The sequence below is a fragment of the Lipophrys pholis genome (genome assembly GCF_963383615.2).
Source record: "Lipophrys pholis genome assembly, chromosome: 14".
Taxonomy (NCBI): Eukaryota; Metazoa; Chordata; class Actinopteri; order Blenniiformes; family Blenniidae; genus Lipophrys; species Lipophrys pholis.
In genome coordinates, this window is record NC_137633.1 from 7,249,257 (window position 1) to 7,300,706 (window position 51,450).

General features: G+C 42.2%; 1 protein-coding gene across 1 annotated transcript; it reads right to left on the minus strand.

The window, feature by feature from the left end:
* Nucleotides 1-2,887: 2,887 nt before the first annotated feature.
* On the minus strand, nt 2,888-46,115 carry sobpa (sine oculis binding protein homolog a; the record flags this gene model as incomplete). The annotated part of the gene is made up of 7 exons (XM_080479578.1): nt 2,888-4,942; nt 10,285-10,380; nt 21,576-21,599; nt 23,436-23,587; nt 28,720-28,929; nt 30,636-30,756; nt 46,020-46,115. The coding sequence occupies 7 exons, from the start codon at nt 46,113-46,115 to the stop codon at nt 2,888-2,890; spliced, it is 2,754 nt and encodes a 917-aa protein (XP_080335704.1).
* Between the last annotated feature and the right edge of the window lie 5,335 nt (nt 46,116-51,450).

A 51,450-nucleotide genomic window follows, 5' to 3' on the forward strand; every position in this document is an offset into this window, starting at 1 on the left:
TAGTGTCAAATAAAACCTTTGTTATGAACCAATTTGTTCCTCTTCTAATGAATGTTTTGTTTTGGCAAACACATCCTGGCTTGTGGTTCAATGGTATTTACTGGAGAGCAATCATTGAGGAGTTGAAAGCTGGTGTCTCAGATGAAACTCCCCAAAAAATATAGGTGATCCATCAATTCACTACATCCTCCATATATGGATTTCTTCCTGCTATAATTTCCAAGGCCAGTAGAGGTCGCAATCATGGGTTAGGCATGAATCATATTGGTAATGTTGAATTTACATACTTGATTATACTCAGGAAATAATCCTCCTTACTGAACCTAGTCTCTTAAAAGACATTCCTACGTACTGTATGATCCATCCATCTTCCTCATTCACTTCCTAATATCGCCCCTTTTAGAAAAGGTGCTTTGCAGTGACCTGCTGAGGGGAAATACATTTTTCAAGAGCAACCTGCCTGAACCAAGGCAGCTCTCTGTTTTTGTTGTCTCCCTTTGCACTGCTAAATGATGCTGTGAAATGATCTAGAGAGAGAGAGAGCGAGAGAAAGAGAGAGAGAGAGAGAGAGAGAGAGAGAGAGAGAGAGAGAGAGAGAGAGAGAGAGAGAGAGAGAGAGAGAGAGAAATAAGAAGCTCAGTGGTTTGTATGGAGAAATGAAGTCATGGTGAATCTACGTGGATGCTTCCAGTCTTAAAAACAAAACAGGGTTTTGCCAGTTGCTGCTGTGGTTTGCCAGCTAATGCGAAATAGTGTTGAAAACTGCAGAGGGTTCTCAGTTGTGTGACCATGTGATAAAAAGGTAGTGCCCCTATGATTTCTGGAAACTATAGAAAAGTACCTCCTCTCTGAAAATTGCAGTAGAGGTTACAATATATGTTTTTGCAGTCTACAGGATGGATGATGCTAATTTCATGGCAGCGGCTTTGAATATCAGAAAAGTGACGGCCTTCCATTGTAGGAGGGAAAAAACTTGCTTGATAGGGGAAGATGGATTGACTCCACGGGGGCAGTATGGGCTGAGAGTCTCTAAACAAGGAGAGAAGCGGCGGGGTGAAAGTCCTCCTGTTGCAGGAATATATCATTTCCACTTCAAAGAATGGCCGGACGCAATACCAGTCTTCTGAAGTCCATCAGTGTCTGTTACACAGACGAAAAAAGGAGTCCTGTTCGCTCTGCTGTGATACATGTCATTGGGTTTTGTTGGGACTCTTATCCGTGGTCGAAGGCGATCTGTGGTGCTGGTAGACTGGACGATGGGTGAGGACTGTGTGTGTTTGTGTGAGCAGTGCAGTTGGGAGTGGTGGGATTCGGAGGTGGGGGGGTGGACAAGTGAGTGTCGTTGATGGCACTGCGGTCCTCAGAGCATCCATCTGTGAAACAGAGTGGGAGGAGAATTAGACTGAGTCAAGGCTGCTTTGGGTAAATTTGATGCATGAATTACGAGCAAAGCTTTAAGGTAAATGCAAAGCATGAGGATCCTGTTGAGTTTGGAGTGAGACGCATTTTTGATGTTCGAATCACCGAGGATCACGTTCGAGCAGTGTTCCCTAATTTTCAGTTTGTTCACTGCGGTACATGCAATCAGTATCAGCTTGAGGGCACTTTTGGGCAAATAAAAAATAAAATATTCAACATCTGCTTCTCTGCTGGCATAAATTTTACATCATGTTTGAGATATTTCATAATGAATGCCTAATGATAACGCAGGCAAGTACCAAGAGGTGAGCCATAGCACTCACCCTTTTGCAATCTCCTATATCAATAATCATAAATAGTCTATCGTTAAATATCTGCAGATTAAAGTACATCACTTATGTTCATTGCAGCTGCAGGTTTGCATTTAGCAGCGCCACCCGAGCAGGGGGCTTGATTTCCATCTTTTGTCCTCACCAATTAATCTTATTCAGAGCACTCGCCTCCTGTTACCACAACCTGAATTGGACTTCAATTGCTCTTGAATACAATTTCATTTAATTAATAACTTGATGAGAGCATCATTAAATTTAGCATTAATGTGCTGAATAAATCCTTCGGCGTGAAAGACTTCCCGTTTCCATCTCGGAGCTCACAAAGGTAATCTGCCACTCATGGCAAAGCAACAAGTACTCCTCTGATGATATAAAAGCAATACGCAAACTTGTGTGAAAAATATGGGTCTGGTAAATTAATATGTTGGTTAAACATGCCGTCCAGAAAGATAAGCCTTAAAACATCGGAATCACAAAGGAAACTGTACATGGGTGACATCTAAAATGAGCTTGTTGGATCCAGAAGTTCAAACTGAACACTTGCTTAAACGAACGACAGTCGAAGGCTCTAACCAGTCACCTAGGTATGGTGGAGTACAGCCTAAATGCACCTAATAAAGCCAGAATACAGAATTTATTCAAAGCATGTCTGAGTCAAAGCTGATGCAGGCAAAATAATCTTTCTTCAGGGGGAATTATTTCGAAGAAAAATTCAGATACCTGCACATCTGTCTCAACAGAGTTGAAACCCGTGCCCATTTGTTGAGCAATTATTCTTTTCAGTATTGTTTGATAGAGTCCGTAGAGTTTGCATAGAAACTCTGTCTATCCTTGAATCAAGTCTCACATTGAGAAATTATCATAATAAATACTAAATAACCTTTTCAGATTAAATGACTAAAAGGGAATACCAAACACCTCATTAAAGACAATGTTTAAAAGGAAGAACCTGAATTTGTTAAAGGCTCCATCAGGGGAATGAGAGACATTTAAAAAAATAAAATAAAATCAAACACAAATGATAATATGACGGGGAACCCTGCTGTGAATTACAAAATGTCACTGAATAAATCTCATCTGAAGCCAAGAGCATAACCATAAATTTCTCACAGGAAGATACTGGGGCTTAACCCACCTCATTTGTTTTGATTGCGAATTCGCAGACACCTCCTCTTCAGTGGCGGCTCCAGCTCAGGACTCCCGGCAGCTGATAGCGGTGCACTAATGGAGCAGGACAGGATGGCCGCCTTGTCAGCGGCGGGCTTTGGCACAGGCTGGATGACAACGCAGCCACCTGTTGACAGCAGTGGCAGGGCATAGGCATGTTCCCCTTCCTCCAAGTTGGAGTCCGGATCTGGCTTTCCCTCCGCCCTGTTCACTAGCTCATCTTGTGCTGAGACCCGCTTACCTGGATCCCACTCACCCACCGAGCAATTGTTCTCTTTCAGTGCCTCATGCTCCAGCTCGCCATTGGCTGGTGGCTCCCCAGTGCCCCCTTCTACCTTAACCATATCTCCTCTTCGGTCAGGGCAAGATTCATATGCTGGATTAAGAAGTGGATGCCATCCTGTACCATTAACTATTACATTACAAGGGGCAGCGGGGCTTGTTTGGAACTGGGGGAGGAGTAGAGGTTGGGTCCGTACTGGACTTGGCAAGGATGGTGTTGTAAGGTTAGCGACACAGGGATTGAGCTGGTTTACTGGAGGATCGAGGTTACTCGAAGGGCTGTCGTAGCTGGAGGGTAGGGGTGATGATTCCAGTGTGCTAGTTTGTGTGCCACCTTCCAGCTCTGCAGTACTGAGGAGGCCCAGTGAGTTCAGACCGTCCTCTTCATGATCTCGATTTCCTTTCCCTTCTCGCCACACCAGTGGTGGAGATCTTGATTCAACTTCTGTCTCTACTTTGACCTGAACACCAGGTAGCATCCTTTGAATTACCTGTGATTGGCAGGACCTTTGGCCCACAGTGAGATCAATAACCCCATCAATCAGTGCAGGCCCGCTGGCTAAACAAAGGTTGCCTGAATTGTCCTCCGCCTTTACAGTCAAATCAACTAAAGCTGTCCTGCTTCTCTCTGAGCGCACAGGAGAAACACTCTGTCCATGACCTGGCTCTAACTTCTGTTCCCCTCTGTCACCTCCAGAAAAGCCTGGAGAGTGAGGCCCAGAGGCTGAACCTTCAGAAGGGTCTGGGGCATTGCGGACAGAGCCACTGCTTTCAGGTTGGTCCCTGGAAGATTTGGGATTGAAGGGGATTGGGATTGGAATAGGAATAGGGACTGGCAGGGGTACAATGACAGGGTATGGGACCAAAAGAGTTGGTGGGGGCACCAATGGTGCCAAAGATGGCATGCCAAAGTTCATCATTGGGGGCAAGGGGATGGGTCCATTGGGCATCATGTTAACTGGAGGGAAAGGGGGCAGACCCGGCATATGGAGTCCAGGATGTGGGGGCATCATTCCAGGGTTAGGATTGGATGATGGGTGGACATGTGGAGACAAGAGAGGCCTATGCATGGGGCTTGATGCTGAACCAAGGGTCCTTGGGGGAGGTGGTGGACCAATACCAGGGATGATGGGATTTGACAGCGGGCTGTTTGGCCCTGCTGGATGTGCCGAGGGGCGAAGATATGGTGGACGAATCTGCTGCATCATTTGATGCTCCATGAACAGAGGCAGGGGCATGGGTCCTCGTGGTGTCATCACCATGGGAGGGCTACCAGGGGGAACCCCAACTGATGGGTGTAAAGTTGGGACAGGTGGAGGGGGAAGTGTAGGGCTTTCGTGTGGCCTGGGTGTGGGGATTTTGGCTGAAGAGGAGGACGATGGGGAGCAGACAGCAGCAGTGTCTGAGGGTGAGGTGGCAGAAGAAGTGGAAAGTGGCAAAGCAGATGCGCTGGAAGGTCCCCCCGGTGAAGGAGCTTTACGTCGAAGGTCCGTCAAAGGTGTTCCCCAGGATTCCGGCGTGAGCAGCTGCACCCCACCACTGCAGTCTGGCTTGCCATCCACACTAGCCCCGTGTCCTGGGTTGCACAATGCCCCAGGTAGTGCAGCTTGGGTCTCCTTGTAGAAAATGTCCATTTTGTATTGGTTTAAGCATTTGGCACTGCAGAACTGCAGCCTCCGCTCACCAGCACCGAAGTCCAAATACTCCTTAGTGTGGCGAATATGTTTGCACCAGTCACACACCTGCAAGGTAAAACAAAAACAAAAAACATATACCGTATCAGTGTCTGTCAACCTGTATACAAAAGACTTCTAATTTGGTTTGAATGAGATACAGCTCAATTTTGGTTTAAGTACCCAGAAAGAGATGTAGCTCAGCTTCCACACCATCTGGAGATAAGCCCATTTAAAAAAATAAATTTCTTTTTTGGGAAGCCAGCTCTATTTGTAACTGCTTTTACAGATAAGTCAAGAGTAAACACTTAACTCTGAAGTCTGTATGAACGTACTTGTCTGCATTCAGTTCATCTAATGTATGCGTTTGAGCATGCATCTGCATCGCTGTGTTTGTTCCACTCTAGTCTTACAGAAGTGATTGTGCACATACTGACATTCGACTGCTAAGTGCTATTGAAACGACTTTGCCTTTAACTCTCTGTCCAACAAGGAATACCCATTTACGCCTCCTGCTGGTAGTCACGATGCACTTAAGTATCATTTAACAACAGGAACCCAAGAGCCCAACGCCTCAAAACAAAAAGACACATTTCCTCAAGAGTACTTCAACATTTGGTTTTGAATTAGGTTCCAGCTAGTCAATAAATATCACAGCTCAGACAAGTCTGATGCTAAAATGTAGACTCTGTTATAGTATAAAAGGACTTTCAAGCATGTTAAATAAGTTGAGGTTATATCCTTCGCTGCCTGATCTACGGTGTTGTGATTTACTATTGTGAAATGGGTTAAGATGCAGTCTGTCATGTTTGAATGCCAGAGATTTGGCACTTTGTAAAGTTGTGTTCATTTATCCTGTGATCCAGGTATTGCACCTGCTGCTTTTTTATTCTTCTGTAATTCTCTGTACAACTAGATGGTATAGTGAGTCACTCCCTATTCTTGCCAGAGTGGTAATACAGGACTCGTTTACTCAGGGTTAAATGGCTAGTCTGCTATAACTTCTGATGCAACATACAGCCACCTTTAGGTTAAACTCAAAAAGTGTGTCTATAAATTCAGAGGGATATTCGAAATGATTGATGAACGCTTAAAAAATTAAATCTAATATAATGTTTGAATCTTTTATCGTGTAATGACTTGAGGCCAACCGTGCTTTTCTTTGAAACTTTGGAGAGACACTCATATTTGCTAAAAACCGATGCGACAACAGTTATTCTGAAATTGCGCTTCTTTTTTTTATCTCTCTCAAAAAAGTAAGAGATTTTGGTGTCATTCTTAAATTGAAATCAGCTACTTGGGGACATTGCACATGTGTTGCTGTTTGTACACAAAACAATATGTGGGACCATTTATGGATGCATGCTGTGATACAAAATAATAAAACACATACATAAAACAAGTATATTATTCTGAAAATGCAATGAGTAAGCCTCAGTGCAACTATCATTTTTGAGATGATTTGTTTCGAGATGATTTACAATTCACAGTTTGAAGAATTATGCTCTGATTAATTTTTCCAATTTTTTTGCATATTCTGTCCCACTGATATAATTCTTTGTGACGCCAATCTAAATCAGTTATTGTTCTCCAAGTATCACTGAAGCTATTAGACTTACAAGATCCTTATCTTTCACAGGCACAGTGGGACTCTGAGCTCTCGGTTTCATTCACACAGTTGGGTGTTGTTTATCTCTTTATGTACAGTAGTGCACTGTTAAATCCCTTCTCTGTGCTAGAAGCAAACTACTGCCAGGTCCAAACATGCACGAGCTCAATGGAAAACTTGTCCTTCTAGGTCGCCGCAGTGGGAAAGATCCCAAAACGCCCTGCCCCACTGTTTCATCAACGTTACACACCTTTTCAGTGCGAAACGTGCACATTTTTTCTCGAGGGGAAGAAAATGGATGTGACCCTGGTAGAGCAGATAGCAGTGGGCGAGCCCTGAACATGGCGTTACTCGTCAGGCCACACACAGCTCACTCTGTCAGCTCTGGGAGGAGTGGCAGGTCCTCGCTGGAGATAATTAAGGCATTAATCAGTTGTCAGACCCTTCAACGACATCCATCCATCATGCGGACCCTTAAGCCCCCCTGCTGAATGCTAATAAGTTGAGGGATGCAACTGGAAGGTGGATAAACTTAATTCCACACACTACATATCGGTTTATTTGGCAGGGGCATGTCTGGCAGCAGCTGAAAGACAGTGGACTCACATTGGGCTGTTTGGGCAGAAGCATCGTAACACCGGCCAGGATTTCATAGCATGCTGTCCTGTAGCAGCAATATGTGTTTAAACATCAGCATCATTGCATGGATGACATGATTTACATTCAATTGTGGCCCAAAAGGTGCATTGATTCAAACAGAGGCACATGAAACAGACCAGAGTCTGAATTCAAATAGATTAAGCTGTGTCTCTCAGGCAGAATAACTTAATAACTGAGTGGTACAGCCTAAGGTTTAGGACAAACAGTCGGAGGATTTAAGGACTACGTGGCGGCCACAATGTTGAAACACAGAGCAGCAAGAGTTCCGATGTCAGACCCTCAAATCCGGCACGCTTTAACTGCCCATTTAGCCCAAGATAATTCAATGAGGCATGACTGAGTAAAAGTCAAAAAGGTGCTCTCATCAAGTTGAGTTTGATAATGGTAGGCCCTGGATATTTTAAATAATAAATGTGCTGAAATTTTCCTCGACTCAGAAAGACAGATGGAGAGCACTTAACGACTTTCTGCACCGTGAGTGAAATTTCACTGCGCATTACGCTAATGGAGTTGTGCTTTCTCTTTTCCTTGCTCCCTCTCCCTCTCCCTCTCCTGCACACAGATGTTTGCAGTTGGATGTAATTATGGTCATTTATTTCCATCGTGGCCAACGAACCAGCGATGGCGGCAATGTTTTAACCGTTTACATTGCAACAATTACTGCATTCCTAGAGATGCGTGGTGGCCACATCCGAATGGGTCAGTGGGATTCAAGAATCAGCCCCCCCCAGCCCGAGATCGAACAACAGCTAGTATCACTGCCTAATTAGGTGTGAACTCAAAAGTTAGGAGAGGTGATTCTTGAAATGAAGAACGGGGATCTTTTCTCGGGGGTAGATTGCTGTGGTAAAACAAGGAAAAAGGAAAAGACGGCTGTGGACCAACAGGTTTTAGAGACAGACGAGGAAGAGGTTGCAGATGTTTGAAGGCAGTACAGCGGATGTGGAGGATTCAGATAATGAAGAGAGAGAAGAAGAGGTTGCAGAGGGTTAAGAGGCTGAAGGGCTTCAGACAGTTGTGCAGATTGTAATGTTTTGTAAGAGGCAGCGGTGCCTCGAGTGCTTATCTATGTAGAATGAAGAGGTTTTAGAAAATGAGGAGGGTTAAGCAGGAAAAGTGCATCAAGGGAGAGGCTTGTATCTCGCTCCTCCTAACCCCCAACTCCCAGATCCCCCCCCTGCTTGCTGAGGACGATACGTGATTCTTTTGACACTTCTCAGATTGCTGTCGTAATCGCACGAGTGCAAAACACGAGGATTAAACCCCGTAAAAACAAACCAGGTGCTCGAAGCAAGGCGCTGTCTCCAATCTTTTTTTTTCATGGTTAAATCATCCAACACTTCAAACAATCTGCAGGAAAGTATCTAACCTGATGACTTGGGTCTATAAAAAAAAACAAAAAAAAAAACAAACAAGCCATGCAGCCAAGCGGAAACACTGCACTCGTCTCACTATGGACTCGGTCCAAAAACTAGATTACGTAGCAACAGACTGTCATCTTAAAGCAACTGGTCCCCGGGAGAAAGAAAACAAAGTAGAGCTTACACTGAAGTTTACACAAGAAAATTAAACTTTGGGGATGCTTAACAGACCATCTGCAACATGTGGACTTATTACAATGATTAGCCAAGCTATTCGTTTACAGCGGCCTCATTCACTAGTTTGATTGTTATAATTACCTGGCTCGAGAAAGAGGGAAATAAATCTGGTTCATATCCTCTCCCTGCCGTAAGTACCTTACTTGTTCATCAAAAACCGGAAGAGAACATGAAAAGTTAAGACTGTAGATAAAAGCCAAAGAGGATGAAGACTACACTCCCCGGGAGGCTGCTCTTATCACAGCCAGCTGTCCCATCAGTCATTATGGATGTGACACACAAAGGCCATTCTCACTTGTCCAGGTGAAGCTCAATTGCACTATATTTCACGGCGCACGCTCGTGCTCACGTGGCGAGTAAAATAACTCCAGCTGCAAGACTGATGGGACAGGATTGTGGCTGAATGTCACCGCAGCAGGCTGAGCTTCCCCAGACCAAACGTCTCCGTCGGCCTCAGCACTGCTGAAAGCAGCAGCGTGATCGCATCTCATAAATAAATACGATCATAAAGCCGGTAGCGTACTGGCCTGTCGAAGCTCTTATTCCAAGCCATACATGCAAAAAAAAAAAAAAAAAAGGAGAAATTAGCTTATTCAAATGTAATAAATCCCACATGCTTGTGACGTCACACCAGCATAAACCAGAAAAACAGCCTGATGCTTCTTTTTTTTTCCTGTAGGGTATTAAACACGGTTTATCATATTTTGCAACTAATGAGTAAAAACATCATGTTCTAGTTTCAATAGTTACAGTGGTAGCAGTTACTTCCTTGCTATGATCACTGTGCTGTCAAAGTGTAATGAACATATCATGAACCTATTTTAGCTTCTTTTTTTTAATCCGAAAACTGCAAACAAGGAGAAATTAGCTTGTTAAAAACAATATCCACCTCTGAACCTGTTTATTAAACACAATTGATCATACTTGGGGATTATATGCATGTGATGAAATGTAAAAGAAACAAAAAAACAATACTTTTATTATATTTTTAAAGAAGATTCTATGTTATTAGTCACTTCTTGGTTACCTGAGAACTTCAGTGTTAGGTAAAGGCCTGCATATCTCTAGAAGCTCAATGAATATTGGTGAATGAGCAAAAATACACAACGCATTGGAATAAATAGACAATCCTTCAATTTTACACACTTTGAATGTGAATGAATTTGGATAAAATGCAAGAAAACCAAAAAACACTTAATGCATAATGAAAAGGAGCAAAGCAAAATGATTGGGCGTGTAATAAAGATACGAGGAGCTGAAACTTAAAAATGTATGCAATCTTAAAAGCTTGAATAGGAATCCCACTTGTGTACTAGCTTTTTGTATTTTTTGTTGGGTTTTTTTGGGGGGGGGAGGGCTCTATGGATGAGTCTGTTGTTTAATGTCAAATATTTTTACAGTATTGCCCAAATCTGAAAAGGCCCAGTCACATATCAGCATTGAAAGAAAATAACACACTTGAACAGAACAGCATTAAAACATCCTGGTGCAGTTAGCCAACAAGCTTAACCTCTATCTGGTGTTGAATGGGTTATGGTCCTTACAAGCACATCGCTGTTTGTCTTGAAGACAAGCCTGGGCGTGTCCTGAGTAAAGCTGTGCTGGGGTAATTTCCCACCGAGGCCATCGTCGTCTCTCGCCTGGGGGGGGAGAAATAATGGCTTCTTTTTACGGATGGACAAAAATAAACAGGTGAACAGAGGCAACAAGGACAACTCAGAAATGGAAAACAACACTGAGGCAAAAGGAACAGAAACGGTGGCTGTAAAATGGGTGAACAGTCATTGGTTTGCGGACAAACCAATCAGTGAGGGTGCAGCATGCAAGTGCAGTCTGAGGAGTCTGGTGCTTTCTGCAGCAGCTATGTGTATACTGAGAACTCATTCATCCTAAGTCAAAATTAACAATTTACCACATTTGAAAATGAAGAAAAAAAAAAGAAGAAGGAAAAAAAAAAGCTACGTCAATCTAAATGTGGAGCTCTGAGCGCTCTTTGGGTTTTACCATGGTAAAGTGTAATGTAAAAAGCAGGAGCCATACAAAAGTAAGACAGCCACGTCACTATTATTACAAAAGAAAAGCTTTTTTTTTTTTTTGAAGGTTTAAGGTCCACTAATGGGTTACAATAGAATGTCACTAGAGACTGGGTCTATATAGTTTTATAGCTTTACAAATGCTTCATTTTGTGAATAAATTTCCCACCACACGAACTCAGGTTGAAACAAGGAATTAAAGCATTTCACCTCGGCAAGGTGTTTTGAATTTATTGGAGTGGTTATGACAACACCACACAACAGTCGGCGCATATTTCAGAAAACACTTGCTGATCCTTCAACTCGGTCCATATTCATAGAAGGACACAGTGTTGGCCGGTGATAATATGGGAGCTGGGATTTGAAACTTGGAACTTGCCGACGTGCTCGGAGACTGAAAGAAATGTGTTTAATGAAAATAACAAAGATGCATGGGTATATGGAAGCATAGAAACACTGATATATATAATAGTTCGGAACAAATTCACAGATTTTTCTGAATTTATAGCGTATAAATGCTTCGAAATAGAAAATATTTCCCTGTAAAAAAGGTCCCACCCGTCTGGTGTCACATCTTTTACAATTTTATAAGTTATAAAGATATTTTTGGCAGGAAGTCGCAAAGATCAAATCCACACACGGCATGCAGGTATGAGCATAAACCTGCTGACTGTTCTAACCAAAGAGAAAAAGACAAAATTAGATAAGAGTGTTGAAAAATGGAAGTTAAGGAAATACAGGTATAAAGGACAAAAACTGAAAATCACAATGCTCTGGTCCGCTTTTGTGTCACAGTTTCTCTCAAACATTCAAGGTCAACGTCAAACATCCAACAACACCTGAAGAAAACAAGCTGCCTTTCAAAACGAGAATAAGATCTATCCTCTGACATTTTGAATAAGGCAAAAGACAACAAGTGACTGACTGTACTGCCGGCTCACATGGAAAGGCATGTCAACTTTATTATTAAAGCCTAAGCAATAGCTATGAGTGCGACTGCTCTAGATACACTGACCAACGTAACGCAGGTTGTGAAAGAATAAAGAAATAAGCATAAATTAGGCAATCAATTGACTTTTCTTTAGATGCAAGAAGTAATGACAAATATAGCCCAGTCGACCCTGATTAGCTGATTTGTAATGGGTTAAAAAAAAAAAGAAGACTAATTACAATTAATGAAGGCTGCGGATTACCAGACTACACAAAATGGCACATGTATGAAAGGATGGATGGATGAATGGATGGACTGATGTATAGTAATGTAAAGCAAAATTAATGGTTGGTTGAATGATGAATCGAGAGGATGTTTGACGCATAGATGATAAATGGATGGATGATGAATGATTAATGGATGAATTAATGAGTGGATGATAAATGGATAGTTGCCCTTATTAGTTTGTTGTAACTTGCTGAGGTTTACGGGGTGAAGGTGTAATGAGGAGGGAACGTGCTCGTGCTCGGCCGTCTCACTATTTGAAGAGAAACCCGAAACATTTTTCTGCTCATGATTTGTCAGAATTTGAACACGCCGTCGTCTGATTAATTCGCGCATACAGTGGCTGCAGTGGATTTCCTCTCCTCTCACAATGCATCCCTCCTTTAAACGCTCCCAGCAGCTGGTACAGGGGCGCCCCTCTCCTGCTCTCCATGACTCATTCATTATGCGCAGTGTGCAAACTGAAGCAGTTGGTGCTGTTATGCCAGGTGTGGGCAATTTTGGTACAAAGAAGTTATCGGAGGAGCCTTTCCTTTTCTTTTCCTTTCTTTTTTTTTTTTTTTACTCCCTCTGGCACAATCCCAAACTGCTCCACTGTGGCTCATCAAATGAAATGTACTTTTATAGAGCGTAGACCTCAGTTTGATATCATTAAATATTTCACAGCCACGGGACACCGAGACACTGTTATCAGAAAAAGGAGATTGAACGTTAATTATGTGAATTCATCACCAAACCAAACTGGTTCTGCAGAGTGTCTCTCTTCCAGATTATGTTCCCTTGTAACCCTTGGTGGGAATAATCTGGCCTTCAGCTCTGTTTGTTTGATAATAAAAAAAAAAAAAACAGGTGAAAGCTGCCATATATTTCCCATTTTTCATGTCCAAGGATTGATTGAGTTTGCCTTTGCACCCATCTGCCTCCCACACCTCCGAGGTGGGGTTTCCCATTCAAAAGGTGACGCAGTTCCAAACGGCTGTTTGGTGTTCCAGACCGGAGGAAACCAAACGTGGAACAATGCAGCAGACCCGGTGCGTAACTGCAAGTTGGTCAGAGAGGAGGAAAAAAAAAAAGCGGGTGGAGATGTCAGGGTGGCGGTTATTTAGAGGCTGTCAGGGCACGAAGTGAACAGTGGGCGAGGGCTGACCCACATAACGCGCAGCGTGGACCCGGCGTGGGGACAAAGACAGGTGAGGAGAGGAATGAATCTTGAGGACAGTGCACACACACACACACACACACACACACGCAGACGCGCACACACCCACCCACACACACACAAAGATGCAGCATTGTGCTATTATTCCGTCTCCAGTTTGTGCTCTGACCCTCTGGCCCTGCGCCAGTTCATTTGCATATTGTACTAATGAGGTGTTGGCACTGTGAACGAGGCGTGAGCCGCACACTGGGAGCCTCAAACACATACAGGAGAGAGGACCGAGACGGACTGGTAGACGGGCGGACAGGCAGACAGGCAGACAGACAGTTTGTAGTTGTGTTTTTGTGTTTAAAGGTGCTTCTTTGTGCCTCCATAATGTGGAACTGCCATCACACCAGTCAAACTGCAGCTGCCACCCTTCCCAGGTTCCCTCACAAGAAGCACAGAGCAGGACAGCGTCCGCTCAGAGTCCCCCTCCGGCGACGCCGCAGTCCTGTGGGAGACGTCACGCCAGCTGCCACCACGCTACCTTCCATCTGGGCACACACACACACACACACACACACACACACACACACACACACCAATGTCCAGGTGTGTGTGTGTGTGACTGCATGCATGGGTGGTGTGTGTGTTTTTCTGTCTATCACCTGCCAAAATTTTCCCCCAAAAGAAAGATGCTCAGATGAAGCCTCGTCCAAATCCAAAGACTAACACAGCCAGGCACAACACACCGCAGCGCTCCCCCCCCCCCCCCCCCACCCCCACCCCGAACAACCTGCAAATGAAGGTGTGGCGCCACTAAAGTGAGAACGGGGGCGACTGAGGCACGCTCCTCACACACTGAGCTGAAAAATGAGAGGTTTTGTCTTTGTCTTTTCACAGTTCGGAAGAGAGCAGTTCAGTCCTGTGAGCGCATGACTGACTAACAGATCATTACGTCACACGACCCGATTCAATTACCGGAATAAAATCTCCTCTTATTTTCTTTGGTATTCACAGATTAAAAACCCTTTTATCTGCTGTCTCCAGAAGTTGTGATATGTATTGTACCCATACAAATCTATCAGTATAATATTACACAGTGTAAAACATTTAAAATTACTGTTACTATTAAATCACATTATAAACTGGTGATATAATATCACGTCGTTCTGTGATACCTTATTTAATTGGATCATTAGAATGTTGTGTTTTTACATTATAACATGAAAATTTGCTTCCAATCGTATAGCAGGAAAATATTCTTTCACATTATGAGCTCAAATATTTCATTTTAAAATATAATAGTATATCATCAAAAAATATTGTAAATTTTATTTATTTATTTTTTAAATAAATACAACTTGAATTACTTGAAATTGTATCATACTAAGTTATGAGTTAATTAATAGGTTATGTGGTAATATATGATTAAAAAAAACATTTTACAAAAACATTGTTAAACTTAAATCTATAATATTATATTTTGTATGGAGCAGCAATATAATATATAATAACAAAAACTTATACATCTCATATTATAATTACACCCAAACTTAACTACAACTTTTCAAAATGGGGCAATCCATTATATTTAGATTCTCTATCACAAAGTGTGCATGGAGTATTGTATTTTTTGATTTTCTTATCACATTGGAGGATTGAATTATGTTACTATATGTTGACTTGGTGTATTTTTCTTTTGTTTTCAATGAGATTTTATTCATTTATTGTTGTGTGAAGTTAATCCTTCCTTAATTTAATCTTTTTGTTTAACGATATAACGTGTTAATATTCCATCACCTCATGAAGTTCTGTCACACTTTATATATTCAAAGATAAATTGTTGAATCTTATCATGTTACAATATAATGTCAGCTTATAAACATCAATCTTTATCTTTTCACATGATAATGTGGAAAAAAATATAATCACAATATATGGTGAAACTTTCTATTTTATCACCTTATTTTGTAAGAATGTTAAATCAGAACATGCTATTTTTATTTTTTTATTTTTAGTAATCTAGAATATCTGTTCAGGAGCACTTTAATTCTGAATTCGATCATTTTAAGAAATAATTCACCATGATTTTGTCAGTGCAGACACTAGAGACACAAAACCAGCGTCCTTCTTGAGTACCGACTTTAGAGCAATATACTGATCTGTGTATTTTGTGAGCATATTACTACATATTACTACTGCTGTGTATTTCCCAGAAAGAATGATGCGAGGCAGTTTACCTAGACTAAATCTCTTTTTAACGAGTGCAGGAACTGTTCCTCTCAGTATAGAATATCGTCTCTCTGGCGCGCCGACTGGATTGTGGATTGCTGAATTGCTCTTGGAACCTTACAAGGTCACAAAATGCCTTTTTCTTTCTCCGTGCCGTCACCGGGACACACCTAAAGCGTGCAGTGTGAAGTGTGTGTGCACATACTGTACACTTGTTACTTCACTTTTTTTTTTCGTGTGTGTGTGTGTGTGTGTGTGTGTGTGTGTGGGTGTGTGTGTGTGTGTGTGTGTGAGTGAGTGAGTGAGTGAGTGGTGTCTGTCGCACCTACAGCACAAGTTTGACTTCCTTCGCTGGTACGATCTCGACGCCTAGTTAGTCGGAGAGTTCCTTTAGTCTTTATTGGAGCTGGATGGCTGGCAGCTATGAGATAATCACCTTCCTCTCCGAGCCCCCGAGCTGTGTCAGGCGGGCCTCAAGGCTTTCCTAACCCCCCCCAGTGAGCCCAGGCCGCAATAAGCAAGACACTTTTTAACACTCCTCGTCGTGCACGCCAGAATTTCCACGCGCACGAGTTCCACACATGCGGCGGAGACGCTCTCGTCTGACTGCGTCCTTTTTGCGCACGTGCCTTTTCCAGGCAGCCGACGGAGAAGCAAAGTACTTTTTTTTTTTTGCAGAGTTTTCTGGAGCGGGAAAGCAACCACAGGGGGGGTGTGTATGTGCAGGAGAAGGCTGTGTGTGTGTGTGGGTGTGTGTGTGTGTGTGTGTGTGTGAGTGAGAGAGAGAGATGGAGGTGATGTGACATTTCTGGGCTGACATGAAGCGGCACTCTGCCCCCTCGCGCCTGGAGGGAGCTCCCGGGGAAAGACACTGATGGAGGTCTAGGGTCTCCGGGGGGGGATTTCATGGTGTGAACAAAAAAGCTTGGCACTGCGGCAGAAACAACCTGCACAACACGAGCTGGAGTCTCCTTTCTACCTGCTCCATGCTTTAGTCGACGCTTTGTTTCACATGCACTATGCATTGGAATATGATTTTTTAAAATTTTCTTAAATGAATCGAGAAATGAAGGAAAATCTGGACATAAACACAAAGAATTTCTGACCTTTTTTTTGGTTTTCTATTTTGAATTTAAACAAATAAAGATCAAATCTAACAAACGACATATGGAGAAATCGGTACGTCAGGACCTATGTGGATGTTTTTGAAGGCCAAGAGTTCACAGTTCACACAACGCCATATGCTGCAATATAATATGATATAAATGTGGATCGTGTGATGAATATACAAATGTTTAAAAAATGCAAAACAGAACAACTTTCTTGTATAGAACTTAAATTTGATCTGTCTCAATGCAAACCATACTCCGAATCCCCCACACCTCCGGGAATTCACAATCGCAGTGTAATTCATCACTGCTAATTGCCTCACTTAATGCTGGCACTTTGTCCAATGAGCACACATGTTTACTGGTGTGTGTGTGTGTGTGTGTGTGCGTGCGTGTGTGTGTGTGTGTGTGTGTATGTGTGTGTGTGTGTGTGTGTGTGTGCGTGGGAGTCAGATAAGCAGCGCATGTCAGGCAAGCAGCCACCAGCTCAAAGCTTACACTCCCGTCACTAATTTCATATTCTCACTTTAAACCTCCAACCTGCCCAAAGATCGAAGGAGGGGAAAAAACAAACAAACAAACAAACAAACAAGTGAGACAACTTTCAGACGAAACTGGCTGTTGCGGGCACGTGGCGTGGAAAAGCCAGCGCACAACGCGCTCGCAGGGGGCGCCGAGCCGCAGTGCATGACAAAACAAGAAAAAAGGAGCCAAGCTGCGTCTCTGAATCAATAGAGGACCAGTCAGAAGAGGGAATGAAAGTGAGCAGGCAGGAGCGAGATGACAGACGGAATAATTGAGCGGTGGAACCGGGGAGGAAGCAGCACCTTCCATACAAACTAATCCCGGAGCTTAAGGCGCGCTGTAAACAGGCGCATAAGTGATTAGCCCGAGTTAAACTATCAATCATCTCGCGCCGCACACAAACAAGCGCTGCATAAACGTGGAGATATGCAGGGGTGTGAGAAAGCAGCAGCCAGAGTCACCCTAGGAGGGGATCAGGTTTCATGGATGAGGCAGCTGAAGATATTTCATGCAACATAATGCCAGAGCTGTTACCCCCCCCCCCCCCCCACCTACACTACTCCCCCTTCCTCCCCCACGTCTCCTCTCCTCTTTCCAAAGCGCATGGAGACATGAGATCTTTTTTTTTTTTTTTTTTTTGCAACCATGACAATTTCTTTTTTCTTTTTTTTGGGAGAAAAAAAAAAAAAAAAAAAAAGGAGAAATCCTGCAGGCTGTGTTGTTGTGGCCAACCTTGTGGGTGCATGAGAAAAGAAACATGTGGGTATCACTTACACAAATGGCCTGCATGAATGTGCAAAAGCCAGACAAAATACAGAAATTGAGCCGCGGTGGCAGAGTGGGCCTTGTCCTGTGTTTGTGGTGCTCAAACATGTGCTCTCGGCTGAGAGGCGAGACAAACATTCAACGTGTGAGACTGGATTCAAACACAGGTTCACTGTTCTCAGCGGTCGCAGGTTAACTGGTTGATGATAATTATTTAGTGAGGCAATTACTGAAATTTTTTTTTTGGTTTGTTTGTTACAGGTGAAATAGTTGGAAATCTGGAGAACTACAGCCTCCATCTACTCCACTGTTAGTTTGACAGGCTAATTAAAATATTTTAATAAAATCCAGTGTACGAGCTTAGAAGCGTATTATTGATTCTAAACTGTCTCAGTCCTGTAAGTGACACGATACAACAGCGTCAATTTGACCTCACCCGTATAATATATCTGCCACATATGAGCATCTTCATTATATCAACTATATAAGATTGATATCTGCATGCAGCTTATACTGATGCTTCAGCGTCATAAATCTTAATTATAGAGCATCCAAATGACATACCGTAATTTCCGGACTATAAGCCGTTACTTTTTTCCCCAGACGCTTTGAAACCTTCGGCTTAAACAATGACGCGGCTAATTTGTGGATTTTTACGAATTAACAAGCTTCATGCTGCCAAATTCTACTTCCGCCTGTGTCTGCGCCGTTTTACTTAAACTCTAAAAGTGATATTTCTGTCTTCCTGACCTCGTCTCGCCATCATGCGCTGCTTTTTATGGTCCGGTCTTAACTGCAGGAGCAGACAGTCCTGGGCGATGCCTTCAGGTGCATCACGTAACCCCGACTGCGCTGATCAATCATCTTCCTCAGAGAAATACTTTATCAACAGAGACAAAAAGCCAAATGTTTGTGTATTTTTGCTGTAATTCACTTGCCTTCTCTCGCTCTCTCTCTGCGGGCTTTTCGGTAGCATGCGGATTACGCACACACACGGGAATTTCCCGCAACTATGAAAGACAGATTTGGGGGAATTAATGAAAAATTTGCGCAATCTCGCAGTAAAATTCATGCAACGTGGGCACCTGCGGTTTGCAGACGAGTGCTGCTTTCTATATGTACAAAGTTTTTATTTGTTATTTTTAATTTGATGGGTGTGGCTTATAGTCAGGCGCACGCAATAGTCCGGAAATTACGGTCGTCGCTTACTTTTCTGATTCTTTCGCCTCGAAGTTACTCGTTTCAAAAATGTTGCGGACCACCAAGCCATCATATTCAACATCCGGCCACAGACTGTAGTTTGAACACCTCAGGGTCAGAGCAGCAGACGGTGGAATGCTAAATCACAAGGTCGGGACTCACGAGAGTCTCCGAGTTCGTGTCCTTGAACAAGACACTTTTTTTTCCCCCTCACTTGCTCCACAAGGAAGCAAACGAGTCTCACAAGCGCCCCCTCATCTCCGAGTTCCCCGTCTCCGGCCCCAGCAGTCAGGTCTATCGATGGACCTTGTGCATGCTCAAAATCCAAAGAGTCTGTAAAGAAGTCCTCGGACACACGTCGTCGACTGATTTGATCTTTTCTTCTAACCCAGAGGTCTGCAACCCGCGGCTCTTCAGCCCCTCTGTACTGGTCCCACGAAGCTTTCAGAAAATTTGATGTAAATAAATACCACAGTATTTATCAAAAACGGACTAATCTCCAGGTTGAAAACTGTCAGAATTGATAGAAACTGATAAAACGGGTAAAACTGCTGAAAAAAACAAAAAAACAAATCCAAGCAAATAAATATAATAGAATATCTCTAAATGACACTTCATGAATGCAACGTCACCTTTTAGTGTATACAGACTTTTTTTTTAAATTAATTTCAGATATTTAATATGTTTTGAGACTCAAGATAAAAATTTATGTGGTGGAAAATCACAAAAACGGCTGTTTTGGTCGTTAAGGTTGCAGACCCTTTTTCTAATAAAACAAACTTTAGTTTTTCGGAGTAATGATCACTGAGGAATGGGAGTATCAGTGGATTAGCCACAAGGCATCATGGGGCAGGTCATACCTCATACGTGATGTAGAAGTAAGACTGAAGTTCTGAATTTTTGTCCCCAATCCCATTTTTTCTTTAGAATTGTTTATTTACCGATCCGAAAATCATTTGAATGCAACACTGCTCAAATACTTAAATTCTCCCCCCCTTATGTAGATTATTATGTAGAGTAGTCGCTGATGCTGCTCTGATGGGGCTGTTACACAGCTGTCTACGACAAGACACAAACTGTATAACATATAAATATGACTAAACATTGTTCTTCAAAAGTTCACTTTAATGCCCCCCCCCCCCCCCAAAACCAAAAGTCCTGCATGTGTGTCGGAAACAATGTACAACACTAATATTCAGTTCCGCCACTTCAGACAATCAAGTTTTATTCCAATTTGGTCAGGAAGGGTTTTTCCACACAAATCATGCTCTGAATTATCAACAGACGACCACTCTATAGTCTCACATGCTTTGTCATGGGAAAATGAAGTGGAACACTTAATTAAAAATTATTACATTGCGCAATTGAGTCCATGACGAGGTTTGGAAAGAAGCAGTAGCCTGATTAGAATAATGAATAATACAGTAATTAAATGGTAAAAAAAAAAAAAAGGGGGGGGGGGGGGGGGGGGGGTAGGGGGGCATTGTTGGAAGTCTGGGTGTTATAAGAGAGGTTCGGCTTTTAGCACCTGTGAAACAATAGGTTGACTGTTACTGTGTCAGAACTACTAATGTAAAAGATTTGCTGGAAGACTAATATTATCCCGTCTGTCACTCTACATAGAAAAGTTTGAACTTCTTTCCACAACTACTACTTGCACGAGGGGCTGTCAGCGCACTGGGATGACATGCTTTGAAATGTCTGTCAAAAGTTTGGAGCAGGTTAATGGGGAAAGAGTCTCTTGCTGCTCCTTTGTGTGTTTTTTTCTTTCTTTTACCATTGCACATCTTAATATGCAGCAGCGAAACGCCATTCAGAAGGCCAGAACATAATGCAGAGCTAATTAGGTTTAACCAGATGTCATATCTGGACTAGACGTCAAAACGCGCTCTACAGGGTGTCCGGGCTGTTCCGACGGATCATTGTAAAGATTTGACTGCGTTTACATACCTAATTTAATTAGAGGCCCACATATTCATAGCAGGGGGGGGAGGGGGGCGCTTCCTCCACATCAGCGTCTCATTTGATGTCGTGTTTACAGCCTCCGCGATTGATCTGCGATTGATACGGCGCACGCCCTCGTCAACTTGGTTGCGTGTCGACGAGTGGCGCGGGCCCGCCACTGCTTTCTCTTCTGACCTCCTCTGGAGCGCCGAGATGAAAAAGCAGAGCGCCGGTTCAAAAGCTGACGTTTTGATCTGATCCGGAGCTCGGCGGAGTCTCTCTCATCTGTCACGCGCTCTCCCGCGGGACTCCCTGACATCACCGGGACCAGCCACATCATTTGTCAAAACCCTTTCAACGTTCGACGGAATAGATCCTCACCCGCAACTACAAACTTCAACTAAATGAGTCGCTGTACGGAGGCAGAGAACGACTATATGACACAGTAAAGGCTTGCTTCTACTGGGGTTTTTTTTTTGGGGGGGTGGGGGGGGGTGACAAAAAAGGTGTCAGAAAAAACAAAACAAAACAAAAAAAACCAATAATAAAAGAACTAAAAGTGCACTCCTAACTGGCTCCTGCTTCAGTGCAGTGCTTGGGAAGTGATTATGCTTGGATGGATAAGTTCAGGACACACAAGCAGGAGAGTAAAACACGTCATACTCACGGCATAATTCCTTATATATCCCAGCTTTGGTACAAGACAGAAAAGAGGTTGTTTAACTACAATCACTGAGGGCAAATGAGAACACAGTAACAAGTCTGACGTTGGCTGTCATGCTGACTCGGGTGTTTTTAAGATGAATCACCTTGAATGTTCTTTGTACACCAAGATTTATTGCTAATGGCTTCTGGATGAATGGATTTGAGGCAGAAAAGTGTGGAATAAGGGCTTTTTAAGCTGCTTATTTTTTTTTTATTTTTTAGTTGCATTTTACTTTGAAGTACCTTTTTTATGAGTCAAGAGAAGATTTGGACTAGTAATTCCTGAAGCGACGACCTTTTCATAGCACAAAGACTATTAAAAAGTCATGAAACTTCATTTTGCTGTTCTTGAAGTAAAACTTTGTGTTTTCTTTTAAAAAAAAAAAGAAATCTTTTTTATCAATAGTTTGTAAAGCAGCAGCCTTATTGCAGGCCGACGCAACAAAATAGCACCGAGTCATCCTCTAAGTGTTGCTCACTCAACAGAAATGACTGGAAAAAATACAAAAAAAAAAATAAAAATATCTGTAATGTGAAGATAGAGAAGATTGGATGGCTACTACGAGCATTTTCACAGTTAAGACTTGATTCTCTGGGGTTTTTGTGGGACAAAACGTGTCAGAAAGAAAAAATAACTTGGACTTGAAATGTATAAAAGTGCACTCCTAACTGGCTCCTGCTTCAGTGCAGTGCTTGGGAAGTGATTATGCTTGGATGGATAAGTTCAGGACACACAAGCAGGAGAGTAAAACACGTCATACTCACGGCATAATTCCTTATATATCCCAGCTTTGGTACAAGACAGAAAAGAGGTTGTTTAACTACAATCACTGCGGGCAAAGGAGAACACAGTAACAAGTCTTCCATGCCGAGTCTGATGGTTTTAAGGTCACCATGTGAATATTCCTCGGAGATCAATTTAAGATTTACAAATGAATGATTTCTGTACGGAAGTATATGGGTCCGAAAGAGCACTTGTTTAGTTGCCATTGCAACAAATTCTTAGTTTAAATTACTTGATAATTCCTTTACGCAACATGTAAAGGACATTCTTGCAATGTAAGGCCAAAAAACTTGATAACTGATGATTAGATTCTGTTTGAAGAGGAGAATAGTGTTTTAAAAGCTGGTCTGGACTACTGACGTATGGAACAAATAAAAAAATATTCAGATCACACTTTAATGTGGGTTGACAAATAACAAAAAACATATCAGCAGATGCTCCTATTAGAAACTTTTTATTTTTTACATTGTCAATATATCTCGTCTGAATTGGTTCCTAGGAAAGTAATCAAGTTAATTCACTTGTCCAGGTGCCATTACTTTACTTGAATGGATCATTTAATAAACGATTTACTCTTCTGTAAAAAATGAGACAGATTTAGTTACTTTAGATTAATGTTCCCAGTTGTTCTGCATGTAGTGTCTGGAAAGTGCTCTATAAATAAAGGCTGATTGATTGATAATAGAAAATCTAATTATTCCAAATTCTGAGACGTACAACTGTAGATTAAGCTCCCGAGAAGTTAAAAAAAAGAATAAAGATTGAATGTTGGAAGTGTTGATACATCACTATTAACAACGCAGTCAGATTGTGGGGAAAAGAACCAGAATCTGATTGAACGGTATTTAGATTTAACGCCAATAATTTAGAAGGATTTTTTTCCATCTTGTATCATTGCTGAGTTTTCTATCGTGTCCATTTGTCATCTCCTGACGACGAGGACATGTGGCCGTTGGCTGACTCGTAGCACTTTGTACCTGCAAAGCCTTTCAAATACATCGGACCCCGCCCCCCCAACCCCCACCCCCACCCCCTTACCTTGTTCCTCTTGAAGTAGGCCCTGCGGCAGGCGGCGAAGCACTTCTCGCTGCAGAAGCTCTTCAGCTCGCTGCCCATGCTCAGAGAGTAGCGCTTGACGCCGACCTTCTGGCACCAGGCGCACATGATCTGCACGTTGGACGCGTCTTCGTCTGGGGGGGAGAGGAGACAGAAGTGACAGCGGGGATGTGGCGGGGAGCACGGTTCTGTGCACGGGTGCAAAATATTGTGCCGCGTCTCCAAGTTTGTAAGTCTGCAGCACGAGCGTGCAACAACGAGACGTATTAAACGCGCGAGCCAAGAGGCGTTAATCCCACTGATTAAGCACAGCTGCTGTGCGGAGGAAATCTTTCCGTAATTCAAACCACAAAACCACTGTGGGATTTATTAGGGAGCCCCGCCATGGGGTAAACGCCGCAGAGCGGGAAGAGGCTGGGGCAGGAGAGGAAAACCTCCATGTGTGGATGTGTGGAGGAGATGGTCACAGACGAGGTGTAGTGTGGCGTGGGGTGGGGTGGGCTGGGGTCGTCTCCTCCTAATGGCTGGAGTAACGTTCTGGTCGGTGGCTTGTTAATAAAGGGAAAACAACTTTATCCTGACAAGTACACAAAGTCTTTCATTTTTCTGTTTTTTAGAATTAATTATGATGACGAGAGCAAAAAGACGACAGTAGAAATATAATGCCGCAGCCTACAGGGACCGCCACAGAGTCATATTAGAGGAAGTGGAAATAATGAATTACAAATATTCACACGAGTGTAAGTATGTAGTTAAGTAGTGTTTGTTTTCCCCCAGGGATATGATTGTTCCAATACTTTGATTTATTTTAAACCATGGCTACTATGAGGATTATAAATCACAGCCTATGGTTCAAATTAAATGGAGAACCATTCATTTGCATTATTGCAAACTATCAAATAAATATTTTTAATGTAACAAAAGTTTCGTAGACTTGCTCGTCTGAGAAATCTGCTTTTAGCAAGCGAATTGATTTTGAACGCCTGCTCTTGACGAGGCTTTGCATTTTTAGTGTAGTATTCTTTTAACAACTTGCAAACTTATTGTAGATGTTCACAGGAGCACTTTTTCAGTACTCTTACTAAAAAAGTTTTCCTTTCATTTTGCAGTTTAAATGGGGGAACAAAAAGATGTTTCTGATTCTAGACTAACTAAACTCGTGTGGATCAGCTTTCTTACTAACTGCGAAAACAAATGCTACATTTTTTAATAAAAAAAAAAATTATTTTTGAAATTTAAAAAACACAGGAAATGTTTTTGTTTTGTGGGTCGAAAACCATTAAATATAGAATGTGCTTTATGTCCATTTATAGTCATTCAATCCTATAGGGCCACAATCCCGCCCCAACAATCAAACTGATGTATCGTCACTAAGTAGGTTTTAATGCTTCAATTCAACTTTTTGCGGGGATCTGATTCTTTTATTGTTTCTATGAAAATTATAATGCACATGCCACCAGACAGTCCACAGCGCTGCATGTACAGAAGAAGACATGGAGACACTAAAGGGGTCTGATTTGGAAAAAGTCCCCACTGTCAGGATTGTCGTGTCAAGTGGAGGTAATCAGAAATCTGCCATTACTGGGTTTGCTGACAGCAGATCGTAAACGCAACTTATAAAATCGATGCGGGAGTAGACAAGACAGGCGAAGCAAACGATTCGCTTCCATACGGGTTTAGTTTAGAGCGTTTCCGATTGTTTGCTCGCCACCGACTTCCTCTCAGGAAGAAATCGCAGGGCAGAGAGTGCAACGCTGCCACCCAGCAGCCAAAGAGGGAACACGTTTGTTTGGGGGTTTTTTTCCTGGAGAAAAGCGCCAACTATTCTTTATCTAATTCCAGGAAATGCAGTGCTGTTTGCTGTTTGAGAGGAGACTGTGACATACAAAACCAGGATATTCATCATACACGGGAATGTTTACAGTTTCTTTAAAGACAATTTGTGGTTCTAATAAAATAAGTTATGTGATCATCAGACATTTGTACGCGTCATAATGAAAAGTCATTAAAAGTAATGAAATGTCACCTTCTTATTTCTATATGGCAGTAGTAAGTCTATAAAATAAGAGAAACTTGTCTAACCAAATTGATGTTTAAGTGGTGTTTTGTGGTTACGTTTAAAAGGCTATATTTGTATGTTAATGCAAAGTTTTGATCATGACTTCAGGCAGCAGGTCAGTGTTTTGTTTTGTTTTTTTTCTTTCACATGACCGGCGTAGGAGGGCAGCAGAAGAAGTTTTATTTGGAGCAAAACTGAGACCAACATTTTTTTGGGGGGATTTATTTATCTATTTTTTCAAAAAGCCATTTTTCAGGACATGAAAAGTATAACTACATCTTGTCTGTGTCACAAGACGGAGCTCAAACTGTGTAAATCTGCCCTTGACCTCCACACGGTGGTCTTTCAATTCTTTCCGTTCTCCCCGTTTCGCAATAACAAATCTAACCCCTTGTTTAACCTCTCATGCAAATGTAGACGCAAAGCGTTGCTTCGGCGGTCAGCGCAGGCAGCAAATTATTTTAACGGACCCTCGGTGGCAGCGAAATGCCTCTTCGGTGGCGAGCAAGCAGCAGCTGATGATGAGCCGCAGGGCTTTTAATGCCATCGCCACTGAAACGAGAGAGATCCTCCGAGAGCCCCCCACCCCACCCCCCCACCCCAAGTATCTTCCAATTATCACATTATGACTGCACGGGGGTGTGAGGGCGAAAAAACGCAGGCCCATTAGTCTTTCACCTCCGTTCACCTCCTTATCGCACGCCGGCCAAGGCTTTTCGCCTCGTGCGGAGCTTAATGGATCTGCGGGGCCGCCAGATTTTAAGTAAAGACTAACTCACAATTAAGGGAATAACTCCCCGGGGCCCCTAAAGACAGCACAGCGGACCCAACATGCATATTTTATGACTTTTTCTCTCCCCCTCACTCTCTTGTCTCATTCCTGTAGTCTCTCTTGCCTTTTTAGTATCTACCTGGATCAATGCCCGCTTCCAGTGATAAGAGAGGAAGAAAAAAACAACCCAAAAAAAAAACTAAAAGCTTGATTCTAAGCTGACCTGGAGGGTGGATCAGGACTTGAAAAACTACACGCAACCCAGACAAGTGTGACAAACTAAATCCAAGGCCAACCCGGATATCACAGCGCCTGTCGACGGACGTGAACGTATCGGCGCAGCGGGACGAAGAGGTGGAGTTGTTTTGTTTTCTTTCTTTTTCCTGGCACCTCCTAACAAGCTCATCTCAAAACACTCACATCTGCATGAAGAAGGCTGCGTGGGCGGGGGTGGGGGGGTGGGGGTGTTTTCAGAAAAACATCCAAGTAATTATGCAGCCTCGGTGCTAAATGCCACGATATTTCAGCGTACCTGCATCTCAAAAGGTGCTTTGTCGAGTTTTTTTTTTTCTTATTTTTTTTTTTTTCTTTTTCTCACACATGAATAATTCAGTGTATGTGTGGTGGCGGCGGTGGTGGTGGGACGAGTCGAAGGAGGTGTTGGCCGGTTGGTTTGGTTGGAGCTGGGCTTTAAGTGGGACCGCACCATCTGTTTCCCCCGCCTCGGCGGGGCCAGCGGGGACTCCTCTTGGGCGATGCCAAGGCGGCTCGCTCCCCTCTGCCGGGGCGTACCGGCCTCCTGTCCACCAGCAGACGCAAAGGGATAATGAAGCCCTCTGTCTGGCCGAGCAACGTGGACGTTCTCCTCAGAGACTTGATGGGGTGATATTGACACTCGGGCAGGTGGAGGAAAACAAGGTGTACAGCAGGTAGATGGCTCATTAGTCACCTAGCGCTCCCTGATTCAGAAGCTTTTTAGGCGCCGATGCAGAGCTGGAAACTCCTACCGCCACGTAAACATTTGGTTTTCTTCGAGGAATCAGCAAGTCGGTGTGTTATATTTTTTTTGCACAGCAGCTGCAGAGGGAATCTTTATATCTGCGAGTACACTGATTTTGGTGAAAACATCTCCAGTTGGGGGTGGGTTTCTCATAGAACTTCATCTATTTCCGGGATTGTAAAAGCATTAAACAGTTGTACAATTGTTCTGCATGGCCGCTGATTGCATAGTTTATTCGCTGATGTCATGCACCACGGTAAAACCTTTTTTATTTTTGAATCAAATGTATACATTTTTTTTCTCAAACCAACACATCCAAACAAGCAAATAAGTTAAAAATGGGAAAACATCAAAGATACCATTGAATATTGGGTGAATGAATAGATAAATAATGGTGAGATTTATAAAAGCACAAATTATGAAGATCACATGCGGTCTTTAAAGGGAGGATTTGGAAATACTAAATTAAGTTATAACCCATTTTAGCATTAGTAGTGTCCAAGTCAAAGCAGCTACCATACTTGGAGGTATCTAAGCATGCAATGGAGGATCTGTGGAACAAGTCCGGTGTGTGGTTCAAATTGCTCAAGTTTGCAAATCTGTTTAATTTTTAAAACATATCATCACAGGTCTCGACTTCACAGCCTATTATAGTGTGTTTGAAGTGGAACCGCACTAGTGATTTGACAAGCAGAAGGGAAAGTGACAGCTGAAAGTCAGGACGGCCATATTGTCACAATAAAACCCTTTGTGTGTCGGCTCAACCGTCTAACGCGAAGAAAAGTCATGTACAGAATTAAAGTGTATTAGCGATTCCAATGAGTTGGAAAGGCACGCAGAGTTCCTGTCTGTGAGAATACACCTCTGTGGCTAGAAGCAACAAAAACAAGCTGAACTTCAGCTCATTATACTATTCCAGTAAATCCTGTTGTGCTTGAAAAGTACCGTGATGACCCTCCCTGATGTCAGATTTAATGCTCTTTCAGATGGTCCGTACAGCTGACACCAACACTTATGTGAAATAAAGTCTTATTGCAGACTTCAATTCGCAAGAAAATCACAGCTCCTGGGATTATTTTGCTCCTGGAAAATCCTGGAAATCAGCGGCTGTTTAAAATCCACATTATTTGCAGCACGCCTTTCTTTCCAGTGGAAATTTTTAAATTTCACGTCATACCGTTTTCTTGGATCTCTTTCTAACCTCAAACTTCTTCAGGGAGCAAATATTACTGCAGATGCAAATTAGATTTCAGCAAAATGCACATAATGTGAAATTTAAGTTATTTGTTTGACAATGTCAGGCGTTTCCAAAAGGATTAAATATTTTATGGTCAAGTCCTCTTAATTCTGTAATGAGTCTACTAGTCAAAAAAAAAATCTTATGCTTTAGTCTTTCAAAAAAAAAAAAAAAGAGAAAAGGATTTGTGTTGTCTACCTGCAGGGGGCTTGATCAGTGGCGGGGGGATCATGGGAACCATGATGGGCAGGTTTCCATGCTCCTTGCCGCTGGGCGTGGAGGTGGACGGCGTGGTGGACGGCTCTGTGACTCCGTTCCTGGAGGCTGGCAAGGAGTGGGAGCTGTTGGCTCGATCCGGGGAGCCTTCGCTGTTCTCTGCTGAAGCTGGGTTTTTTGGCAATGAATTTTCTAAAAAAAAAAAAAAAAAAAAAAGAGGGAGGGGGGGCAATTACACAAAATATAGCATTTACTGAGCAACTGATGAGCAACATTCACTGTATATTTTCCCATAATGCATTGCCTGTTTATTCAAGCAGCATTAGAAGCACAAGTGATCAAATTAGTTTTTAAAGGTGAATTCCGCAGTTTGCGCATATTTCTGACAACTAAATGAGGTTAAAACAGCACAATAAATGACCTCATGACTGCATTACTGACAATTTACTACCACACAATCCTTCTGAATAGCTGCTGAACAGATGACTCATTAGTCTGATATCTGAAGGATTCTGAGGCAAACTTAACACCTTGAACTTAAAGGCTCATTTCCCTGCTGAAACAGGCCACTGCCACCTTCACATTGCTTCCACTGTTAGTCCAACCTGTCCTGGTGCCATGTGTCCCAAAGGTATACACAACATCTCAAAGGAAACTTAAATTTATCACAATGCACTGCATTTTTAGTACCGATGCTCATGTGTCCATTGTTAGAGCTTTTGGTGCTGGACACAAAAGGAGTGAGTATGGGCACTGTTTCTAGTCTTCTTTTTGCACATGCATCCACAAGCTTCCTCTGAGTCACCACTTATTAGTCCATTGGATCATTTTTGAATGACACTGACCACTGCAGACTGGGAACACCTCACAAATGCTGCAGTTTTGGAAAACGGCTTTTGTGTCAGACCCGTCAAGCAGACACCAAAGTCCTCTGAATTAATGTTATTATTGCCATATCTCTTTTATAAGGGCGTCACACCCCTGAATTTCAACAACATACGACAAAAAGTCTTCAAGATATTTGCAAATCGACCAATTTTGTACCTTTATGCTGTTCCAAGTCAGGGGAAATTCAGCTGTTTTGTTGCAGTTCAGTTTAAATGAAGAGTCGGTGGTATGCAGAGTTCTGCATGAATGCCAGAATTTAAAGCCCCTGTTGCAAAAAGTCAAACAGGCCAAAATGACTTGTGTGCACCAACATTTCAACCCGATAAACTGGCATAACTTCAGTGAATCTGAACGAAGGAATCCGTCATCAAGCTGACCCACACAGTATCTTTATGCACATTATTCAAACATACTAATTAAATGGAGAATCTCAATAATAATGAGCAAACGTTATGCATGAGCAGTGGCTTGTAGCCAGAGTAGCTGTGATACATCATGAAGCTTGGATAAATATTAGCTTCCATTTATAAGACATGTTGGTATTTCATCTCAGCTGTTGCTGCTTCTACCATAAGATATAGGACAGTAGAGCATCTTCCTCCCCTTTGAGTTAACGTGAGTGTATCAGGCATCAGTCTGATCCAAGCAGAGCCGACAGCTCATCTGATGTCACACGGCTATATTACAATATCCAGCTATGATCAAACCATTAGGACAGGCCTAACTGAGAGAGATAATACAAAAACAATGTGAGGGTTAATAAAGCAGAAAACTAGTTCCTTTACATTGTAAGTAATTACAGTACTTTTTTTTAAGAAGTAAGTTTCCAGTAACTTGTAGAACACTGCTCACTACATGCCTTTGCTATATTTCCCCATCCATTAGCGCACAGTTAACCTTCACCGTCGTGTCATTATCTTTTTGTGCGGCACGGGTTCATCTGATGGATGATGGAAGCGGGCAGCCAGGCATAACGCCAACAACAAAGTGTGCACGTTGGCGCCGTGTACCTTTGAGGACAGAGATGTGCTGCGGCGTCTCCCCGATCTCCAGGTTGTCAGAGTCTCTGAGCTCCACCTTGTCGTAGCCGTACCAGCCCAGCAACTCGTTCATGGTGTTTTCTGCGAAACTCTGCAACACAAAGAAAAGATCACATAAACACAAGTGTTGCAAAAGCAGATAAAAGTCAAGTAGGCAAAAGGTGAGCAAATAAATAAATAAATAAATAAATCACATGCAATATTAATGTTACTTAAGCCGACATTAACATTTGGACAAAATGAATATAAATGAGGTTTGGGGTCACTTGTTGCAAAAGCTAATGCAGCAATCTGGTATTTTGTTGCATTTGTGCCTCCCCGAGGACCTTAAGTAGCTCTTTAAATTCATCCACAAAACCACATTTCTTCAGTTAATTAGGCAGAGATATCGTGATCCCTCTCGAAAATTAAAGCCGTGTCCAGAGAACTGCGGCGTGGGTTTAATCCCCCCTCCCCCTCACCCCCGCTTCAGGTCGTCTTCATGAGTACAGGTCAACCTAATTGGGGCAAACTCCTGTTCAAACGCTGCGGTGTGTGCAGCCAGCTGAACTAATGGCCCCTATCATGGCACAATAAAAGAGGAGGACCTTATCAGGGGGTAATAAAGTGAATGGGAACACTATCGCAGCACACTACACGGCACGGCAAATGTGTCACACTACGGTAAAGTCGACATCGCGGCGCTGTAAAGACACGGCAGAGATTTAAAGATACGATCCTTTTTTCATCCTGTCACTGGTGGGTTTGTTTTCTTTTTATTGCAGCTTTTCTCAAAAACTCTTTTTTCCCCCAAAACGCTACTACCATTTTCATCGGTGCATTATTCGCGCTTCACTTTACAGTCTGTCTCAAGGCCCAAAAGAAGCCACATTAAGCTTATAATTTTACCATTTATTAATCATCTTATCCCACATCTGCTATGCGAGTGAAATGAGCCATAATCCCGCAGACTGCACTTTATCTCCAGTGCATTAACATAAAACTTGGCGGAACCCAACTGGTGTTTCTGGAAACTGTGGGATCTGCTCCGTTTCCTCTGGTGATGTGAAATGCATTTTTGACAATATTTGGCAGCGCAGGGTGAGTATTCAAGGAAAATATGAGATAGATGATAGGAAAGTCTGTGATTCTCACAAGTTAAAATAATGCACCACAACTGTTTTCTCTGTCTGAGTTAGTGTTAAAGATCAGAGTGTTTTTATTTCTCCTGCTTGCCCGGTGATTCAAGAATGATTAAGAATCTCTTCTTGGATTAGCTAATATACTTGAAACAAAGACAAATAGATTATATATCTTTATGTCCTTAAGTTAACACAGTTAGAGTCCAAACAGTTACTCGGGTACTATTGATGTTTCTTTGTTTTTTTCATACAATGAACTAAACTCAATGGAGATCAAGGAATCAACAAGTGTTTGGTTTCCAGATAAAAACTTTATCATCCTTCAAGATCAGGGGCAGATGAGAGAACAGTATTAATATTCACCGGGTGCCTGACGGGATTGAAAACTCTCACATATTTGAGTGTGAGACTCACACATTCAGCTATAAACTCTCACTACAGACTGGACTTCTCTCACACGGAGCAAAACGTCTTGTCCATCTTGTACTATACCACCTTCATGGCTTTCAGTCATTATGTCACTTTAAATGAAAAAACACCCAATTCCAAAACAGTAGGACTCATCAAAATAACGTTTTATTCTGCATTTAAAAATTGTTTACTGTGATTTCTGTTTCTACAGTCAAGTTCTCATTTCTCTTCTATGGCCAATCATCTCTCCTCCTCTGTAGCTTGAAAACACAATTTTGATTAGATGTTCTCTTTTTCAGCGATTAACTACAAGCCTCTAAATACACTGCCTCTGATCCAAGAGGTAATAAATATATATATATTGTTTGTGTGTCTGCCTAAAGATAGTTACCTGAGCACTGAGGCTAAAAACAAAGGAAACCTCTTGTAAGCTTGGATCTGCCCAAAACTGTATAATCTTTCAAAAATTGTGAAATTACTCCTGTAAAACACCAACAACGTTTTGTGGGGTGGCACTGATGACTAAATATCACGTACATGATTGTGCTTAATGATTTATTAGTCATAATTGTGTTACCGTATGAACCTAATTGTAGTTCTTATATGTGATAATACCCCATGAAAAAAAGGCTAAAAGTCTACTTTTAGCACTGAATAAATATAAACAAGAAAAAAAAACCTTTTGACATTTCATAAACTAAACGAATATAATAATGTTGAAAGAGTGGTTATAAGTTCGTAAATGGTGTGTGTGTGTGGCCCAATGATGACATTTTAAATCAAATTTCAGCGGGCGTCACACAGACGACTTGGAAAAACTCTTAAATACACAAATAAATTGCAAACAGCTCAGAGATTTACAATCAGGCAAGTATTCATCCATCTCCCATACGGCTTTATGCACACCTGAGTACAGGGCAGAGTGCAAACACAGAGACACAGTCATCTACAACAAAGTCATATCAATGGACAGTTTTGGAGTCCCTAATCGGCCTCAAATCGATGTTTATAGGCTGTGGGGGGGAACTGAAGTATCAAGAGAAAACCATACATGCACAGGAAGATCATGCAAACTCCAAACAGAAGGGCTCGTCCACAAATGGAACCGCAAGCGTCTCGCTGTGAGGCGAGATGCTGGTAACTACACCACTGTGCGAGGACTCACGACAAAGTGAAAACATACTAATGGACTCGACTTCCATTAGTGTTATCATCAGTGTGGGGCTGTAAATAACACTTGATAGTGAAGGGAATGTTCCAGCCGGGTAAAAAAAACAAACAAAAAAAAAGGCAGCCACCTGAGGTGCTCTGAGGCGTGCAGCAGAGTCCTGGCACTCCCGTTGGACAAGCGACGCACTCGGCGAATGCGGGTACGTGGATAGAAATATATAAACCTCCTCAATGCAGGTGTAACATGAAAGTTTTCCTCCATAACAGCCTCTCGCAGCGCAGTCAATAAACAGCGTACTCCAAACAAAACCGTAACCCCGCTAATGCACACGGCCCATTATCACCACACTCCTCTCAGCTGGATCGCTCCCAGAAGCGTCTGCTCACTGAACCGTGCTCCGTGGTAAATGGTTCAGCTATCATTCGACTCTCAAACACCGATGAAAATGTGCTTTTCTGGAAACAGACTTCGGCGCAGACCGAGGCTGAGTCAGCTGTAATTATTTGGTCTGTGTGATAAAAATATTAGTCACGGGTCACTAAGTTACCAGCTCGGAGGGAAACTCTGAGGAATACCCCCCCCCCCCAAAAAAAAACACAGAATAAACAAATCCACATATTGTAATAAAGTACTTCAACTTACAATATTGAGCATCTGTATGTACATTCCTGTCAACTTATTGTCATAACGATTCAACTTTCATCCATAAGAGATACAGTGATTTGTAATCCCAACTAAAGCCCATAATCTATTCACATACAAAACAGACTTGTGAGTCTGACAAGTTTTGAAAAAAAACTTGGGAACATGACAGGGTCTCATATAAGCACTTTGAGAAGGGGGAGTCGTGTTTTGCGTGATGACTGACAATCACTGATATAACAGACTATATCTAGATATTCACTAAATATTTAAAGAGTTGTGCTTTCTATTGCCTATGGATTTTCAACAACTGGCAATATTAATCTTCTAATGTGAAAAACAAATGGAAATCCCACCCATCCTTCATGTTCCTGTCACTCAACAGCTTCCTCAATCTACCAATATGTTTACGTCTTTCTAAAACATACGTCCTGCAGACTGCTTGAAACTGACAAGACACAAGTCTCTTCATTATTCTATAGCCAATCCCACTTCACTCGGTGCATTATCTCATTACGGCAGCCGTTGCTCATCACTCACTCCATCAGGAAGTTAAACGTCAATTACAAACAGCTCCTGTCGATATGTCAGAGCCAGAGTGATCAAGGAAAAGTGCTTCAGTGCCACCCAGAACATCGGACTCTCAGCTGATTGAAATGTACTTGTGCATTTTGTGCATTGGTGGAGACGGGAAACATTGAAATGAATGAAATAGGCACCAGCTCCGGTTTTTACTTTATACTAAAAATGCTATTATGGAGTTGGGAACTAAAAAAGCGACTAGTTGGGAGTTGGAAGCAATCACATGACAAGAAAAGAACATGAACGGGATGGCCCTGCAAGACCAACAAGCTGGGGTTGTTTTTTTTTTGGCATAATTAAGAAATACTGAAATATACTGTTTCTCAAGTTTCTCATCAAAGATATGATTCTCAGAACTCTCCAAAATTTCACACTTTCCTACTAAGTGCACTTTAGCAACATATGACAACCACCACCATGGCAGAGCTTTATACAAGGGATTGAAATTATTAAAATAAAATGTGTGAAAGTGAGAAAGAATACATTAAAATTGTGTGCAGCCACACGTCACACTGCAAGCAGCCATGCTGAAAACTGAAATCTGGGTCCTTCAGGTTGTCTTGGGTTTAAACTCAAGTTCTCAAACACACTATAATCAGAACGAGACACTGATGAAACAAAGTGAAGTCATCATATCAGTTATCAATGGACTTAAAGTAAAGTGTAACAATGATGAATCACTGCTTTAAGGAATAATCTTTCATATAGACGCACAAATGTTGTTTTGTTGAGTGATGTCAGATTTGCCTCTGGAAGCTCTCCCTGCCTCCAAGTGGAAAAAAAAAATAGCCAGGTTTGTTATAATTTCCCCAATTTTGAAGCTGGAACTTCTCCACCCCCCAGTATTTATATCAAAAAAGAAAACATGATGCACCAACGCACAAATCTAGTTCACAGCCTTCTGGAAGGATGTTGGTGGCTCCAGGCATGGGACGGTCTGGAGAGCAGAGCCAGAACGTGAACACAACAGATTGGGGGCGACTGACTCAATTACTTGATACGAATTCAAAGCCAAACATAAGTTGCAGTTTGGATATTGCTTACAGTATCATAGTAAGAGACTGGGGCAGAAATATCTCTTTGCATACACGAGACAGCCGCGGCACATCAGAGGAAGTGACGGAGGCGGATTTTCTCCGGCCTCCTCAGAATTCATTTCTAAGCATTTTGCTGTAAAAAAAAAAAAGTCGTATTTGTATCCCGGAGTAGTGGCGCTGCTCTCGGATCGCTTTTGTTTGTTAAAAAAAAAAAAAAAAAAAAAAAAAAAAAGCATACGGTTTCCGCCACGGTCCGGAGACGCCGTGGACTTAATTCAGCTGCTGTGGAGGCGCCAATAATGAAGAATGACAGGAGGTATTGATCTGTCTTGTCATGAAATACCGCTGCGGTGGGGTTGGTCGGCGCAAAGGTGCTCCAGTCAATGGCAGGTGAGGTCAGAGCGACCTGCTGTGGCGGCGCGAACAACTGTGCACGAAGGCGTTGCGTCCACCCGAACTGTTGGAGCAAACACGTGTGGCCAAACATCTGGAGCTCTTCAAGGTTAGACGGTCTCAGCATTTAACAATGAAAGGATTTGCAGTAATTATTTACAGTAATTAGACTCTAATCCGAACACTTATAATCTCAGCTGGGGTTTTTTTTTGGCACTTTTTTTTTTTAACACATTGAAGGCTGTTAATGAGGACAGCTCGCGTTTGCAGATGTATTAACATCTCTCTCTCTCTCTCTCTCTCTCTCTCTCTCTCTCTCTCTCTCTCTCTCACTCTGTCCCCAGTAGGTCCATGGAAGTGAATTAGTTTCACACTTTCGAGCAGAGCTAACACCGGGTTACGACAGCCACAAACAAACAACCACGCTGTCACTCAGCGACGCAGTCTGTGAACACATTTCCTGTCTTTTCTGCGCTCTGTTTGTATGTTCTCACCATGTATCCATGAGGATTTTCTTCCAAATGTCTGACGAGGATCACATTAATGAAACTTCAGCAGCACACTATCGTTGCATGTATGCAATAGTGTGTTTTATTTCCTCAATTGATGAATCTACGGGCTGCAGAAAGTTCCAGATGAACGGGTTTCATACAACAGGCAGTCATCAGCAAACAAATAGTCGTTTTTGTTTTAGCCAGATTACTTTCTCACAACATTTTTTTTAAATAGTTGAAATAATGACTCATTCATTGATGCCTTCATCAATGATTCTGCTAAACCTGCTTCATCCAACTTCAATGAAATTCAATCGATGAACAGGAAATACCAGAAAAAAACCAGCGCACACATATCTCTGGATGGAGGAAGGACCTTTTAAAAAAAAAAAAAAAAACTTAAGAAACAGCAGGTAATTCTTCATCTTTTTTCCCCCATATGTGGTCACTTTGTGTGTCATTCTTGACATGACAGTGTGCGGCTTCCGACACAATCGGCTGAAAAGAGGCGAAGCTCTGACGGACTCAAAGTGCACCCACTGGCAACCGCAAATACAGCAATTAGCCCGACTGCGAGAGGATGAAGCCTTTGAGAGGAGAAACCCATCCAGGAGAAAATCCTCCTTTTGAACAAAGGAGTCGAAGCATAACCCAGCCTGAATGTACCCCTGAGTAGAGCGGATGTAGCTGTAAAGTAAGCACACCGCCGAGACAAAAAAACACAGCATCTCTCTGTGTCTCCCGTTCCTTTCCAACCACCCTGTCCTCTGTGTCACCCTACTACTTTGAGAAAGTGGGAGTGTTATTAAGGGTGGAATCTAATCCGTGCTGGCAGTTCATCAAAGCAGCCACACCAGCCCGTGCTCCTGGCGGGCCGAGGAGGAAGAGGCACAGTGGTGACTGCTGATGTCTATATGTCACACTGGATGTATGAAGTGCTCGTCGAGTGTGACACGGGCAAACGCTCTGTCCATCACCTCTATTATGTTCCATGAGCCGCTATCAAAATGGAAATCAATTGGAATTGTGTAGTTGAACAAATGTCTTCATCAAAACAGAAAAGCTGATTCCTGATAATATTCTCAACTGTTCTTGACCTTTGCGTATGATCAGATACCACCTATGTCCACTTTTCAGATTTCCCCGTAGGACTGTTCCTTTCTAGACAGAGATGAGTCAAACTTTAACCCCCTCTCCTTTTGTAAATCAATAATCATTCATTTGCTGTAACGGTTTTGAATGAATGAATCATTATTAATTGTGTTGGACGGTGAGGCCGCTATGTGGGGACAGCTCCATCATTTCAAGTGTCCCAGGAGTGGCAAAAACAATAAAACGACCCCCGAAGCATTTGCCAGTGGAAGCAGATGGCACAAATCTGACTCTAAGTGGAGCTGACTGCTCTCAGAAGTCAGTATTTCCTTTTAAAGACGGGCGTAATTCTGCTGCGGGATACAGTTATGAAGTAAAATTAAATACAGAGAGCGGTGCAGCGGTTATCATTGTTGTCTAAACAGCATAAACACTCTGGCTCTCTGGACTTTCCGTGTGGATTTTGCATGTTCATGTGGATTTTCTCTCGCTGCTCTTTATTAGTCCCACAATCCAAAGACGTCTTAGTTTAATTCTAATTTTGATGCCAACCAGCGTGAGTGTACGGGGAGGGTTGAGTCTTTCGCTCTGTGTCAACAACCCTGAGTCTGCATAGACGAATGGATGAATCACCATGTTGGTGATAGGCAGGCGCCTTTGCCTTATTCACCACAGTCAACATGTCTTTCAGGATCTCAGACTATTTCTTTGTGAATAACAGGGAATCATCTTGCTAAAGCACAAACTGAAGAGCAAACAGACCCGACAGGAGAGTCTCTACAAACATGGGGCCGATGGTGTAATAGAGAATCGGTTCAAATAACATTTCTGGGCAGTGGAGAGCAGCATTGTCACAGTTGGACATAATTTTTATTGAAAGATTTTTTTTTTTATTTCCAAATGTAAAACAACTATATGTGTCTCTAAAAATATCTGAACCACCACTTGTCATCCAGCATTGTTTTAGTATAGTTTTTTTTTTTTTAAATGGCTTTGCATATCTTTTCTCAACAAACACATGGGAGAGACTGGATGAATAATGACAGCAGGAAGTGAGTTCTTGATAATTAATGGAAGAGTTATTGGAGAGCGCCATGAAATAGCGGATGTTAATTAAATGTATTCAGGAGAAGACTTTTGAAAAACAAAAAACAAAAATAGCACAATTTTACGTTTACAGTTGAAGTGATGGGCATTCAGATGCACCGTTTTTTTTCCCAATTCCTTCAATGGTTTGAGTTGGTCGTCTCAGCCAGAGACAAAATGACACACTTCTGACTTTTCTGATATTTTCTTATTTTAACATTATCTGTCCATCAAGATATGAACAAAAGATGAATGTTTCATTTTCCCATTACACGCATGTTCTGTTCGAGGCTATTCGTTCCTAAGGTACTCTGTAATTTAAAAATCACTTCTTAAGTTTTGTCCTAACGTGACACCGCTCTGCACCACGTCGAGGATTTATACCCGTGAATTAAACTCTGTGGGGCTTAATTAGTGTTTCGTCGCAGAGGTAAGAGAGCAGAGCTGGTCCTCTCCACCTTAAGCGGCAGACAGGAGTTTGCCACCTCCGTCACCGAGTAACACTGAGTGGCCACTTTATTACCACACATTCCTTCATCGAGTGCAATCTAATACACTGGGAACGGTAATAAGTCCTGCCTTCATGTAGCTTATCAAATTCAGGAGATACTCTATCACAGAGGTGTCGAGCCCGCCGCAGGGTCACTTTGAATGGCGGCGAATTGGATCAGAACATTTTAAATTACCCCCAATTGACAGTTTTGGATCGTAAACCATCTAACTTTACTTTTTGGTTTGTTTTTCTTTTCAATTTAGGCTACTAGTGCCATTATTTGTTTAACTGGTCATACCTCTGCGGTGCACAGCACTGCAAAACACCTTCAAATTGACCAAGTATATTTGATATTAAAGGGGTCATATTAAGCAAAATTCACTTTGTAATGGTTTTCCAAAAGTATTAGCCGTCCTCATACCTAAGAATGACGCCCCAGAAGTGAAAAGTCCGTCCTCTCGCTCCCCGGCTTGTTTCAGTTTTTTAAAAGTGTGTTGCTCTAACGAGCCAATCAGAAATCAAACCCTATATAGTGTCATCAGGGGTTTAGCCAATCTCAATCAAGGTAGGCCCTTTGACCCTCCCACAAGTAGGCAGCTCTGCTCTGGCACATGGCACCACGAGAGGAAGTACTTCCTCCTCTGCCCAAGATGGGAATGTGTGGGCAGAGCCAGTCCAGCTCACACAGACACAGCAGATTCTGAATGCAGCTCATAAGATCAAATATTCAAATAGCTGAAAATTAAGGAAACCCTGGATGTGGGGCAGTAAACTTTGAATACAGTGTTTTTGGACCAACAAAGCCCATGTGAACGTGTTGAAAGGTTGTAGAATATGACCCATTTAATCTAATTTGCAGGTAAATTAATCTCCTCACACTCCTCCTGACATCAACGAAAAAGTAAAATCTTGCGAAGATATACAATTTCAAATATCAAGAAAGATTTTACATAGCCGATGTTGCAAATTTGGAATTTTTACAAACAAATTATTTTTGTCATCTCACCTCTTTCTGAATTAGTGAATTAGTGAACAAGTGAACGGCCAACATACATGAGCTGTTAAATAAATTGTAATGAATGGGCTGATTTGAGCAGATACATATGGAGTTATACACTATGATGTGCTGTTATGCTTCTCTCTCCTGAAGATGCAACGTCGTCTCAATCAGAAGGCAATAATTGATCTCAGTGTCTACAGTTCTTTGAGGAGAGAGGACCATGTTGTGGAAGCAGCTTTGTTCATTTAAGGTATGGCAGAGTATTTCAATATTTGTAAGAAGGCGTATGCCTCGAGTATCGGTGACATATAAAGTTGCAGTTTCCACAATATCAATTTAGAGTCACAAATTCACTTTCAGAGGACGTTATTGAACAAAGCGCTCTGAGAAAACCCATGAAAAAGGAACGCACCAAGCCCTCAAACTGGGGTTTACTTCATGGTTCTAACCACTACATGACTGAGGAACTCACAGTTTTCGTCATGCAACAGTTTTTCGACTTTTCATATATCTGGAAATCCTGTGAACACAGTTAAATCAGAGTGGCTGCTGCACTAAAATACCTGGAAACACATGTATTACACATACAATAGTTTTACTTCAACAATGTACATTGATAACAGAGGGCAATTGAATCATACTAAGACCAATAAGTCCACAGGTCCAAGGTTTGATTTGGTTTTTTCATTTGTTTTGTTTTTAGACTAATTGAAGGAAAACTAATCCCTTGTCCAATATAAAATCTAAAGAAAGCAGTTGTGTCTTGGGCCAACGAGCCTTCATGCATTACATAATGTTGCTGCGATGCATTTCCTCAACATCTTCTTTCTAAACTACAAAAACAAATACATACATTTTATTATTCTTGTTGTTCTGTGCAGCATCTATATGAATGTCCTTACACGTATTTCAACCTATCGGGCCTCTTATTTGTCACTCATTTTTCGAACAAGTTCCAATCCTAGACTAACTGAACAGCACCAACGTATGATAAAGACCATGATCAGTCTATTAGCAGTAAAAATAATTCCACTCTGTTCACATTGGATTTGTTCAACTACAAGTAAAATGGTGGTGTTTTTTTTTTTTTCCAAAGTGTCCGGCCACCAACAGGCTTACATTTAGACCTGCAGGATAGTTAGTGGTGCACTCATGACGCAACCTGCACCTTCAGTACAGTTGCAGCTCACAAGCTCACAATTCTGTGCCATATTTTCAGTGGAAGAAAAAAAAAAAAAAACAACAACAAACTTGCACAGTATTCCCCCTTGTTTTCCTCCAAGTAAGACCCAGACATGGCCAGTAGGGCCTGTGGTAGCGATGATGGTGGGAACTGGATACCTTGCGGGCAGAAACCAGAGCAGGTCACAGTACACCGTGATAAAATTCCCGAATCCACACGCCAACTTTCCCTTTGCCTCCTCCACTTTTCCACTCCTCTGCTTCTCCCTCTCCTCTGCTTTCATTTCCCTCTCCTTTCCTTGATATCCGATCCAGCGGAGACACTCGGGTTACAGTTTTTACAGCTTAGCCAGCCCGAGCACTGTATACATTCCTTTCTCCCCTGTTTCTTAACCCCACTCTCCACAGCCTTCTACTACCCTCCCTCCCTCCCGCCATCGTGCCCACTCCTCCTTCTCCTCCTTGATTACTCACCGGAGCTTATTTTACAGAAGCGCACATTAAGCGAGCCAGAAGAAGGAAACAGTGTCAGACTGTTTGAGGGTTTTTTTTTCAGAGGAGTATGATCCTTCACAAGGGCACATTGTGTGGCGTTTTGAATGTGTGTGTGTGTGTGTGTGTGTGTGTGTGTGTGTGTGTGTGTGTGTGTGTGTGTGTGTGTGTGTGTGTGTGTGTGTGTGTGTGTGTGTGTGTGTGTGTGTGTGTGTGTGTGTGTGTGTGTGTGTGTGTGTGTGTGTGAGTGTTTTCCACCCAGTTTTGACCAAAAATATTGAAGACCTGTTGTTTTAACAGTTTCACACAAAACAGAGATCAATGTTACAAACTGTATTACAAATACTTCATGCTCTTTTTATATTCTTAATTCCTGTGGCTTCTCTATTCTCTTTCTAATTGTTTAAAGCAATGATTTTTGTTTGTTTGTGCATTTTGCCATGTGTAACGTTGCATTAAAGTGATTTACATTTGCTGTCAAAATTGATACAATATTTTCTCTTTGTTACTCCACATCACTGACCATATTGCAGTATAGTAGTATTCTATTTCAGTTTTCCTTGAGCGCATTTATTAAATATCAGTGTTCTTTCATTGCATTCATATTTTTCTGTTTTGATTTTCATAGACATTTAGCATCCTGTATTGTTAACTGTTAAACGTAGCCCAGCCTGGCACACAAACTTCTTTCAGGATTGCCTTTTTTCAAATGACAGCTGGTTTATGTGAGCATGGACGGACTGAGGAGGAGAATCGTGAGCTCTACTGAAGGCTGGAGCTTAGTCTTACAACTCCAATAAGTCAGACAGATAGATAACCAGACAGGGGAGCTTTATGGGTAAGCTAGGGGTCAGGGGATGTCTTTACACTGCATTTTTCCCTCTATTCACTTGTGAGAAGAAGTGATTGATTTAAAATATACATTTAAGGATTGGATTTGTTGAAAGTGTAATGCTAATAAATCTAATTGATGAAATGTGGATGACATTATATGTGTAGACCCAGTGGATGAACCAAATTACAAATACCCACAATATTATAGTAAGCAGTATTCTTAGTACTTTTATCAATATCTAATAAAAGCAGAGCTCCTGACCATCAGTTCTCCTCAGTCTAAGATTTTATTGAGGTTCTGATTTCTGCATTTGAACCATCTTCAGCCTGACAGTGCTCACATAAGCAGTCATGTCAGGCGCACACAAATGCTCATTTATCGTAAATTCACACTGGAGGAGTGCTGAATTCATCTGCATACCATATAGTGTCTCAGGAAGTTAAAATATATCCAGGTTATATGAGTAATAAATTAAAGCTGTTCAATTTAATCACTGTAATCATTTTGGATGTTTGGGTTTGGAGTGTATTCGTTTAAACATTTTTGACTTGCTGGGTAAAGAAAGAGGGAGAGACATGTTTGTGAATAATGGAAACTGTTCCACTCAATCCTACATTAAAGGTACAATGCGGATGCATGTCAATAAATAAAACTGTATTTTAAAATTAATTAGATTTGATGTTTTTCATATTATTTTAATTGAAGTCCATCACTATCAAGATCAAAAGTTGTTTTAAAAAAAAGCTTGAAACAATTTGATGTTATGAAAGCTACACTAACTAACAAAACAATAAATTTTCTAATGATGATTTTATTTTTTTTCGATGGACCTGTGTGCAATACTTTTGTTCCAACTGTTCAAAAACAACACCAGAACATGAGAAAACAATCAGTTCACTCGCACTTTCACCCTCTGATTTCAGTAACATAACCACGCATAACATCTTAACTGGGTAACACCACTTTGCAGCACATCAGGTTGCTGTGAGTCACTCAACCTCTCAGTCTGTCTTCAATCCATTAAAAAAAAAAAAAAAAAAAAACACCAAGTCGCTGGACTCAACAATAACTAGCAGGTGAAAGCGACAGCGACTCACTACCGCCACCCAGAGCACAAACTGGCACAACTGGAATCTTATATGTTGTACCTTTAAGAGTAACTATTCTACAAAATGAGCAAATATTTGTCTGTTTTTTTTCACCACAACCATACTACCCCCCCTTAACTTTCCCAGGTATTGACACGACATTGAAGGAGTGACAGCGGATTCTTTCCTCCTTCTGTATCTGCTTTGATGTCACCACCATCTGCACCACATCAAATAATGTGACTCCACAGAAGATGAAGAAGTAGTAAAAAAACACCCAATTGCAAGGATGACAAATGAAGCTGCTTGCATCAAATGAGATGTTTAAGTCATCGCTCTCAAATACATTACAAGAGATGTCATTTCTCTGAATCTTGAACGATGTTCCCGTGTCACCAAATCTGTCAACTGAGCGCAGGAACAGACACAGACCTGCGAATAAAACATCATTTCTGACTGATGACTGGCATCTTATAATTACACAGCCAATGTGACAAAATATCAGTGGAGGCACTAAGTGTAATTTGTCCATTTCTTTTTGTTTTTAATGTATTTTTGCCTTGCTGTTTGCAGACTAATTTCTGCTATACTGACAGAAGTGACAAACCTGTGCACGGTGTTAAAAGAGAAAGGAAAAAAACACAACTGACAAGATGACACCTCTTTGTGCCCATACAATTCTTGTTGCTGCTGCTTGCTGGTAAAGATTTCATCCATTTTAAAAGCTCCACCGGGAATCAAGCTTTACCCATGATAGGAAATTTCTCCATGGAAGAGACCCTAGCCTGACACCTCCCCACATCCCCACATCACCAGCCCATGGCTGCATCCCACCCTTCTGTCATCAGGACTGGAGAACTGGAGCTGGCTGGTGGGTTCACTTGATTCCCCCAAATTATTCTGAACGCATCTTGAGAATGTAGTTCAACTGGCTGTTAGTGCATGAACGCACCTTCCCCTGGACCTCTAAGAACGGATGTAATATACATGAAAGCGCGTGAAATAAATTGCGCAAAATTATTAGAGAAAATCGGTCTTCTTGGAGCACACTGTCACCAAGAAAACCCACGTTTGTCTTTTTTTTTGTACAGTAACAGGCAACAAAAAAAAAAAGCAGTTGCACATTTACGCGGCTGGGTGTACACACAAAAAGGCTTTATTCCAGGGTTGTTTCAGGACTCGCTCTAAAAAAGAAAAAAACAGAAATTCCGCAGTTATTTTCCGTGCGATCACTTGCACATCCATCCCCGAATCGCACAATAAAGAATATAACGCTGTCTGCCTCTACATCTCCCTCAAAATGTGTACAAACAATACAGAGACGTAGACAAAGCGGACACACAGCCTTCCCTCGTGTATACACACATACACTCTCACACACACATTCACACAGGGGCACTTTCTTGCTCCACCGTGAGCTCAAATAACACAATGTGCACCGAGCAAAGGCAGAAAGAAAAAACACACACACACACATACACACACACTAGAAACGACGTGTGGATGAATGGAAGGGGAGCAGGACCGCGGAAAGGCCGGGAGACAATGTGCTCCGCTCAGGGAGGGTGCGTAAAGCTCGCAGAGGCACATCTGGATCGCACGCCTCTGGGCAGCTGGTCAACACGCACATAAAACATTTCGCGTCGAGACGCCCCCCCATCCCCCACCCCCAAAAAAGACCCCACAAAATCACCACATCCACGCGAGTGTTTCCCCACCATTGATTTCTCCTAATGATGCACACTGGATGCCCTCCCTTTGCGCCGTAGCGTACTAGTATTAATAGTAATAGTAGGAGCGCTGTTGACGCCTTCACTGACGCACTGGATTTTCCATTAACTCCGGAGCAAGCAGCGAAATGCGGGGAGCACACACACATGCACAGGCACACACGCTAACGGCCAGAATTATGACACGAAGCGGGCAGCATTCCTCTGTTATCCCAAACTTAATAGAAAGAGAGTCAGTGGCCGGCTGCTGCATCCATTGTGCGCGTCTGCGCCGCGGTGGCTCGGCGGCCGGCGCGGATCCCAAAATGAAACTTGAATATTTTGAGGGGAGAAAAAACGGAGAAATATAAATCAAAGTTTTGGCCACCGTTGCAGCGGATTGCGCTGGAGACTCTCGCCTGTATCCACCGAGGACAACACATGCACGCTCCCCTCGCAGCCACTCCACGCGTAATGACATGCAGCTGGGCACAGAGCCCCACTGTTGTTGTTTTGTTTTTTTTACCTTCATCTCTTCATTTATCTCCCTTTTCACCGGGTGAGCTGGCTTTCGGCTTCTCTTATTTTCCGGAGGTCTGCCTTCTTTTTCCATCTCTGCCATGTTTTCTCTGTGATACTTCTGTCAATATTTGCGGTGAGGAGGGTGAGAGGAGGACGAGGGGGGTGTGAGAGAGAGAGGGACAGCGAGAGAGAGAGAGAGAGAGAGAGAGAGAGAGAGAGAGAGAGAGAGAGAGAGAGAGAGAGAGAGAGAGAGAGAAAGAGAGGGGCAGAGGCAGCTGTTTACAGTCGCCAGACGGCGGACGTCTTGCAGCTTTTCAGCGGGCCGTGTGACGCTGGCGATGCCGCCGAGGGCTCGCGGTGCCCGGCCGAGCAGTCAGCCATCTTCCCTCGCACGTATCCTCCGCGGTCCGTGCGCCAGTGGTGAGCCGCCTCTGTGAGTCAAAGGAGAGGTTGAGTGAGGGGAAAAACGAGACAGGGGGAGGGGCGTCCACTGAAACATTATATGACGCGTTGATGATCGGAGGAAGGCTATTTCTTCTCGCGTTTTCACCCCCCCCCCCCCCTTCCTCCAGCGGAGCGCAATCAGGAGCGGTCACATCCACTTAGCGCGCACCGCGCTCGCGGCGACAGGCTGCAGGCAGCTAACAGGTGCCCGCCCGCCACACCATCCAGCCTCCTGCTCTTGGCTGCTGCAGTCACACTCATTCCTCACTCTTCTGTCTAGTGTTACATCACGCAATCAAATAAAAAATAAAATACAATTTTAAAAAAAGTTTCTGGGTGTTGGGCATCGTGTGCGCAAAACCCGCTGCGCTGGGGTCATTCCCATAGTCAAAATCACCCCCGTGCCATAATCCAGCTTCACTGGTTTCATATAATCCAGTTCTAATTGCAAGGAAGTTACATTTTTGTTGTTGATCAGACTGCATGTTGCACTCAATTCCTCTGTGGGTAGACATTGGTTTGAACTTGCAATTAGAATTCGATTGTTCATTTGTAACTCATTCTGTGTGATATGGATACTTCCCTTCTCTCTCTCTCTCTCTCTCTCTCTCTCTCTCTCTCTCTCTCTCTCTCTCTCTCTCTCTCTCTCTCTCTCTCTTCTCACACCCCTCTCACCCTCATACTGGCATCCTTATTTTCTGTGTGTGGTAACTCCAGCTTGGCTATTTTCCATGTTTGCTAGAGCCAGTAAAATCCAGCCAACAAACACGTGGAAACAGCAAAAGTTCTGTCTCATACATCTTCTATATCACTTCATCCAGTTCAGGGTGGCGAGGTGCTGGAGTTAATCCAAGCAGGCTACACCTGGATAAGTTTTGCAATTCATCACAGGACAAGAAATATGTCAAACACCCTCTTTCACATTCACAGGCACTTTACAGCCACCTATTTACCTCAAATGCATGTTTTTGTAAAGTAAGTAATGGAAAACCCAAAGAAAATCTGCAATACATTAACATACGTTGACCTTATTTTGATATCCCCAAAAACAGTACACTCAGCCCAGCCTCAGGATATTTAAACGATCCTTGAAGTTTACTCAAAGATGCCTTGTGAATTTAACATTTTAAAAGTATGCCTCCTTTATAAGGTAATTAAATTGTATCGCAAAATAATAGGTCACCTCTCTGTGACTGAAGACACAAACACAGACAGGCTTCCCAGAGGTCACTCAACTTGCTTTTCCTTGCTTAAAATAATATCTCTCTGAGAGTCAATGGTATAAAAATAACCTGAAAACAAATCTGGAATAAAATAATGGTATAAACAATGTCTCTTTTGTGTAGATAATCAAAATACAACAATAGAAAATAATTGCACTCTCCTCAAGTCGCACTAGACATATAAACATGTACAAAAAAAAAAAATAATAATGTTCAGAATAAGTCCTGAGGATTATCCCTTACACAACAAAGTACTGTAGTATTCTGTGCAAAGTGCCAGCCAATACAAAAAAAACAAACAGTTTGATATACGCTGACAAAACAAATAAACCTGGATATTTTCATGAATGTATGAAAAAGAAAACAAACAAACAAAAACAGAAAAGAATACTGACAGGACGTGTTGAGGTGAACGAGGAGCATTTTCACATAATAAAATACATCAATATGGAGCAACGTAAATACATAGCTGGACCCTTCACAGAAGCTCTTCATGAGGTTTTCCTGGAGAAATGATTTGCCCATCATGGCCGTATCGTCATTTTTTGCACTCATGTTTGCTCCAAGTAATTAAAACTGATGAAATGGGGGCTGCAAGGTGGCACAGTGGTTACCTGCGTTTATTATGGGATAGAAGATGGATGGAAATGGAATTCAGTCTATTTCTTTCATTAATTATGTAACCTTTAGAACTATTTATCGAGAAAAAAAGAGAATTGTCTGCTCTGTTCTGGGATTACTACAACAGGTCATATCATCCACATGTTGAACACAACCAATCTTATTCGTCATGGTTCCAAATGAAGTCTTGACTTGTGTCCCATGCTCTGATCAAATTCCATCACAGCATGATATGTTTTACCAATATATTTCTCTTATAATTTAAAAAGCCCTCCTTCAGATGAAATGATGCAACATTTTAAACTTTTAACTACATCATCACTGTGGTGAAATGAGATAGTGGGAATGATCCAGTGATTGAGAATTGTGCTTGTGTCTGTCAGTAGGATGTGAAAGAATTTATTCTGTCCTGCCCAGAGGAGTTAACTAATGAAGTTTTCTCCCCTGAATACTTCTCCTTAGCAGTTAGAATAAATCAGATCGTGCAGGACAAACTTTCTGTATCAGGTTATGTTTTTTTTTATATGTCTAGCTGACAATGAAATAAATAAATCCAACCGAAAGTGCAAGTGTAAAAACAAGTTCTCTGTGCCAAGGGGACGTTAGAATTACCCCAGAGGGTACCACCCTAGCAACAGGGAGTTGCCCCCCTTAAGGCAAGAAAGGTGATCTCATGTGGGAGGAAAACTGAGAGAGTAAGATCTCTTTATGGAGATTGCACCATTATGAATAAATTTAAGTTTCCATTCAGAACTTCAGGGTGTTGCTTTTTCTTTTTTTTTTCACTCTATGACAGACACAAAACAGTACACCCATAGTGCTTTATTTAAGAGGGGGAGAAAAAAAAACATTGCACAGTTCAACGATCAAGTTTTCATCATCCTCAGTAATACATATTGTTCAGTAAATATCACTTCATACAGAGGACAGAAGATACAAACAGTCAGTGAGGAACTGCCTTCATGTTTTAAGCCTGGAATGCATCTATTGTCCTCAACCTTTGTTATCAGTGGTCCAGTCGGCCTATACACGAGTTTAAGCATCAATAAACAACTTGTTTCCATGGTGTGTGTGTGTGCGTGAACATGAATGGGTGAATAGGATTTACAGCGTGAAACAATTTGAGACTCCTGAAAAGCGGCGAGAACATGGAAGTGCACTCCTCCTGCCACCTTCACACTATCTAGTGAGCCTCCTCATCCCAGCTGTTCAATCAAGTCTCTCAATCTCAACAACGTGCGTACTGACTGGTTCTGTGAGCACATTTAATATGATGCCGGATCAAACTTCCCCGAATTTTGTCTAATGAATAAATTGGCGAGGATAAATTCTCCTACAGTATTTCAGTTAACTCCCTGTTTAAGAGGAGTGCATCATTACACCTGAACTAACTCAGTCCTGCTTCCGGGAACATGAACAATATCTCTACATGACAGACATTCTCCAGTTTGCGTAATAATAATCTAACTTCTATAGCATCAGTTGGAAAAGTGAGGACGCTTTCAAAATCAACTAAAACTATTTTATATTATGCGGAACAACATCACAATTATGGTTAACAATTAGACTTCAAGGTGAAATAAATAAACAAAGTTAAATAAAATAAAAAAATCTAAGAGAAATACGAACAAATAGACATATCACATGTTAAATTTGACAAATGAGAAAACAGTTCAGAACAATGGTAATAAACAATGAGTGCCTCGCACAGTGCTGACAGCTCAACATGGCTGTATGTGCATGTTAAGATGAACCTGACTGGCAGAGACTAACTCAACATATTTTCATAAGCAACTACCGAAAAGACAATCCCAATACGACTTAAAAAGGTAAATACATATTTTCGGGAGCTTATAAGATGCTGGTCATAAAAATCCCTGGTTTTAATTGAAATGTTTCTTCCGTTGAGTATTATTGTTGTTTTCCCAAGGCCACCTGTACCTTTGTAGAGATTACTGTGAGATGAGAGTAACTAACAAGCCGCTGCCCTCAGTTGGTGCAGCTTCTCCTGCATGGCCCATTTAGCTGTAGATGGCAGTAAATATTCCCATTAGGACATTTCGAGTTTTCATTGACATTCTGGCACAGTGGAGTAGTGGTTAACACTCCCACCCGACAGGAAGAATGTCGTTGGTTTGAGGTTTGGGCCTTTCTGTGTAGAGTCTGCACGTTCTCCCTGTGCTTTGGTGGGCATTTATTCCCAGTTTACCAGGTCTCCTCCCCTGTCTGTGCTGTAATCATGTTATTGTGACTCGTTTTCTATTTTCATTTGTGCAGAATTAACACCAGAATGTAGTTTTCACTGAATGTACAGAAGTGACACATTTCCAGATTCCCATATGCACGTTGTCTGTTCATTCACAATCTATATCGCCACAAATCTGCTTTTTTTTTTTTGGTTCTCATTGTTTTTGCAAAGCTCATTAAAATGTGGAGATGACACGCTGTGCTGATGTGACAGCGTCACAGCAAGCTGTTTTAGAGTAGATTTCCTCTCGCGTCATCTCCCTCACACATGGCGCATCTACAGCTTTTTAATAGCCGATGTCGAGCATGAATTTCACCTGTTTCAGCTGTGAGCTACACGCAGCCCGCTCACTTAAAAGTGGAATCGCAATGAGGGAAGCCGCTGAGAGTGCCGGGCGAGGCTGCCCGTGGCACGGCGACACCCATTTGAGCCAGAGAATCAGCGGGAACAAGGAGCCGTGAACCGTGATGCAGGGGTCAGGGTAGGATGACTTGTGCATTGCAGCGTTGCTCCGGCAAACCAGCAGCACACCTGCATCACAAGATCCCTTCTTTAGTCTAATCCTCCATCTGCAGCACTTCAGCCCAGTGTAATTTAAGCAGGCCGCCTTGTTCTGCTGTTAAACTGTGCAGCAATGAAAGCAAAAAAAAAAGAATTAAAAAAGTTGTTTTGACTGTTGCTGTTTTGCTTCCAAGGGCAGGTTTCCTGCAGGATAAATGTGAATATCTACCATCTTTGTGCTGCGAGTCTTTTTCTGTAACCGAAGACTGAGCTCGGTGTTGTGTAAGCTGTCCTTGACAGACTTTATCTCCACTCCAGCAATAAGCAGAAGGATTCAATGAAAGCATTGTCGCGGCGAGGACATTACCCTATCACGATGTGGAACTGCTATAGTGTCA